Source organism: Microchirus variegatus, assembly GCF_963457635.1.
Source record: "Microchirus variegatus genome assembly, chromosome: 19".
Classification (NCBI taxonomy): domain Eukaryota; kingdom Metazoa; phylum Chordata; class Actinopteri; order Pleuronectiformes; family Soleidae; genus Microchirus; species Microchirus variegatus.
The window spans coordinates 8,801,478-8,856,075 of NC_139820.1; the positions used below are offsets into that span (position 1 = coordinate 8,801,478).

General features: G+C 40.5%; 1 protein-coding gene across 2 annotated transcripts; it reads right to left on the reverse strand.

Annotated features, from left to right (window-relative positions):
- Positions 1-23,225: 23,225 nt before the first annotated feature.
- Positions 23,226-53,154, reverse strand: mxi1 (max interactor 1, dimerization protein; the record flags this gene model as incomplete). Of its 2 annotated transcripts, none has more annotated exons than XM_083906014.1 (6): positions 23,226-23,553; positions 24,729-24,927; positions 27,573-27,687; positions 46,597-46,626; positions 50,540-50,642; positions 52,926-53,154. In XM_083906014.1, 6 exons carry the CDS (start codon positions 53,152-53,154, stop codon positions 23,390-23,392), a joined length of 840 nt encoding a protein of 279 aa, XP_083762140.1. In that variant the 3' UTR covers positions 23,226-23,389. The 2 variants fall into 2 exon arrangements, with proteins under 2 accessions (XP_083762140.1, XP_083762141.1); XM_083906015.1 differs by lacking the exon at positions 52,926-53,154 and adding an exon at positions 50,797-50,869.
- Between the last annotated feature and the right edge of the window lie 1,444 nt (positions 53,155-54,598).

The following is a 54,598-nucleotide window of genomic DNA, read 5'->3' on the forward strand; positions in this document are numbered from 1 at the left end:
AGGCGTTTGCGATGACTCAAACACAAACACACAGCTGGGGAAATAGTTGTGTTACCTAAGCCTCAGCTTGGTTCAGGCCAGGTATATCAGCATCGGTGCTTTACATCCTCCCACCAGTAGGGCGGGGAGTTCTTTGGAGCGTATAGACGTGTATCATCATGTAGGGGAGGTGTCACCGGAAACCAGGCCCCTGTTGGACGATACAGCTGTCAATCACACAGGTGTCCACTCATATGTGCCGTATTTTTTCCTCTAAATAATTTATAAAATCGACATAAATCAATCCCATAGACGAGTCAATATACTGCATGTTCACTTCCTATTTGGCTTCCTATTTCCTGGAAGACGATGTCGTCCATTTTTTTATATACAGCCAGTGTTGTGTCGTACAACGTGTTACTGTAATCAGATTAACGCAGTAATGTAACACGTTACACGTTACAGTGTTATCCAGAGAAGAAGACGTTAGAATCGCAGAAACTGAGACAGAATGAACCGAGCCAGGGAAAGAAAGGGAAATAAGTAAGTATGCGTAATTCACCTAAACCCGTTTCCCGTGTGGACGGCCCCTGGCCGGGAAGGAAAACCAGAGTTCCTTCACAACTTCCTTCAAACTGAGAACCTTCCTGCCGTGAGGCACCACTGCTCACCACCACAGCGCCGTGCAATTAGTCTGGTTTTTGCTGCTGTGGCATTTTATTTATTTTTCATTGCACAAGACGTGTGTAACACATGCCGACACCAAAACAATAACACACTGGTTGTACGGTCACATGCTTTAGTACCGAGTTGGGAGAGTCATGAGGTAGAAATGTGCTCTAAGCAAACACAGATAACACAGTAAACGGCAACATTGTCTACAGTGTGGAACCTTATTAAAATCTATGGAATTAATCAGATTTGTGTTAATATTTTCAAACAACACTTTTTGCATTGAGCAAACAAAAAAACCCACAAAATCAATATGTGCAAAATGCAAATATTTGCGAAATACGGTATACACGGTAAATACGGTATTGTAGATAGATAGATAGATAGATAGATAGATAGATAGATAGATAGATAGATAGATAGATAGATAGATAGATAGATAGATAGATAGATAGATAGATAGATAGATAGATAGATAGATAGATAGATAGATGCCAGCTACCTTTGATAGATAGATAGATAGATAGATAGATAGATAGATAGATAGATAGATAGATAGATAGATAGATAGATAGATAGATAGATAGATAGATAGATAGATAGATAGATAGATAGATAGATAGATAGATAGATAGATAGATAGATAGATAGATAGATAGATGGTAGCTACCTTTGATAGATAGATAGATAGATAGATAGATAGATAGATAGATAGATAGATAGATAGATAGATAGATAGATAGATAGATAGATAGATAGACAGAGAGATGCTAGTTACCTTAGATAGATGCTAGCTAGGATAGATAGATAGATAGATAGATAGATAGATAGATAGATAGATAGATAGATAGATAGATAGATAGATAGATAGATAGATAGATAGATAGATGCTAGCTACCTTTGATAGATAGATAGATAGATAGATAGATAGATAGATAGATAGATAGATAGATAGATAGATAGATAGATAGATAGATAGATAGATAGATAGATAGATAGATAGATAGATAGATAGATAGATAGATAGATAGATAGATAGATGCTAGCTACCATAGATAGATAGATAGATAGATAGATAGATAGATAGATAGATAGATAGATAGATAGATAGATAGATAGATAGATAGATAGATAGATAGATAGATAGATAGATAGATAGATAGATAGATAGATAGATAGATGCGAGTTACCTTAGATAGATACTAGCTATTCCCAGGAAAACTGAATAATTCCTACTGAACAACACACAGCAAAGACACACACTAATCTCTACTTCCCTAACCAGGTAAACAGGAGTAAAGCTGTGTTCAAACAAAAGCAGCGATTCACTTCTACTGTACCGTGACCAAATACACAAATGAACTTTACAACACTATACACACACCGTCTGTGTGTTACTAGTGTATGTCAGCTTTACTTTAAGTGGAGAATACTGTTATTTTGTGATCTGCAAGAGTACAACGGTATAATTATGTGTGATTGGGTGGTGTCTAATCAGTTGGTACATTATCCGAGTAAGAGCGAATCAACACGGGCTGGAAGAGAAGGCGAGGATTTCAATCAAAATAATGAGGTGAAATTATGTCTTTAGAATTCTCCTCTAATAAGTAACAAAAAAATTGTATTTGCCTTCACAGAATCATGACACATTAATATTAGCTGCAGAAAAGATGACCTTCAGTATAAAGTTAGTATTTAATATGATTCAGCTCAATTTCCACTTTGAATGTACTTTAAAAAAAAAACAACTATATACAAAGAAGACTAATGATAAACAGTCGCTCCTCTCATGCTGTTTTATATGAAGCCGTGGGGACTTATTAGAAAACACATCAAGTCTTTATTAAGACGTGTGCTGATGACAGACTGCGTGATTCACCCCCTCCTCATATCCTGTTGACCACAGTCAGTGAGCCACAAAGCGACACACGGATCAGGCGGATCAGAGGCATGATGGAGTGAAAACGTGACTCCTTAGAGGCTGTGTGTGATTATGATTATGAAGGTGTGAAGGTGTGGGAATCAGGCATGTGATGTCACAGTCTCATGTTTGACTGGTCTGATGGCAGATTCAGTTATGTTGTCGAGAATGCAGCTACACACACACACACACACACACACACACAAACTCGTTGCCCTACATTGATTTCCTGTGTTTAGCATAGTATTCATACACTCTGAGAAATAAGGGTTCCTAAAGGGTTCTTCTACAAGGGCTGAGGTTCTACCTGGAACCATTTGCCTCTGAAAAACCCTTTCCTAGAAGAAAGGGTTTTTCAAGGGTTCTTGGTAACACTAATGGTTCCAGTAAGAACCATTTTGATCCAGAGAACCCTTTAAAACCACTTAAAAATGGTTCTTGGCAGAAGCCTCCATAAAGGGTTCTCCTATGAGGACAAGCCAAAGAACATTATATGGTTCTACTTCGCACTAGTGTGGACACTCATTGACATAATGCATTCCCTAACCCCAACTCCAACCTTTACCTTAAACCTAATTCTTAAATCTGAAAAAGCCATTTTTAGGGTTGTCAGAATGTGAGGACCAGCCAAAATGTCCTCACTACCTTAGGTATATACATTTGTTTGGTCCTCACAAAGACACACATTGGTTTCCATGACTTCAGAGGACATTGCATCGACTTACATTCATTTTCTGGAGACTTACTGAACCATAACTACAATTGGCGTAATCCGAATCCTGATCTGAACCATAATTTAACCCTGACCTCAGGGAAACTTTATAACATGTCTCCAGACCCCATAATGTGACTGTGTAAAGAGATTTAGGTCCCCACAACATGAGGAACATCAGGTGTACACACACATACACCTCTAATCTCAGCCCTAAACATAAACAATTTCCACAGAAATTCGATTCTGTCTCTTTGGGACCAGGTTTTGGTTTCCATTAGGACTACACTCTTAGTAATAAAAGTGCTAAGTTGAACCATATAAGGGGTTCTTCGGCCTGTCCTAATTGGAGAACCCTTTTTGGCTCTAGGTAGAACCTGGAACCCTTTTGGAGGGTTCCACCAAGAACACTTTTAAAACCCTTTATTAAGGAAAGGGGTTTTAAAGGGTTCTCTGGATCAAAATGGTTCTTACTGGAACCATAAGTGTTACCAAGAACTCTAGAAAAACCCTTTTTTTTCGGGAAAGGGGTTTTCAGAAGCAAATGGTTCCAGGTAGAACCTCAGCCCTTGTAGAAGAACCCTTTTGGAACCCTTATTTCTAAGAGTACACACAGGGAGATGTTGTCCATGTAAACAACATAATTCATGCACACATACAATGATATGACAAACATATTTTTTTTAATTATATGCAAAATGTGGTGTAAAATGAACAGGTATGTTCCTCTGTGTTAGAGGTTTTTTTTTTTTTTTTTAAGTGCATTTTCACCAAGATTCTGAAACTAGAGCCAGAAAAAAGAAATGAACCAACAACCCAAGGCAGAGGCTAATTTGAATTCCACTCACATTTTTCCTCCTCTACTGTATCACACACACACACACACACACACACACAGTGGGGTGTGAGGCGTCGCCGGTGGTCTTGACGTAGCATTTATCATTATGCATGCTCCACTATTACAGCCAATCCTCCAAGATTAAGGGCATGGGAGAGAAAGAAGAGTTAGTCATTCTCCTCACACCAGCATCATCTCTATCATCATCATCATCACACCAGTCATCTGCAGTGCAGATATGCTAATTGAGGGGGTCGGAGCTGCGATAAAGGCAGACACCTTCTCTGCTGAGGCGCGTGGAAGACAACAGGGGAGATTATAGTGATTTTCTCACATTTCTTTTAGTGGCATCTGGCCACAGAAATTATTCTGATTTTATCTACACACTCATTTTGAGCTCTTACAGTGAAAGTTTCGTGTTCCAAATGCCTCGTCAAGACTCATCTCTGATCGTCTTAGTGCGTTTTAAAAATGGTTTGTATTTATTACAGCGCTTTTCTAGTCTTGATGACTGCTTAAAGCTGCGTTACACTACAGTTTTTCATTCATCACTCTCGTTTCATACCCATTCATTCGGGAATCGGACACGAGGCGCTTTCACGACAGATGTAGCTTTCATTAATTCCGACAAAAAATGCATTCAATTCTCCTTTTCCCACACTTTAATTCTTTTTATTATGCAAAATCAAGTTGTTTTTTTTATCATTTAAATATTTATATTTGGGACTCTGGAGGCCCCATCAGTTGGCAAAGTGTGAAAAAACATGACTCGCTCATGTTTTTGTGGAGATAAAACACGCGATGTTGGCCTCCGCGCTCATTGGGACGCCATTCCTGGAATTGTTGTCTCGCGGAGCTCCGCTTTGTCCGCTAAAAAAACACGAGAGTGCTGGCGAGGGCAATAATATCCAAAAACCGGAAGTCCGCGTGAAAGTTCTATTCTTGACTCCACAGTGCAGCACAGAGTGCTACACAAACTTCCAGCCTCAGAGGATGTATCTGTCCAGTGGATACATGTTATATATGACGGCAATTCTGTAAGCTCCCAGTAGCCTCTGTGGCTGATGTCATTTCCTGTCCCTTAAGTTTCGTTTTACTTTTTTTTTTTTTTTTTAAAGGTGAAGTAAGTAGTTTATAGTGCCATCTAGAGGAGAGGCTGGAATTTACAACAAAGACCTGCTGCTCTGCTCACCCCCTCCCTTCCCTGAGCGCTACGGTATCCTCAGCTGGTCAAATGTCGTCCTCGTCGTCTTTCTCCGTGTCAGCAGATGAGGTTCGTGAGGCGAGGGAGAGGGCGAGCTACCGCGGCCGTAGCAGACGAAGCGGAGAGAGAGGAGGCGGGACAGAAAGAACAAGTAAAGCAACGCTTGATTTGTTCTCTCGCGTTTGTCCTTACAGGCTCCGGTAGAAACATGGCGTCTCGCTGCTAACAGTGGCTATGCAACCGGCGGCCCGCGACCGTGTTATTTTACATGACTTTTTGAAACACTACGAAAATGAAACAAAAACTATTATACATAGACTAGACAATGCAGGAGCACATAATATGTATACAAAAGTGGATACATATAAATACTACATAGTGTCCCTTTAAGGTGGACCTAAAGAGATACTACTAAACAGAGCGTTCTGAACAGGGCTGTTTTGTCAGGGTGATTGAACTGCTGTGGTGCTTCATCCTTAAGGTATTTTGACCAAAGCATGTCACAGACATGTTCATGAGGACACCAGGGAACTGGGTCAACTTGGAGAAATAGGGTATAATATGACCCCTTTAACGCCGAGTGAATTGCAGAGCTCTTTTGTTTGTTGCACTTTGTGCCATTGGAAATAATCCAACGGTTTCTAAAAGCTTAGAAGTTGGTTATTACGGTAATATCTCCATGTCTCTCCAGAGAGGAGAGAGTTGGAAAAACGCCTGTACATAGTTTCCATTTTTTGGCCTGTTTTTGGACATTGAGACAAAGACTCAAACAAATGTTTTCACATATGTTTTATACTGTTTGAATTTACACTTTTTGCTTTTCTTCTTTTTAAATGATTAATACATTATTTTTTAGATGCAGTTAATTGTAAATAACTGCTAGATATTGAACATTATTCTGGAAAAATGGTACTCACAGGACAGTTTATGGTTTAAATGTTATGGTTATGGTTAAAATAAACAAAAAAAAAGTGTGGAAAACAATGCCCTTCTTTTCCCTTACATAATAGTTAATAAATGAATACTGTAATAACATGAAGTATATTTTTACAACAAATGCTAAATAATTAAGTGGTTCACACAAGTCACAACTAATTTTCAAAATCAATTCATCAGTTGATTTTCAATTAAGTCATTATTTTAGAGCATAATAACATTTAAGAAGCTGATCCTACAGCTCTTAAATACATGGAGAGAATACAGGGTTTATTTGTGCTCTGCTATGAAGACAATGCATTTAAAAAAAAAAAAAAAAAAAAAAAAAGCTCCCACCTTTCCCTCCACGTCACAAATCCTGAGGCTGGGTGTCAGCGTCACGTGGCGGTCGAGAGAGCTCAGATGAACACCTTTAAAAGAGAGAAACAGACACACACACACACACACACACACACACACACATACACAGAGAGGATGATGTAGACGTGACTGTGCTGATGCCGTCTCTTGTCACACATGCCAACAACACCGGTGACTCACCGAGCCTTCTTTCTCTTCCTCGACCACATTTTCTCATCCGTATGGCGTCTTTAACCGTGTGTCTTTGACCTCCTCACATTCACACACACACACACACTTGGTGTCATACACCTGTGTGTGTGTGTGATGATGTGTTCCTGTCTCGCTGCTGACATATTTGCCGTTGTAATCAGAACCACGGTGCTGTCACTCACTGACCTGCAAATACAGAGCTGCATTCATAAATCTGCTTTCATAAAACCAGACCAGGTGCACGGCTGGTGAATCAGTGTCAGGAGAACCAGGTGTCGTGTTGTCCTAGAAAAAAAAAAAAAAAACACAAAGATTTGCATTCTCAGTGAGTCAAAAACTTATTTGGAATCGACTTACCTATCTTTAAAAATCTGAACAAATGGGTCAAAATGTATTTATATGCAGTCGCACATTCAAAAAGAACTCCTGTCGCCTTAAATACACGCCTAAAATTACCGTTTCTAACCAACATCAGCAAGTCAATGGGAAAAGCACATGCTGTTCAGCTGCCGCTAGGTGTTAGCGCGCTAGGTGTTAGCGCGCTAGGTGTTAGCGCGCTAGGTGTTAGCGCGCTAGGTGTTAGCGCGCTAGGTGTTAGCGCGCTAGGTGTTAGCGCGCTAGGTGTTAGCAGACCCCCAAATGCAGACACTCAGTTGAAAAGTAGCTTATTAGCGGCGTTGACGCAAACCCATTTTAACTGCGTCAATTTTATCACGAGATTAACGCTCTTTTTGGCCGAGCAAACTTTGTTAAAGGTTAAAGGTGCAGTATGTAATAAATCTAAAGCAACTGGCCGTAAAATCCTGCTAATATGTCACAGAGACAGCAGTACAGCCAAAATATTTGCATTTAAAAGAAACATTTTTGAAGACCGCAAATCACGTTTATGTTTTGAAACCATGTTTTGACATGTGGCGCCACCCTTCTGCCATCTACCAATCATTGCACGAAACCTAAAAGACCTCGGTATGAATGTCAAAAAGGCCAAGAGAAAGTTTGTGGCAAAGTGAGGGTCTATATAGGACAAGCTGAGAGGAATGCAGAATTGGCCACTCTTCTCCTAGACAGGTAAGCTAAGCTTGACTAACCAAGTTAGCATCATAGCTCGATGAGGATGGACATTTCTTATATTTTGAACTGTCGAGTTCTGTTTTGAACCGTTCCCTCGGTTTTGGAGGTCCGTGCTCTCGGATTTGTGGACATACGACTCACCGCAGTATTTTGGCCACATTCTTGCATATGGCGCCTTTAAATGTTTTATTATTTTAATCGTTTGACAGCACTATCGAAAAAGTGAAAATCCTTACTTTCAAAAAGTGAAATACAGGAGTCCAAAAAAAAGGCTGGGTAAACGACAAGGTAAGGAAGGGGACAAGGAAGGATAAGGAAGTGGGGAAAATAAAAGTAGCTTAAAAAAATTGCGTGTTACCTGTAGATAAGATAAAACAGTACTGTGAGCTGGTCCAGGCTTTTAAACAGGAAGGAGTGAACGGTGGCAATCAGGGTGATCTGCAGCAGGTGAGTTGGAGGGAAACCAGGTAAAGGGGTTTCTCGGCCAGCCTGCAGGGGCAAAGACACACCCACAAACACACAGGGGCAAACAGACGGACAACATAATAACAAGGCACTTTTATTGATTATTATTATTATTATTATTATTAATATTTGTCTCATTGAGGCCAGTCTTCTCTCAGCGATCGTATTAAAGGCAAAGTTCATCATTTTTCACAAATTCAATTTTTTATATATATATATATATATTTTTTTACTATTATTATTATTTCAGTGCATTCTTGTACTAAATCAGTATCACAGGTATAATTAGATTTTGATTAAACAACGTCACGGATTGTGAGGTTGCTTTACAATTAATCACCTCATATCATCTCCTAATTGTCTGATAGCTAAAAAAAAAAAAAAAAAAAAGTTAATGGTAAAGTATTTCACTGTTGCTTTGGCTGAAACTGAAATCTGTCAAATCAGCATCATTATTAGTTTTTCTTTTTGGGGCATCTGGTGAAGGAGAGTCCACTCGGCCCTTGCTCATGTTTGGTCTCCACCGGGGCTTTTCTGTGAGTCAGCCATGGTGATATAAATGCTGCATTATATATGTTAATAGTTACCTCTGCAGGTTATATTTTCCATATGTTTGATTGATGTCCTTCACTACCTTTTCCAGTTACACCTGTATTTGCTAAGTCAGACACAGGAGAGAGGGTACGAAGATTGTACGAAGAGTGACGAGGCATTTAGAGAAGACATTTTTTAAGGATAAGATGAATCCCCCCCCCGTTGATTCATCGTCCTCTCCAACAGCCAACAGCAGTGTGTGACAAGTCACAGCAAAGGACACGGAGACAGATATGAAAGACAAAGTAAGGAAAAGGACGAAGGAAGAGAGAGAGGGAGGGAGGGAGGGAGGGAAGGGTTCAAGGGGAACTGGATCAGAAATGATCAAGAGATCGTCTGCGCTGACATCACTGGTGGCGACTGCTCCACTAAATAAAACACAAGTAACCTTGAGGGTTGAACATGAGCATGTGTGTGTGTGTGTGTGTGTCCGCGTGACAGGTAGACACATCGTGACTGAGTCAGTGTGACGGAAGTGTGTGTGTGTGTGTGCAGGACCGCGGTGAGACACGTAACACCATCAGCAAAATGCGACTTCCCATTTCACAACAATCAGTGAGACAGTGCTCAGCAAATCAGTGTGTGTGTGTGTGTGTGTGTTCTTGTACTTGCTGCATACTGAGGACCAGTGAGGGTTTTTAACCAACAAAGTGAGGTCATTTTTACGGATTGAAGACATTTTGGCTGGTCCTCACTTTGTTTTCATTGAAATCACTTCCTTAGGTTGCTACAACATGCTATACTCAACTTTTATGTAAAATTTTGGACACATTTTTTTTTTCAAATTTTGGTCGACATAGTATAGTATAGTATGATGTTTTTGTCAAATTTTGGACCAAAAATTTTGGGTAAATGTTTTTTTCAAATTTTGGCCAAATTTTTTTTTTAAATTTTGGGTAAAAAAACATTTTTATATTTTGGGTAAAAAAATGTTTTCAAATTTTGGTTGACATAGTATAGTATGACGTTTTTGTAAATTTTGGACCAAAAATTTTGGGTAATTTTCTTTTTTTATATTTTTTAAATTATGGTCGACAGTACGATGTTTTTGTCAAATTTTTGACCAAAAATTACAACAACAACAAAAAAAATCGAAAAAGTTTTCCAGCCCTTTTTGCTCTGGGGCTCCACCTGCAGACATTTTATGGTACTGCAACCAGTAGTCCTTTGTAGATGTCATTCATGAAGTGGATATTTGTAATTGTGTTGATTTATAAAGTGGAAATGCTGGTCCTCAGTATGCAGCAAGTACAAGAATGTGTGTGTGTGTGTGTGTGTGTGTGTGTGTGTGTGTGTGTGTGTGTGTGGGTGTGTGTGTGTGTGTGTGTGTGTGTGTGTGTGTGTGTGTGGGTGTGTGTGTGTGTGTGTGTGTGTGTGTGTGTGTTGGCTGGTCCTCACACCCCAGAATAAAGTGGCTTTTTGTGAGTTAAGACCTGGTTTAGGGATAGGGTTAGAATAGGGTTTAGGTCAAGGTCAGGGTTTGGGGTTTGGGAATGCACTACGAGTGTCCTCTCTATTAATGCTGCACAAAGATGAGACATCGAATTTCTGAGGAAATTGCGATGTTTAGGGCTAAGATTAGAAGTGTGTTGAATATTCCTCATGTTGTGGGGACCTAAATCTGTTTAACACAGTCACATTCTGAGTATTTGTCTCCTTATGGGGACAAAAATGAAGTCCCAGTAACGCAAATTATGACATTTTAAGGTGTTTTTTAAAGCGAGGGTTAGTTGAAGTTAGGGTTAAGTTAAGTTTAAGGGTCAGGATTAGGCCAGTAATAGTAATTAGGGTTAAGATATTTCCTGAAACAATGTCAATGAATGTGTTTGCGAGGATGATTTTTAATTTGTATGGTTTGATTTTGTGAATAAAAAATAAATAAAAATTAGTTCATTTTGTGTTTAATTAACTAAAATTGTAACAAAAAAAATTAGTTTTTAGTCTTTGTAAATGTATTTCATACATAATCCTTTTGGGTTCATATGAAGTGTATTTTATTATTATATATTATAATAATAAATATAATACCTTTTATTATTATAATAATAAAAGGTTGTATTTGAGACAGCCTTTTCATTCATTCATAATAAAGTGTTTTTAATTTGTTTTTGTTTACAATGTGGGACGTAAGGCTGTGCAAGTTAAACATTAAATTGGGTTGAGTGAATCAAACCTTTTAGTCTTTTAGCCCATTTTTTTTTTTTTTTTTACAAATTTACTGCATGTTAAAAGACTGTTTTAACAATTTAAAACGAAGAAGAACAAAATGGTTAATTTAGAAAGACACGAAGAACAGATGTTAAATTTGAAATTTGTCCTTGTTTTTGAAGGAAAAATGTGATAAACGACTATTCTAGCTGCGAACGTCTGGTTTTTAAATGGAATATGTACATAGGTGTATAGAGGCCCATTTCCAGTGTTCTAATGGTACATTGTGTTTGCTAATCAACAGTTTTGCTGGTTCTTTGACGAAAGAAAAAAAAAAAAAAGTCAGTATTTCTAATCTTGTCAATGTCTTGATTATATTTTCTATTCATTTTGCAACTCTGAATGAATAAAAAAATTTGACTTTTAATGGAAAACACAAATAAATTCAATAGGTGACCCCAAGCTTTTGAACGGTATGGTACAATAAACACTTTTTTGAGTCTCTCAATGTCACGTAACTACAGTAACGCTTGTGCAAAAACGCGATAAAATGTCCATCCATTTGGCTCCTCGCAAAGCCACAAATGCATGAACACGTGCACACACGCACACACAGCTGCCTCCTCACTTCCAGAACGACACCACACCTTTGACGACACGCTGCCCTTCCCCCCCACAGACAGGGACGCACAATTCCACCGTGTGCCCCCTCATCCCCCTTCAATCAGCAGTGAAGGACATTCGTTATCTCCTCTGATAAGGCAGCTGTGATGTCACGGAGCCCGGCCGCTGCGGGGAGGATGACTCATCCACGTCACCAGAGGACACCCAGCCGCCCACAGAGTCAGAGCCCCCCCCCCCCCCCCCAAAAGCCCCCCCCCACTGTCCAGCTTCCATTTCGCTCCTCGCATCAACATCCACTCGCAGACTCGTGCTGTTACGGCACTGTCAGAGCAGTAATTGGATGCATGGGTTTGTTTTTTTTCTCTGCATGGGAAGTATCTGGAGCTTCAACGTGGAGATGAGGGCCAGAGTGTGAGTCACGGGGGGTGGGGGGGGTATTTCTGTGGTATTTTCCTCACAAGCAGCAGAGGCAGCCAACAGTCACGCTCTCGTTTCATTCCAGGAAAACCAGCAGCGTGCCAGAAACATTTTAATTAGCTCAGCAACAGAGCGAACCTACGGTAACTTCGTCACGTGAAGACAAAGAGAAACTCGTCACAAATATGTGTGATGTTGTCAAATACGTTCACACGAATCTAAATCTATCAGAGGGAGGGGGATTAGTAAGGGTAGGGCTTTGGTTTTTTTTGACGACAGAAGTTACACACTGGAGCTTTAAGATTATCAGCACAGGGTTTGGATCTCATGTTGATTTGTTTTATGTGGAGAAAAGACGGAGGCGACAGCAACATTGGGCTAGTAACACGAGCGGAGGTGGAAAGTAACGAATAACATTTACTCGCGTGGCTGTAACTGAATAGGTTTGTTGTGTACTTGTACTAATGTTTGTGTACTAATTTTTAAAATGTGTAATTTTAATTTTGTATGTTGTTTTTTTGGAAATACTGTACTAATAAAATGAAATTCACACACCAGAAACTTTGGCAGTGAATGATAAGGACAGGTGAATGATAAGGATAGGACAATGATGAGGACAGGTGAATGATAAGGATAGGACAATGATGAGGACAGGTGAATGATAAGGATAGGACAATGATGAGGACGGGTGAATGATGAGGACAGGTGAATAACGAGGACAGGTGAATGACGAGGACAAGTGAACGATGAGGACAGGTGAATGACGAGGATAAATGAATGACGAAGACAAGTGAACTATGAGGACAGGTAAATGATGAGGACAAGTGAACGATGAGGACAGGTGAACTATGAAGACACATGAATGATGAGGACAGGTGAATGATGAGGACAAGTGAACGATGAGGACAAGTGAACGATGAGGACAGGTGAACTATGAAGACACATGAATGACGAGGACAGGTGAATGATGAGGACAAGTGAATGACTAGGACAGGTGAATGATGAGGACAAGAGAACGATGAGGACAGGTGAATGATGAGGACAAGTGAACGATGAGGATAAGTGAACTATGAGGACAGGTGAATGATGAGGACAAGTGAACGATGAGGACAAGTGAACGATGAGGACAGGTGAATGATGAGGACAAGTGAACGATGAGGACAGATGAACTATGAAGACAAATGAATGACGAGGACAGGTGAATGATGAGGACAAGTGAACGATGAGGACAGGTGAATGACTAGGACAGGTGAATGATGAGGACAAGAGAACGATGAGGACAGGTGAATGATGAGGACAAGTGAACGATGAGGATAAGTGAACTATGAGGACAGGTGAATGATGAGGACAAGTGAACGATGAGGATAAGTGAACTATGAGGACAGGTGAATGATGAGGACAAGTGAACGATGAGGACAAGTGAACGATGAGGACAGGTAAATGATGGGGACAGGTGAACTGACATTAACTGAGGTCCCTGAGTGTAAACAAGCTACTTTTACTACAAGCTACATTTTTAGTACTTTTACTTGTACTTAAGTCAAATATTATCAAAGATAGAGGTACTTTTACTTGAGTAGAATAGTTCAGTACTCTTTCCACCTCGGAAAGCGAGTATGACTGAAACCCAAAGAAGTGCCGACAAGTGAAACCTTCCTCTAAAACAAACCAATTTCACTGGAGGAATATATACACACTAACACTGCCTCAGTCAGGTCTGATAGTTTTGCTCGACAGATGAAGGACGTAGGAAATAATGCAAGTAGCGCTTTTTTCAAAACTCAAATTTCTGTTTTTAACCGCCAAATATGTGACACAAACCTTGGTCAGTCTGTTGTTTGTATTCAGGTGCTCGTCAACGATGTCGTCACATCCACATCTTCATCTCAGCTCAGTTCCAAACCAAATGTCTAATCCCTCGTCCTCTCATGTCTCGTTGCTTTCACCTGCAGTCTCAGGTGCAACCACTTTCTAATTTGATCACATCAGACTGGGATGTGTTTTTTTTTTTTTTTTTCCTCCCTGTCATGTGTGAAAATCAAGACGTCTCATACAATTAAAGATAAGAAAGATGCAAGTAAACAATAAACAACAGCGAAATGTGCGATTTTGAATACTGTGTCTGCAAAGTGAAGTATTGCGCGTCTGAGAAAGACCTGTTTTCAGTTTTTTAGAATTCCTCTCTGTTTTTAATTAGCAGTGGGCCTCGCTCACAGAGCGGAGGTGTCACTTCCTCTCAGAGGAGACGAGCATCACTTGACAGTTTGGATCAGTGTCTCTGATGACAGCGCTCCTGCCATAATACTGATGATGACCGATTCATTCAGCACTGGCTACATTTCTCAACGCTTCATTACCCAGAAAAATGGAATTACTTTTTGTTTTGTATTTGGTATGTGGTTCAGATTCTATCATTTGTCCTCTTCTGTCTGATTTTCACAGAAAGTCAGTGTCCTCCTCATTTGTCCCCCCCCCCCCCATGCTTTTATTCTCACATGGTCTGAGCCATGACATGCAGAGTACTTTCATGCAGCCTAGTGGTAAAATAGGATCATAGGTTTTTTGTGTACTTGTACTTTTTAAAGTAATTTTTTAATGTATTTATATGTATATATATATATATGTATATATGTGCATATATATGTGTATATATATATGTATATATGTGCGTATATATGTGTGTGTGTATATGTATATGTATATACAAATACATATATATATATATATATATATAAAAACATATATGTATGTGTTAATATATATATATATGTATATGTATATATATATATATCTACAGTGCTGCTATCAGAGAGCACAGCTGAATCCTGTCTGTGACACACAGGCAGTGCAATTTCCAGGCCTCTCATGCCGCCTAGTGGTTTGTTTAGGGACATCATACTGAAGCAGTTTTACTGTGAATCTTTTTCCACCCCCTCCCTCCTCTCTCTGAACTGTAAATTCACGGGTTAAGTTTAAACATAATGACCTACAGATGGATACAGGGTAGATTTGAGCACATCCACTCAAAATAAATAGCCATACGTGACTATTTAAACACACTGGCCACTTGCATTAGGTACCAACTGCTTGTCAATGCGAACATCTACTCAAACACATGACAGCAAATCAGTGTGTTTATGCACACGGACATGGTTTGCTGTGATTTTTCACACACACACACACACAAAACACAATCTCACACAGAATGGCCGGAATAAAAGAGAACATATGCAGTCTCTCTGCTCAAAAATGGTTTTGTTGACGTCAGAGGTCAAAGGTCAATGGCTGGGCTGGATCAAAAATAACAATAATGGCAACAGTAACTCAAATAAGCGAGAAGTACAAGAAAACACCAGGTGCTACTTTATATGGTGTCCTGTGTACCTAATAAAGTGGCCAGTTTATGGTAGGATTAGTGCAACAGCAAACACTGAGAGTGTTTGACCTCTAGGTGGCAGCATTTCTACTTAAATATGATTGATGAACTGGTTTGCGTGGAGCTCATGAGAATGTCAAAGGTGATTTTCTATTGTTATGTTATATATACAGTGTATATATATACATATATATGTAGTATGTATATGTGTGTGTATATAAGTACATATATATGTATATCTGTGTATATGTATGTATATAAATATATATTGAATATATATATATATATATATAAATAAATACATACACACATATATACATACACAGACATATGTACATATATGCACACACATATATGCATGTGCATATATACACACATATATACACACATACATAAACACATATAAACATACACACACATATATATGTATATATATGTGTGTGTGTATATGTGTGTGTGTATATATATATTTATGTATATAAATATATATTACATATATATATACATAAATACATTCAGACATATGTACACATATACACACATATATGCATGTACATATATACACACATTTATACACACATACATAAACACATATAAACATACACAAACATATATATGTATTTATATGTGTGTGTATATGTGTGTGTATATATATTTATGTATATAAATATTTATTACATATATATACATAAATACATACAGACATATGTACACATATACACACACATATATGCATGTACATATAACCACACATATAAACACACATATATAAACACATATAAACATACACACACATATATATGTATATATATATGTGTGTATATGTGTGTGTATATATATATTTATGTATATAAATATATATTACATATATATATACATAAATACATACAGACATATGTACACATATACACACACATATATGCATGTACATATATACACACATATAAACACATATATACATACACATATATATATATATATATATATACACGTACATAATATATTGTGATGAAAAAAGACATGAACGCTGCTTTTAAAGTCTTCAAAAGCTGAGATTAAGTGAGACCAAAAAAATGAGTCCGTGTTGATTTCCTTCCCGTGTTAGAACCTTCTCAAACAGACACACACTCTTTTTAAAACTCTTTTTCCAAACATGCCTGTTTCAAGTCTTTTTTCCCCCCCCTCGCTCCCAAATGACTCGTCGCACAGACAGATCACGTCTGGTGTCAGTGACAGTTTGAAGTGGAGATGTAATCTAACCCAGATTATCAGTAGTTTCGCGGGCATCTTCATTATCACACTGTGGTGTGTGACAAGAGGGTTTTTTTGTACAACTTGGGAGGTTCAGAGTGACTCGAACCCTCTTAACCACTCCTCAAAAGCTGAAGCCACTTCAGAGGAATATATGACATGTGGTGGAGGCTCATGTGGTCTGAGGCAGAGACGGAGACGAGGGGGGGACGGGGACGGGGACGGGGGACACCCGTCTCTGCTTTGATCACAGAAAACATCATGTGATCTTTCACAGACACATGTAGCGTGCTGGAGTCTCAGCACACATGTGCTCACTAATGTGACACAGTGATGTTACCACTGCACGACAAACAACAAGAGCAGTGGGTCGTCCAACTTTACATGGAGCGTTATTACGTTCACTGTCATTGTGACTTCAACATGCAGCCACAGGGTGAACTTTCTTTGCTGAACCACATCCCATCAATTCCATCACAGAGGAGTAAAAAAAAAAACGGTTTCAGGCGTTCAAACTTCGTCGGCTAAAGAAAACCCGGGACGCGGATGAAAGCGGAGAGAAAATAGATGATAATTCTTTTATCAAATCATTTGTAGTTTTCTTTCTCTCTTCATCATTATCAATATTTGTCTGATTAGATGTCAAGAATGAACAGTGAAGCTCAGGTCAGTGTGTCTGTGTGTGTGTGTGTGTGTGTGTGTGTGTGTGTGTGTGTGTGTGTGTGTGTATATATACTTTATACACACACACACATATTATGGCATGCCATTCAGGAGATTAATTTAAGAATATATTGAATGAAAGTCTGAACATATATAAGAGTTCAGACTTTTCATATGTATATTCAGACTTTCTTTATATATATATATATATATATATATATTTACTTTTATATATATAGTCAGACTTTCGACTCTCAAATATATATTCAGCCTTTACATATATAATCAGACTTTCATTATATATATGTTTAGACTTTTATATATATAGTCAGACTTTCGACTTGCATATATATATATTCGGACTTCCATATATATATTCAGACTTATTTTTATATTCAGACTTTTCATATATATTCAGACTTTTCATATATATTCAGACTTCCATATATATATTCCGACTTTCTTTATGTGTATATATATATATATATATGTTCAGACTTTCATATATTTTCAGACTTTTCTTATATATATTCAGATTTTTCTTACATATATTCAGACTTTTATAGATATTAAGACTCTTCATATACATTCAGACTTCCATATATGTATTCAGACTTATTTTTATATTCAGACTTTTCATATATATTCAGACTTCCAAATATATATTCAGACTTTTCATATATATTCAGACTTCCAAATATATATTCAGACTTTTCTTATATATATATTCAGATTTTTCTTATATATATATGTTCAGACTTTTATAGATATTAAGACTTTTCTTATATATTCAGACTTTTCATATATTTTCCCAATTCCATATATATATATATTCACTTTCTTTATATTCAGACTTTTCATATACAGTATAATCAGACATTCATATATATATATATATATATATACACTCACTCAGACTTTCTTTATATATATTCAGTCTTCCATATATATATATGTTCAGACTTTCATATATATTCAGACTTTTCTTATATATATTCAGATTTTTCTTATATATATTCAGACTGTTATAGATATTAAGACTCTATATATGACTATAGACTTCCATATATGTATTCAGACTTATTTTTATATTCAGACTTTTCATATTATATTCAGACTTCCAAATATATATTCAGACTTTTCTTATATATATTCAGATTTTTCTTATATATATATGTTCAGACTTTTATAGATATTAAGACTTTTCTTATATATTCAGACTTTTCATATATTTTCCCACTTCCATATATATATATTCACTTTCTTTATATTCAGACTTTTCATATACAGCAAAATCAGACTTTCATATATATATATATATATATATATATATATATATATATATATATATATATATATATATATATATATATATACATATACATATACATATATATATATATATATATATATATATATATACATATATATATATATATATATATATATACATATATATATATATATATACACACACTCACTCAGACTTTCTTTATATATATTCAGTCTTCCATATATATATATTCAGACTTTCATTTATTCAGACTTTTCATATATATCCAGACTTTCTTTATATTCAGACTCTCATTGAATATATTCTTAAATCAATTTCCTGAATGGTATGCCATTATTTATAAATATATATATATATATATATATATACACACACATACATACATATACATATACTGCATATTTTGCATTATCTACTCTATCTATTTGATTACGTGTTTTAATCAAAGTGCTTTGCACCCATTTCTGTCGAGTCCTTAATACGTGACCAATCATAGATGATGAAAGGTTCAAGCAGATTCACGACTCGGGTTATTTCATTTCAGATAAAAATAAAAACTACCGTGTCATAAAAGCAGATTCATGTGAACCATCACAGCGTTATCCGTCATCATCATCATCACGTCACAGTTTGCTGCCGCTTTTCTTTTTTCGGTCTGAAAACTCACACGTTAAGCAGCCTAACCTTGAATGTATTTTTGGGACGCATCGGCGTGAGTCACTGCTTCACAGCGCATTCGTTCAGCACAGGGAAAAAAGGTTTTTCCATTTCTTTTCTCTTTTTTGAAAATCTTGGTGTTTTTTTTTTTTATTGTAAGTATTGCATCTTCAACTTACACATCTACAGAATCATCATCATCATCATCATCATCAGATTGCATGTTTTACAAAGGATGGCCACAGGCTGAGAACAACAGGACTCCTCTATGTGGGACTGATCGTAGACGCGTTTTGCTCAAAGACAACATCCTGAGAGACCAACACCGTGGACGGGGGAAGTGGATTTACAGAAAAGCACGATGACCCTCCATTTTGCCCCGGCTGGTACACTTCAGGTCCAAGACCAGAACTCAATACTCAGGACTGCGTGGTCTAAACCTAATAAACACAGAGGTAAAAATATAGCTTTGTGGTCGCCAGCGTATCAAGATATGCTTTTGTTTGGGAGGAGCCAGAGTCTCAGTGAACTGAGCTGATCCAGGACTGGTCTGCAGTGAACTTAGCAGGCGTTTTTTCTTCTTTTTTTTTAAAAATACAAAGTGATAGCTGCAGTTTACATGACAGGAGCCTCCAACAACCAGCCTTTTATATATATATATATATATATATATCGGACACTGGATGAATTTGTCGTTTTTTTTCTGAATTCAAAAGTCTGATATGTAGTAAATAGCGGGCAGGAAACTGAGATCAGTGCAGCCAAGTCGTGGACCAAGGGTCATACACACACACACACATACACACACAGAGACCTGGCTTCTGTCAAATCAGTTCTCATAATTAGTATTGATCCCATTTTTAGAACATAACAATTCAGCTCAGGAGAAATGACAGAGTGCCAGAGAGCTTTCACGCGTCATCAAGAAAAGAATCTGGAGGCCCCGGCAGGTGAAAAGACGAGCACGCGATTCCCCACGAGGAGCTCGATTTATTCGGTGACCTTTTGACCTGTCGGCAAAGGAGGAAAAACGGAAACAAAGAGAAGATGAATAAGTTTTTAACGCGGCAGAGTAAACTGAGAGAGAGAGAGGACACTGGAGGTGTTTCTGAGGTGGTTCTGGCATAATATTTTCACGTCAAGCACCAAAAACGTGGTGACTCTCTGATCCGGCGCCCACACCTTAAAAGGATTTGTTCTTCTTTTGTTTGTCTTTTCTTTAAATCCTGTCGGAGGCCTTTGTTGTAAATGTAAGACACATTTTTATTTGTTTTCTACTAAAAAAAACACAAGTCTAATAGAGACTACAATCCTCCTAACGGAGGAAAGCGGAGTTTTAGACCCCTTTTATTGTGTAGTAGCCGCCTCTGTATTTGCCCGTTAAGTGTTGGCTATCAATCAGAGAAAACCTCCGTCAGATCCCCCCACCCCCCAAAAAAACAGGCAGCACACGGGGATTCAGCTATTTTGTCAATCAGCCTGTGTTTGTGATTCATCATCGACCACGGAGCGTAAGAGGAGGGGAAGCCGACTCTGGACGAGGCCGACGACTCTCAACAGGCGAGGCTGAGCACTAGGAGCAGCTTAGGAGCCCATTACATTTCAAGTGTCCATCAAAGGAAAGAAAAATACATAAAGAAATAATAATAATAATAATAATAATAATATTAAAGAAAACACAAAATGGCTACATTTTCATCATACACCCTTTGTAACCCCGCCCTCCAGACAAAAACATCATAACAATAAGCCATAAAATATACAATTCTTAAAATAAGGAATGAGGAATAATCAGCAATAGGAGGAAAATAAGACAAGAAAACAAAATAAGTTAACTTCCCCTCCATTGTTTGTGTTCTTCGGGGGATTGTGAAATAAATATTCAAAAGGGTTTGTTTTTTTTGCTTCCAAACAAAATAAGAATAAAAGAGAACTGTGGCGGGAAGTGCAATCCTTAATACCAGTGGAGCTGGGATGGCGAACAGTGACATCATATAACCCGTTTTTCTTCTACCCACACACAAACAAACACACACACACACACGCACGCACGCTCACAGATCACCCGACCACCAGTGGAATGCCAAAGGCAGCAATTTATACCCTATTTGTGAACATTAAAAAAAAAAAAAAAGTCTAATAAATTAACACGATCTACACAATGCCACACAATCTCAGTGCTCTCCAGCAGAAGTCCCACTGCATTGCTTTTTTTTGTTTTTGTTTTCTTCACAAAGTTTCCATCAGACTTTCTGTTTTTCCCACGGGAGGCAACGGGGAATAAAAAAAAAAAATAATAAAAAAAAAAATGAAACAGTGTCCATGCGACATCCACTGCACAGAGGACGAAATCTTCCCAAAATATCATAAGCACAATAAACACAGGTTAAACAGCAACAGAGGCTATAGTTCTATCCATGAGCTCTAAAAAAAAAAATTAAAAATAATATTATTTTCTTTTTCATTTTATTTAATAATTACGGAGCCCCCGAAGTGACATGAGGTAAAAAAAAAAAAAAAAGAAGACCAAAAAAATAATAATAAATTGACGAAAAAAACAAACAAACTTGAAATCTCGAGTTTCAAAGTCGAGATTTCATTTCCAAATAATGATGAATTTATTTTTTTTTCGTCAATAGTTTGAAACTCGAATTCTCAACTTTCCAAAAAATCAAGAATGAATTGAGTGTATTTTTTTGTTTTGAAAGTCGAAATCTCGAGTTTGAAACTCTAGGTTTCAAGTTTTATTCCGGTTTTTTTTTCTCCCTCATGTCACTTCGGGGGCTCCGTAAATCGTCTATTTTTTATATACAAAAAAAATATTTTCTAAAATTTTATTTAATAATCTATTTGTATATACATTAAAAAAAAAAAAAAAGTTTTTGGACGGTCACGTGCGAGTGTGTCGGGAGAAGAGAAAAATAAAACAACGACCGGAGTTATTGCTCGTTACTGCTGGAAAGAGGATGGGGGGGATCTATTCCACGGTTTTGCTGTCATAGTTTGGACCTTGTTGCTGTTTTTTGTGTCTTTTCTTATTTATTTATTTTTTTTAAAGGACTTGGTTTGTGCCGTTTCTATGGACAGCTCTAAAGTAGGCAAGTGCAGGATTGCTTGTCGTAGCTGCTTGTCGAGGGTAAAGAAACCAAAACAAAAGACACACACACACACACACATACAATTTCCACTCTTTCGAAATGCAGCGAGCACCACATTCGACAGGAATGCCCCCCCCCCCTCCACACACACACACACACGTCCCAATTCTTTTGTGGTTGTTTTCCTCCACGCTTGATCGGAAACAATCACGACAGACACACTTTTGTTTGTTTGCTTTAGAAGCTTAGTAGTGGTGTTTCTCATCTGCTTCCACACTGGTTTGTTTCACAATAGCACCAATTCAAGTGTCCGAGCGCCTCCCGCGGTGTTGGAAAGAGACAATTAAGACGAGGATTAAACTCAAGGCTGGAAGGACGTTTTTCTTTTTTTCTTCTTCGCTGTGTTGATATGACAAAGTTCACCCGCACAGTGTTTCAATTCAAGTCCACATCATCGGACACCGTTCCCCATTATCCAGGCCCATCGACACCACATCGGGACGGGATTACCAGGATCATCACACATGAACCCACAGGGGGGGGGAAAGTTTTTTTTTCAAAATGTATATGAATTTAAGTGCATTTTTGAATCAAATTGGGGATTGTGAATATTAAAAAAAAAAAAAGAGTAAAATCAGTCATTCGTTTTAAATTACAGGATTAAAAATGTACAATGATGTCAAATTTTCATATCAACCGTCTTCCTTTAAAAGAGGAGAACATCAAATTGTCACTGTGTTTGGGTCCGCGGTGTCTGGAGTGGTGGTGGGGGTAATTTAAAGGTCGTCTGAGGTGTGTGTGTGTGTGTGTGTGTGTGTGTGTGTGTGTGTGTGTGTGTGTGTGTGTGTGTGTGTGTGTAGGTGTGGCCGGGTGGATAAACAGACGTGGGTGGGTTTTGTCAGGAACGACGTGAGGCTCTAGGAGGAGAAGGCAAGTTTGACACTGCAGGAGGAGTAGCCCTCGTCGCTGGCCATGCTCTGCAGGCTGCTGTGGTCGTCCAGGTCGCTGGTGCTGGCCGTGCTCACACTGTCCAGCTCTCCATGGGAGAACTCCGTGCTTTCGACATCCACCTCGATCTCCTCTGCAGCCGAGAACAGAGAGGGAGGAGAAACACACACACACACACACACAAAAAAGAGACAACTTGTGAATGAAGGCTGGAGGCAACAGAGGAAAAGGAAAGAGAATAGTCTTCATATGTATTTTTCTCACACAGTTTTTTTGATCCTCTCACTAATTTAGTTTTGCCCGCTGGTATTTTCCCATAAGGAAAACATGACAAACTAAAGCGTAAATGCAACAGTAAGGATATTCTACCATGAAAGCACATATAAATATATACACATATATACCTATATATACACATACGTATATATTTACAGATACACACACATATATACGCATACATACATAAATGTATGTACGTACAAAAATATATGTATATATATATATACATAAATATATATATACATAAATATATATATCTATATATATATATATAGATATATATATATATAGATATATATGTATACATATATAGGTAGATATATGTACACGTATATATGCACATACACATAAATATATACGGATAAATACGTACACGTATATATATGTATGCATACACATACATATATACGGATAAATACATACACATACGCATACATATAGGTATACGCACGTACATACATACATATACATATATATGTAAGTATATACATATAGACACATATATGTAAGTATACATATATATACATACATATGTATATATCCACATATATACATATAGATATATATACACACAAATATACATATATATATACATATACACACAGAAAAGCGCTCTAGAAATGTAATGAATAATAATAATAATACATATACACATATGTATATATATATATATATATACACACATGTATACATATATGCTTTCATAGTAGATATGTGTATATATACAAAAAAAATATATATATATGTATATATTTATCTGCTGTAGAAACATCATTTTAAGGCAGCTCTACACTGATGGGTACTATATCAAATATCAGCCAATTAAGTCTCCTAAATCTTACATACTGGACCTTTACATTCTTTTTCAAAGCATATGCATTCAAGTCTCTATGCCAAGGAATCTATTACTTCCACCTCACTTCACCTACAGTCCCTATGGGGCTCTGAACGGTGTTGTAAAATTAGCCCAGAGAGCAGCTGGAGTGTTTTGATGGCCTCAGAGTCACTAAATTAACAATCCCTCCTCACCTTGGTCAGAGTCAGAGCGGTCAGAACAGAGGGCAGAGCCCACACTATCCATGCGTATCCTCTCCCCCTCTCCTGGGCTGCTCTGGGCTGCGGCGCCGCTGCCTCCCCCCAGCAGCTCCAGCTGCCGCTGGAGGTGCCTCTGCTCACGCTCCAGAGACTCCAGCTGGTACTGGCTCTTCCTGTCCACCTCTTCAAGTTTCTGACAGATGAGAGAGATTCGGCAGGGGAGACGGAGAAGAGGTCAACTATAAGAGTAGAGCACTGAGATAAATGTAAGCATGAAGGAGGGGAGGAATGCAAGACAAAAACAAAGTGAGAAGGTGAGACAAAAGAAGGGCGTGTGCAGGCAGAGACGGAGGGACAGACGGGCGAAGACGTACAGAGCAGATAAGAGAGAGAGACGGAGAGCTGGAGGAAGACCTGAGACGAGAATGCAGAGATACGCAGGAGATAAAGACACTGGAGATTTGTCTGTATGGAAATTCCTCTGCTATCAAAAACCTGTCAAAGACACACACGTCTGTTTTGTCATTCAGCCCCAGAACTTTGTCTTATCCATTGTACAGGTTGGGCTAAAATAAGCCTCAAGCTTCGGCCTAATATTTGTTTTTTTGGTCACTGATGTTGAGAAATGTGAACAAATTAAAATAAAAGCACTGTCGCCAAATCAGGGGAGTCAAACTCATTTACAGTTGAGGTCAGATGACTTAAAGTAGACATATTATACTCTATTTCTACTAGTTGATCTAGTTCCCTGGTGTCCTAATGAACATGTCTGTGATGTGCTTTGGTCAAAATACCTTAAGGACGAAGCACCACAGCAGTTCAATCACCCTGAACAAAACAGCCCTGTTCACAACGCTCGGTTTTGAGTGCCTGTCTCTTTAAATGCAAATGAGACACAGGAAACTATGTCACTGAGGCTCCGGCAGCTAACAGCAGTTAGCATTTGGGAAAAGCCATCATTTGCTGACTCTAGCCGTCACATTGCCGTCATATATACAATGTATTCACCGGACACGTAAATCCTCTGAGGCTGGAAGTTTGTGTAGAACTCTGTGCTGCACTGTGCAGCCAAGAATAGAACACTTTGCAGACTTCCACGCTCTCTTTTTTTAGGGACAAAGCGGAGCTCCGTGAGACAACAATTCCAGGAATATCTCATTGTGACGTAGCAATGAGTGCGGAAGTCAACATTGCATTGTTTTATGTCCACAAAAGTCATCTTTCTTCACACCTTGTCTACTCATAGGGCCTCCAGAGTCGCAAATATAAGTATTAAAATGATTAAAAAGTTGATTTTGCATAACATATCTCCTTTAATTAACACGTCAACAGCTGAGAGCTGGTGCCTGATGTAAAAACGCACTGTACTCACTGCCTGTTTTACTTCTTGTACGATTACACTAAGAGTGAGACTGATGGCAGGAACTGATACTGCGCCGCGCTCCAACCTCCCAGCCTTATGTCACGACCATCGTCACTGACGAGCGTGACTCCCGGCGACGGACCAAAACAATAGGCCATCAATAAGCAACGGATTGACTCGAGCTGACAGGAGAAGTGCAGAGATGTGGCGCTAATAGAGCGAGTGTTTGTGTGTGTATACATATGTATATACTGTATATAACAATATGGTCTTTATGCTCTCCCTGTCTGTTACACGAACGCACGCCACACAGGGCTTCTCGCATGCGGCCTGCTCAGTCTGAGGCAGTCACATGTCTGTTGTTCCACGGGATGGAAGGCATGGAGCTGATGTCTTAACGCATTACATACACAGCTGAAGCCTGGATTATCAGGCAGGGAAAGTCTCACTCGTGACCTTGTGATTACCAGTTTGTATCCATGATTTTCATATTTATTTACAAGTCCACAACACATATGTTAATGGAAGTTTCCTGCAGGTAAATCCTTAACTTAACGCAGGTTTTCACTTCAAACTAATTTCCTACATCGTGTTCACACACTAAAATGGTTCTCATTTAACGCTCCAGTCGATCAAAGCTGCGCTGCACTCAATAACTGCATGTAAAACAACAGAGACACAGATACTCTAACTTTCATATTAATAGTGGTACGGAGCTGACTAAAGGTCAGAATAAATTAAATCTAAGGATGGATTTATTTTTCAGACATTAAAGTGGTTTATTTTTCATTTGTAAACAGAACTGTGCAAAATATAACGACCATGCTCTTTAAGTGTTTCTCCATCACTTTATTGGGACACTGGAATACTTGAAACATATGCAGATTTAAAATAAATAGTGTTGGACACGTTAACGCATTAACAGCGGTAAACGGTGTCAATGTTAGCGCACGTTAACGCATGCCGTGCTTCCATGATGACTGACGCGGGAAAAAAACGCGCGTGACGCCATGTTTACGCGACTCCGGATTGTTAAAATGAGTCTCTAAATTAACGCTAACCGCAGTACTCAGGCACGCTAGTTATTGGTAGCGTTGCTCTTTTCGTTTAATAAACAGACCGCTCCAGTTCGACTGTAGGCGCGTGAAAGGAGCTAACGCAGCTAACGAAGCTAACTGGTAAATGGTGCCTGGATATCATGCGCTAACGATATCGCGTTAACATGCCCAGCACTAAAAATAAAACATTTATTCTACCCCCCTTACACTTTAACAATAGTACAACCCTGGCTAATTAACGACTTAATGAGCCATTTCAGCAAGGCGCTGCACTTTTTTTGCTCAGTTCAGTTGTAAAAACACTCTTGTGTCACCATTCAGTGTTATTATTTTCCTTCTTTCCATCTGTAGTTGATGTTTACGACAGTAAAAAAAAAAAGGTGACCGGGACCTGCTGCAGCTCGGCTGATGCTTTACCTTTATGTGTGCTTTGGCTTTGTTGAGCAGGCCCAGAGTGGTGTGGCGATTGCAGTCAGGTCCCAGAGGTATGAGGGTCTTCAACCGCTCCAGACACAGCCGCAGGTGAGCTCGTCTACAAAGAACGACGACAGCAAAAAAAGAAGAACACTGTTGTGAGATAAGACAACAGAAAGGGCGAACGCTTTTGTTTTTGCTCGGGCAGCAAGCCAGATTTCTTGACTCGTCTTGCTTGTGTGGCGATTTCAATTGAAACCAGTACAATCCAGTTTGAAACCCGGTGCATTCTGTCAAAAGGTCAGAAGATTCTCACTGTAGGATAATCTAATGTTTAGTACACATCTGATGATATAATGCGTGACATTTCTGCAGTGAAGTATCTAAAAACGACATGAGTAGTGCATTATATTAGCCTTTTATATATAAATACTGAATATAAAATATCTATATAAAAAAATATTGGGTACTTCTAGATAGCCGGTGTGTGGTATTTGAGAATCCGAGCTGCAGATATGACATGTCATGTTCAACACAGTAGGTTACATATGGTATCCGAGATATAGTTGTTGCTCACAGCTATAGTTTTCCGTCTCCTTGCCTACTTTACAAACAACAAGTTTCAGCTGAGAGAGAGAGGGGGGGAGGGTAGACGTGCGCAACGGCATTTCCTGGACCACGCTTGTCTTGTACACTCCATCTTCCTGACAGTCCCTTATTCTGTACTATCTATCCTGCTAATGGCCCCGAGTCAAGAGGTAAAGAGAGATAATTATGGCTATAACACAATCAGCACTCCATTAGCAGGACCTGTCCTATCAGTTTCGCCCTGAAGCAAAGAGTGGAGAGATGTGAAGCCGGTGGACTCAGTGGAGCGATCCCCCCGGCTCAGGAACTACACTGTATCTCTATGGGGAGTCCCGAGGAGACAAGCACACGGCAGCAGAGAAGGAATTCACTGGGCTGGAGTGCTCTCTCTGCTACGCTCTGTCACTTTAAGACGGGTGGAGACATGCGAGTGCTCGATACAGTGTATCTGCCTGTCTGTCTATGTGTGTGCATGGTGGGGGAGTTAAGCTATGCATGGATGCTGATAAGAACACGAGAGGAGTACAAGCCATTAAACCATTACAGCGCGTGTGTGTGTGTGTGTGCTTTAACTGCACGAGACGAGTGATGTACATATGGAGAGTGAATGAAAAGAATCTCCAGTTCAGTCTGTAAGTCGTTTAAGTTTGGGAGTCACAAGACACACACACACAAACCAACTTGTGATGACATTCAAAGACAAAATGCATTCCCTCCCCTCTTAAACTAACCGTAACTATCTCGAACACATCCACCCTCACCCTTAACATAACCCTAACCCAATTCTAAGCCATGTCTTAAACCCCAAGCTGCGAGGACCTGCTAAAATGTCCTCACGGTAGGGCTGCCCCCGTAAAGCTAGGTTTTCGGTCGCCATATCGTACCGGGCACGAGACAAAAAATACGTCATATCCTGTGTCGGACTGGGCGCGACGGCTCCAAAAGGTGTCGAGACGATGTTGATTACTACTGTTGCTCGTCAACGTACTTTACTTACGCCATCTCTACTGTCTTGAATGTTGTGTGTTTATAGTGCGCGTTCTGTATTACTTATTGATTGAAAGGCACCACGCAACAAAGCAGTAAAATAAACTTTGTACCAACTGTGCTAAAGTCATATATAGATACAGCATGTGTCGCCATGTTGGCTAAAGACGTCGGCACACGTCGACTTCCTGCTTATTCACAGAATATTTTGGTTGTACGCCCCCTGCCGTTGAGGCGAATACTGCAACGAACAACGCGTTGAGCATAAACGCCTCCGTGCACACAGTGTCACGTGCAAGCATAAACAAGGCTTAAGGCCCTGGTACACTTCCGTGCACATGCCGCAAGCATTGCGCGTCACATTTCGCGAACCCTGGTATATTTGCACGTCAGGGTCCTGTAGTATCCGGCTTCACCACAGGGTGACGGTACAAGTCTGGACGCCGGAAACAAGGCGCATTCCTATCAAAGAAGAAGAGAACGATGCTACAGCTTCCATTATTATTATCCAAAAAAAAAAATCAGATTACGCGATTAATCGAGGAATAACCGGTAGAATACAGATAGAATTCTTAGTTGTGGGCAGCCTTTCCTCACAATGTCAAAATATCCTCAGAGTAATGGGTTTTAACCATAATGTGTCGCCACAGCCAAGACAAGTCTGGCTCAGGTCGTCCGTCTGTCTGTCTGTGTAATCAGCTCTATTCACCGTGGAGAGTCGCACTCACCATTGCTCTGTGAAAGCGTCAAACAATGTCATCTGTAATCTTCCTCTGTCATCTTCAACAACACCATCTGACCACACGCGCAGTTATCGGCGGGCAATTATTCACATTCATGCTCTTTCACAGCAGCCTGAAGGCACAGACGGCTCCACCTGGGAGGCAGTGTGGACACCACGACTGACCTCCATTTTGTTTCAGTGCTGTAATTAAAATTAATTTGAGACCTGGTTGTGTTGAACCAATGCATTAAGTGCAATTTACAGCAATTTGCTATGATTTTTAACAATATTTCAAATGAAGTGGGTCACGTACAAAGAATGTTCTGCTGTGGCACTAAATCATTTATTGTGCTGCTGTAGCAGAGGAGCCGACACAACTATAATTTCACATTATACACATGCTTGCTTGTGAATGTTCCAGTTTTAAGGCTTAAGCAGACTATGTTATCATGCTGCTTGACTGTGCGAGGGCAGAGAAGGACACACTGGTCATGTATGGGGCCCATGCATTTCTCTGTCTGGCCTACCAGGCGTCAAAACTGAAAAAGTCCAGACACTGAAGACATCAGTCTTCTCCCAGACTCTTATCCAGATTAAAACAACCATCTCAGCAGACAACCCCAGATAACTTCCACTTAACAACCACTCCTGTCCTTCCACCCATCCTCACTGACTGACCCACTGACATGATGATCTTATTGAGGACACGGTGGTGCGGCGGCCGCAGAGAGCGCTCTGCATTCCGCGCAGCGCCTAAATAACATCCCATTATGGTTGTTAACACTAAGACTTCTATTAGTAAGTGCGGTGAGAGAAATGACTTGTTGGGCTGCTGATTCGCCACTTTTTGCCGAGTCAGTGTGAAAGCAAAAAACACCCTTCAACACCCATGTGATGATGATGATGAGGGGGAGGAAGAAGAAGAAAAGGAGTCGACTGCCATGTTGTCATATGCTGCAGCACTTTGGCTCCGGTTTCCGTGACCCTACATACTTCTTCTCTAACAGCAACACAAGCTTTTGCTTGGTAGCATTCATCACGCCCTCGCTGTGTCTCTTATCGATAGACAGACATACGAGACGCCTGCATGGCCTGTATCCTAATCTCTGGGTGCATGGTGTGCTCTACTGTGGAACACTCTGATAACTAGAGAGCAAAGAAGCTCCCGAAAGCAACAGAGGGAGTAGTGCAGGAACACTGTGCACTATATTGTGTAATTCATGGTAATCACACTGAACTGTCTGGTGAAATTAAAAGCAGTCATTCTCAGTGGGCAACTATTTCAAATTCTGGGAGGAATTATTTCACTGGAGCCGCAGGCAGCGGAGACATGTTTATCTGGTCGGACTGCACCAACACCGCGAGCTACAATAACTCACGAACGAATGTCAGAAAGGTCACAAGCCAAGGGATACCCGCGATTCCACAAAGACCGGTAACTTAACCCCGAAAGGCTTGTTTATCATGGAGACCCAACGCTAAAGAGCTTAAGCCATCTGGAGATTACAATATGAGTGGCAGCTTATGACCATAAATACCTGCACGCTGCAGCCAGAGCGTCTCTTTGCCTCCACCCTCTTCTAGCCACATAACACAGCAACCGCCAACAGAGCCTACTTTCCCCCAGGTTCTTGGAAAAGACTGCTGCTAGTTACACAAACAAACGTGGATTTACCTAATGTCCTCAGCTGCTGAGGCTAAGGACTGGTGAAGTAGACTTGGTGAAAGGACATCATGGGTGGAGTCAGAAGGCTAAAGTTATTGTGGCAAGTCTGGATGATAAAAACTTAATATTAATATTATATCTCACACATCCAACAAAGCTGAATTGATCGTTGGTGCTTTACAAATGAAATTGGTTAGCTTGTTATTTGACCAATCATTGCCGTGTACACATGTAGGTCATTTAAAAGACCCGTTTCTTCTGCAGGAAAGTGCTTTCCTAATTCCTGGAAATCTGCTTTGCTTTTAATGCGAATAGTAAACGGTAATGTAACTGCTTTAATGCATTTTACACCTTAAACGCAATTTGACAAGTGCTGTTGCACGGGCACAATGTAGACATGCATTGCATTTTACTCCACGGGTACATCACGGGGTAGCCAGTTCAAATCCCAAGAGGTAAAAAATTAAAAAAACACCTCAAGCAAAGGTCTGGAAAATCATTATGTGGTTAAATCCAATAGAAAATATTTAAAAATCATCTGACTTTAACATCAAATTAATTAAATTAAATAATATTTTTTGTCATTTTTGACAATGAATAATAATTAAAAAAAAAACCAATATAGAATAAAAAAAAAGTTCATGTCAGATGAAAAATAAAAGCCTATAAGACAAAACCATAAAATGAAGTTCATCTTTTTATTTTTAGTCTACTAAAAAACTCTAAACTGAACTTTGCCAGGACCCTTCAGTGTGAAGCTGCACATCTGTTAGTGCTGCAAATGTTTCACAATAAAAGCCTTGCTTTAAAAAATAAAATAAAAAATTGATTCATGGAACTTTAAAAGCAGAGTGCTTTTACTTTGAAACAAACACAAACATTTGTGGCAGATACAGACTGCGGTGAAAGATTATTTTCTCTGTGATTTTTGATGTGCAATGAATGCTACTCGTGGCAAAAATAGGCGAGAGCTCTTTAAAAAAAAATGCTGCACGGTTCCCTCACTTGAGATGTACCTGAGAGGCTATGTAATAAAAAAAAGCAAGCTGTTGAGTGACGCAGGAGCTAGGTTCATGTGTCATTTCACTGATATGAATGGTTGAGGGTTGTCATGTGATCATTTACAGCGCATGTATCTGGTGTGCCTTTCCTGGAAATGCTGCACCAGTTATGACACAAATGTGACATCAAAAAGTGGCCATTATCAGTGTTTTATAGTAACAGATCCAGTCATCGGTCAGCCTATCGGTGACTAGGAACTTGGATCAATAAAACAGAGCCCTGAGCATTGAAGTAAAACAATCATCAATATTCCATTTTTATTTCCATCATCAATACTTCTTCAGCTTATTTTTTGATTTTCTGTTACAATAAACAGAAAGCAAATCAAGATTCTTGCATATCAACACTGTGTTGCTGTGTTTAATGAGTGGCACAGTGAGCTTTGCCAGTGAAGATTGCCTAAATAGGAAAACTCTCTATCCGTCACATATTACATAACATGTGGGCAGTTGCTACCAGGATCTGTCACGCAAGAGCGGGGGACATTAAATCCCTCACTGACAACAAAACAGCCGCCTTTGTCCTCGTATTCAGAGATTCCTGGAAATAAAAGGCGAATACAAATACATCTTTCATTATCGCGTTGTTTGTTCTGCAGCCGTTTTTTTGGTCGCATCTGAGCAAACGGCTGCTTTTGAAATCCTCACTCTCTCTGGCTGTTGATACAGATTGATGTATAATGCAAGCGACCATATAAAGGAAACCACATCTAAAGCTGCTGGTGGTTACCTGAAACTTAAATGATAAACATACACAGCTCAGACGGGCGGCTTATTGTCATGCATCTGCTGTGCAGGGCATCTGAATAAAAGGTGGCTTAGATTCAAAATGACCTTGAAACATCATTGGCATACTTTGTATTTATTGGGAGAAGCAAATGTGGCACTAAATGTACAACAATTGCACTTCTTATTATGATTACTATGTTTGTTTCATCCATTCTAGATAATCAACAAGAGGGAAGATATGGGACTGTAAAATATAAACACTTCTATCCAAGACAGGGTTTCCATTCCTCCTGAGACAAAAGGGCACTTCCACTCGACCAGCATGTGTGTGTGTGTGTCTTTTCATGCTTGTGTGTTCTTTTGGCTCCTGTTCCCGATGGGCCCCAGATGGGCACGCAGGCAGGCAGCTCTGCCTTTTTGGCTTTGACATGTGAACGAGCAGCGAGTCGGCCCAGGGTCACTGAACTGCACCTTTCCTCCTCATCCTCCCACTGTCACCCCAGCTCCCACAGGAGCCACGGGCACTCGCGCAAATCCAACACAAATCTTGGTTTTGTGATTCCGAATGCAAAGCCTTGCCTGATTGGCCTGCTGAAATTGTATTTGTGTTCAAATCGTCTGCTCTCTCCATCTCCTGTGTCGGTCTCACATGTCGCTGAATTGCATCAAACTACACTATCGTTCAAAAGTTTGGGGTCACCTATACAATTTTGTTGTGTTTGCCATTAAAATCACACTTTTATTAATCGAAAGAGTTGCAAAATGAATAGAAAATATAGTCAAGACATTGACAAGATTAGAAATAATGATTTTTATAGCCTTAGCAAACACAACGTACCATTAGAACACTATGTACATAGATGTTTGCAGCTAGAACGTATGTATATGTATAGAGATTCAAGATTCAAGATTCAAAGTGTTTATTGTCATATGCACAGTAAGGAAACACGTTTCCCTGTACAATGAAATTCTTACTTTGCTGTCCACTCAAAAATACCAGCATAAAGTAGAAAGAAATGTTTTAAAAAGTATAATATACATAAGAAAAAATAGTAAATAAATATTACCAAAAAAACTAAAATAATATATATGCATGAAATAAGTATAAACATGTGCATGAGTAAGAAGAACTGTATATAAAGTGCACACTGGTTGTGTAAGATGTTGTGCAACAGATTTAAAGTGACGTGTCAGGTTTAAAGTGTCAGGTTTAAAGTGTGTTTCTGATTCATTTAATGTTATATTCCTTCTAAAATAAGGACGTTTCTAAGTGACCCCAAACTTTTAAGCAGAAAAAACACTACACACAATATGTGGAAGTCTGCATGTTCTGATATGAGTGATGAGGAGGATTTCCATCGGCCTATTTTAGGCACAGACAGAAGATTTTTTTACAGGGAGGTGGAAAAATCGCAGTACGTATGAAAGGTAAACGCAAATAAGCCCAAATGGGAACGGATTCAGCGGAAAAGTACGATCACGCGACTGAAACGTCACGTTCTTGGAAAAAAAGCAGCAGAGATTGTGGGAAAGAACAGCAGGCGCAGGGAGGTTTGTGTGGAGTGGACTGATGAGGGGAACGACGACATGCCTGGATATAATATAGCCTCAATAAAGATTGGAAGCGGCAACAAAATGCCCTCATGTGTCAACAACTACTGGCACCATTTACTGTAATTACATTATAATCCTTGTATCGTGTATAATGCATATTTCTGCCAATATTCACACAACAGCAGTGGACGTAAACACGTACATTTCTGTCACTGCAATGTGGACAAAACATCCTCCAGCTGGAATTTCAACAATATTAAGATGACAAGTGCATTTGACAATATAGCAGTGGCTGTGGAGCAAATTAAAGGCACAAGTGTAAACAGCAAGCTGGCAGTAAAGCCCACATTTAAAACACTTAAGTATTTTTCATTTAAACAATCCCTCAGACTGTCTTGCTTTCCAAGTTGTATAAACACAGGACCTGTATTTCAACCGTTGCCAGCCTTTTCCCCCCCTGTGTTTTGTGCTGACTGTCGTGGATTGGGCAAACGCAAGACTCCACAGTGAGTTCCTCAGTAAGTAAGCAAGCAGTAACTGCCTTGATAATGGGACTCTGGGTGGAAAAAAACCAAACTTTATTAGGTAAGGTAACTGCCTGCCAAAGAAATAAGCCGCATGTTTTTAATTCATTAACAGCCTTTTCTGCAATAATGCATCCAGTCGCACATTTACGTGCAAATTATACAGTCCACGACGTTATCAAATCTTCCAATGACTAGACTTCAATGTAGTTTTGCAGGTGCATCCTGTTTACTTACTTTACATTACTTGATTACTGTGAATGCAAAGAAGTCTTTGATGGAAAGAAACTGAGCATTATTTATGTCTGAACCTCGGAGATAAATTTGAGCAAATGTGAGTTGTGACATCTCCCGTGGGCCGTACGTATCAAAAGAAGAGGGCTGGTGAGCATGGGGGGGGGGGGAAAGGGAGAATACATATTCATGTTATGGTCTTTGTGCAGAAACAAAATAATTGGCAATAAAAGAACACCTGGTTTGAAGAGCGACAAGGACAGAACGGCATTTTTTTTTCCCATTTCAGGAAACAAAAACAGCTGCAAACAGCAGTGACAAAGCAACAGAAACAAACGCCATTAATCCATGAGAAAAAAAAAATTGCTGCCCTACATTCTGAACTTGTGTTTACGTAAATAATGGATAACATCTCATGGCATCCAACATGACATAATAACTGAACGTGCTCTAAAAAAAAAAAAAAGGAGGGTCAGATTTCCAGCCCAGATACCAGTTAATACACTTCGCTTTGGCAAATCCCCCACTGTCACAAACACATTTAACACACACACACAATTTGACCCACTTTTAATATACGTGGAGGCAGAAGAAATCTGACCCTTCACCCAGTTATTACACTAATTACATATCAGCAGTGATATGAATTAAGACATCATCACAACAATGAGACTCTTACGGAGGAAAAATAGGCCTCGACTTTACGGGGGAGTTCTATTCTTCTGCTTTAGTCCTTCTCTAGTGTTGCAAAATCATGATTAGCAGTGATGTCAAAGACTTTTTGAGTAATTAGAGTATTTTGTAATGCAAAGCCTTATTTAGAGAAGACTAAGCCATGTCCATTGAGCGCTACGTCAAATCAATGGCAAATTAACTCCCCGTGCGGAGGAGGGCAATTAAATCGAACACAGGGAATATGGGTGCAGATTTGTTAGATTTTTTTTTCCTTTCTAGGCTTGGAGCATTCATTTCCAAAAAAGAAAAAAAAAATGTTGCTAATTTATTATTTGAAGGTTTAAAAATAGCCACCGTTCACACACGCTGTAAAACATCATGTGAACATGTGGTGTGCCGATCCACACTCTGCATACGGTGACATGTAATATACATGGAGAGGGGCAGGGCTCAAGCTCACACGGCAGCCTATACATTCGTTTCCCCCATGATGCTTTGCTGCATCTGTATAGAGGCCACTACTATTGAACAACAGAACAAAGACAACAAAAAAAAGTCTTTTGAACTCCAAAATGCGATGGAAATATAAAATAGACGGCAATAATAAAAACAATCGTACCGTAGGAATTACAATACAGCCACAGAAAATACATTGGCCCTCTGTGTTTGCTCACTACCTTTGTTTACTGGTTCACTGGGTTAAAACAAAGAGCAGTTGTTGTTCTTTTCTGCTAAAGATGTCCCTTCTAGGATTCTCTTGGCAGCGAGTTGGGGATTGGAGGTCATTCTCTCTCTTTCTCACATGACTGCTGTGGGTTGCAGTCAGGATCACATGTTTACCCATACAGACAGTGGCACCTGACTGAATAGGCTTTTTTTTTTATAGGGAAAACCACCACTCACTAGCCTGACTGCTGGAACAGTCATGAAAGAGTCTACAGCCTGGCCACAAAAACTGGAGCCTGCTTTATGTACTTTAGCCAACCTCAGCTTAATTACCTGGGCTATAAATGGAAAGTTCAGGAAATGACAAATGCAGATGGAGTCACGCTTATGTGTGGAAAAAAGTCTGGATTGGATGTTAAAATCGTTCTACTTTAATTAGTTGTGGAACGGTCTGTAATACCTGAACAATTCACTCGGCCACGCCACTAACTTTTGAAACTTTCAGGCTGTTACTGTGGCAACAACAAACAAACACATCGACTGTTGCTAAGCCAGGTAGTCTGTGACGCTTTTTTAGAGCAATATTTGCCGTGCAATGCTTGGAGACACTCTTTTTCTCTGAACAGACTGATGATTATCTACTCTTCTATAAGATGCAGACAGATGGGATGGAGTCAGCGCCACATAGAGAGGGTGAAAGATACAGAGAGTGGGGGAGGAAGGGGGAGTGTTCTGCCTGTGTAATCTGCCCAGAAACTAGCCACAAGCACAAACCAGAACCAATCTGTCAAGAGTTCCATTGGGTTTAGTGACAGAAACGACTAAATCGAATCGTATTATTCCAGCTTTCCACTTAAATGTGACATGCCTATTCAAATATTTGTGGGAGGGAAAAAAGACAGCCCTACATGCTTAGTGTCGAGCACATTCATCCAAAGTGTCACGAGTGCATGTTTTTCACACATGGGTGGCAGCAGTAAAAAAAAAAAAAAAAAATCAAACTAACCTTAAAAGATTAAGAGTCGTGCATGCTCACAGCTCCTACACACAGAGGACTTGAGCCAATGATCGTGAGCTCTGGCAGTGACAGCAGGTAAATGCTCATTAGGCTATTTTTACTGCAACCTAAAGAAAGAGTATGTAATCTCTTAGTTGTGTGCGTTACCCTCTCAGTGAAAAATATATGAAATAATAAAACACCGACTGATAGAAACTAGTGCTGGTAAAGCATGTTAACCCATGACGCGTTTCCATGACGACTGACGTCATGTTTACGTGACTCCCGATTGTTAAAATGAGTCTCTATAGTAACGCTAAACTTAAAAACAGAGGGACACATACACAGTACACAGGTACGCTGGCTATTTGTAGCGCTGCTCTTTTCGTTAAATACACAGACCGCTCCAGTTCGACTGTAGGTACACTAATGGTGCTAAAGGAGCTAACGCAGCTAACTGGTAAACTGTGCCTGGAACTTTTTCCGTTCAGTCGTCATTGAAATGTCTTACGCTAATGTGTTTTAATAAAAGGTCCCATGTTATGCAAAATCGACTTTTTAATCATTTAAATCCTTATATTTGGGAATCTGGAGGACCTATCAGTCAGCAAAGTTCGAAAAAAGATGAAAATCGGAAGTCCGCTAAAGGTTCTTGGCTCCACAGTGCAGCACAGAGTTCTACACAAACTTCCAGCCTTAGGATTTATCTGTCCAGTGGATACATTTTATATATGATGGCAATGTGCCTGTTAGAGCCTGCAAATGATCACTTTTCCAAATGCTAACTGCTGTTAGCTCCCATTAGCCTGTGTGGCTGATGACATTTCCTGTCCCTTAAGTTTCATTTTACTTTACTTTTACTTTTTACTTGACCTTTAAAAACATATTTTAACACCAACAGTCTCACATGATGTAGTCACTATTTATACATCCACTGAGGGTTTCACTAAACTGTACAAACTGAGAGTCCGTCCTCTTAAAACTTAAAAAGCAAAACACTGCAAGCTTTGCTACATGTCGATGATGTTTAGGTGATTTCACATCTAAACCATCCCTCCTATCTCATTAAACCGACACTTTTCTTGGGCACTTCTAGGCATTTTTCAGCCATACTCCCAACAGTTTGCAGCCTACTCCTGCCATGTTTCTTCTCTGCCAGTCTTGGCATAATATGAACCACTTCCTGTGAATAGCAGGCGACACAAGACGTGCACAATTTGCATCATGCAAACTCATTTGGCAATGACTGTAACAGACATTAATTTACATGCTAAAGTTACGCACTGCAGCTTCAAATATGGAATGGAAATGCCTGTCTCTTTTCCACATGCAGGAAATACTTTCTGGTCTGTGGAATTAAGAAATTGTAGACAATCCTTGGGGTTCCATGGGAAGCATGTTAAATGACAACCTGTATTCTGGTTCAATGACTGCCAAAATGTAAATAAATCACATGGTGCATGACGGTGGGGGACTTAGGAATGGGACTTTTGGTATTTCTGAGCACCAAAAAGGGGATTCAGTCTATGGAAGGGAGACTGCATCTTTGTGATTGGCAGAAAGACGGAGACAGAAAAAACACTTGTGGATTCAGGGACCACACTGGAAACTAGGGCTGCAACTAACGATTATTTTAATGACCGAAACCCCCAAATGAAAATAAAACGATGACTTCCTCAAATGTTATGTTCAAATAGTCTATTATCAAAATAGTTTGTGAGCATTTAATAATTGCACGATCAGCAATTAGTCAAAAAAATTATAATAATTGCAGTCCAAGTGGGAACTGGGGGAAAGGAAAATCAATGTGGACAGAAACCCATCACTCTCCTGCTAAAGCAGTCACAAGCATTAAATGTAAGATAAATAAAGTGAAATATAGGAGGCAGGCAGATACAGTTGTAAAGCAAAACCCATTGAAGCTGCTCCAAGCCACAGAAAGCATACATTCACGACGCATAGCAACAGCGAAGGCGAGGGATGGTGGACAGATTTGGAAACATGGGAAACAGATGATGCAAACGATGAGTGAGTGAGTGGAGTGGGAGGGAAGGGATGAAAGAATAATGCCGCAATTTGCCCTCTTCAAGCAGCCACAGTGATCACATGATCACATGCACACAAGAGCATGTGCGGAGTTCACTGTATGGGGGGGTGGTGGTGGTTGGCTCTGGGGATGAAACCCATCACTAACACAAGGATTAGTTCACACGTGCACACTGTCTTTTAATCTGGTCCACTGACACTGGTTGACTGACAAGGGGGGGGGGGGGTGGAAACCAAGAGACAAATAGATGGAGTTAACGAAAGGGATGACTATAAAAAAAGGGCTGGGGGGGGTTAGAGATTATGAACTGATGGATGAGACCAAGTTTGGACATGCAGTACAACAATCGTATCTCGTCAAACGAACCATGACGAATATGCACTACCGTTCGAATGTTTGGGGTCACCTATACAATTTTTGCTGTGTTTTCAATTAGAACTCACACACGCTTGAGCTGTGCTAACATCATTGCACGAGGGTTTTCAGGGGTTTTCTAATCATCCAATAGCCTTCTAACGCGATTAGCAAACACAATGTACCATTAGAACACTGGAGAGATGGTTGCTGGAAATGGGCCTCTATACACCTATGTACATATTCCATTAAAAACCAGACGTTTGCAGCTAGAATAGTCGTTTACCACATTAACAATGTATACAGTGTATTCATTTAATGTTCTATTCATTGAAAAAAGTGCTTTTCCTTCAAAAATAAGGCTATCGCATCAGCTCTGCTGTCCAGTCCAGTCCTCTCTCCTAATCTGCATCGACAGACAGATCGCTTGCTTTAAACAAAAGCATCAATGATAGTGGATTCTGCTTCTTGGCCTTTAACAGAGGACTTCTGATGGCTGCTTTAATATTCCTCAGAAGGATGGACCCACTCTGCTGCCAAACTGGAGGGGGCAACATTGTGCGACCTCATCCACTTCAGATGTGTTGCGCTAAACGGCGCCTAATCCAATTGACATCAAAATAATTTGGAACAAGGACGAACAAACTAACTAACCTTTCGTCCACATTTATCTTGTTAAGAGACTTAGCCCAGTTGGCATGTGGGTTGTTTGACTCGGATAAGTTGGTAACACACAGATGACATGACAATCAGCGTATGCTTCAAACAACGTTTGCTTTGGGGATGAGTAAGAGTGCGAGTTGCTGATGCAGGAGTCAGGCGCGGGGGCTTCTCCTTCTGTTTCTGCATCTCTTTCCTGCTATTGGAGGAAAAACCAACCACTGTGATTGGTCAAACAGCAGTGGTGTTTCCCCGTTTTCCCCAGCTGTACAGCTAAAAATAGAAGACCTAGTCAGATTTAGTCTAATTAAGTCTATCGTGTGTCTTCAACAAGCAACCTATTTATACCCCTCTATCTTCATCTCTCCCGTTTCCCTCTCCTTTAACTACAGATTAAGTTCGCTCACCTGCCAGCATGACAAGCTACTCCAGTAAGGAGGAAGGAAAACAGAAGCATTTCTGCCTGGAACAGGTTGTAACTGTGGACAAGTGGACAACAAGATTGACACACTGTTGTGAAAAGGACTGGCTGAACAACATGTTGTGCGGGAGGAACCAAAGCATTCGTAGCACAGCCTGAACATACTGTACCGTACAGTCCCTGATTAATGTGAACAATCGACGAGCACATTGATTTCAGCGAAAGTGTTCTCATTTCAGTCAGTCGGAAACCAAAACAACATTCGAGTCAGAGAGCTCAGGCCTAAAACCTGCTGACTAAGCCCACATGCCTGTCCAGCCTTATCCCGTTTGGTTACAGTGTCCCTCCACAGAATGCTGTACAGATGCACTTTTGCAGGATAAGGGCAAAACAGGAAGACGCCAAGATAATAATGAGTCAAGGGTCATAAGAGCGAGATGAGATGTGAGACTTCACACGGGGGCCTTCTTAACCCCCGTCTTGAGAACACGTGTGGGAATAGATCCTAAAGGTTTGTGAAGTTAAACAAAAGCGACGTCCGACTCTACAGTCTCCCAAGTATTTGACAGCAAGCCAATAGGACTGCCAGGATTTATCTAGAACATCAGTTCTCACCGTAAGCACCTTTAACGAAAATGTTCCAAGCTATGTATAATGTTTACAGTATTTTAACGATGTAAAATGCCATCATCATCATCACCAAGAACCTGTGTGATAGGAGCTACGTCAAGATCTAATCGCTATCCAATCACAGCCACGCCCCTTACGTCACCTCCCACTCTGTGCACTGCCATATCAACAACAACAACGTTTGAGACACGTGAAGTAAAGAATTCCTATTTACTTTTTGAAGCAGGGGGAAAAGTCTTTGACAAGTGGAAAATTGACGACAGCACGGGAGACTGCGCCGTTCTGTCTCCGCTGTCACGTTAGCTCGTTAGACGCGACCACCTCCTGAAGTGGTCTGGCAGATCGGATAACAAGCAAGGACGGCTTGTTATCTGATCTATCTGGGTGTATTTACACCTGTATTTACAAATGGTCAGGATCGCAATCCGATCACAGAAAACGCATTTAATGCCAGATGTACAGGGGAAGAAGCTTGGCTGTTAGGGACTGCCATCAGATGGCCTGGAGGGGGCAACTGTTGTGGCGGCAGTAGTGGTGGTGGTGGTGGGGGCATGCCCCAGCACGTGTGCCTGCTCTCGCTGTGCTCACCAGACCAAAGATCAAGTCCCTTAAGCTGCTTTTCTGAGCCAAGAAAAGCTTTCAAGTCATCACGTTGATCAGAACAAATGGTTCCAGTTATACACCCTGCAGCAGAGCCTGAGAATAGGCTGCACTTACTCGGCAGACAACGGAAAGCCTGGTGAAGCAGTTTGGCTTTCTTGAGGGAGCCTCGTCTCGGGCCACAGAAAATGTAGCCCAGGTTTATTCATGTTTGACTGTGCATACAACCCCGAGGCTGGGGACAACGGTAGAGAGGTTATAGCCCAGTGGTTCAAAAGAATAGAAAATCGTACCATTTTGAAAACACTTAATTAAGTACATGTTGTGAGAAGTCCTGGCTGAAACCAGCCCTGTAGCTGCAATAGTTACATTTAGTTATATATGGATATTTATCACATAACAATTCTCTCAAATCTGACCATACAGTAAATCCTGATGTACTCCTGGCAGCGAGAAAAAAAAGTACAAACACCTACACCACCACACAGTTGGTCGCAAATGAGGTGTGACCATCTTAATTTACCATTTCATACACCACTATGCCAAAATAAATCCCCAAAGAACAAAGCGCATGGATGCTCCTTACCAGCCACACAAGGACAACAGAATCCTGGCTCTAATGGGCAAGAGAGAACCTTTTTAACATTCCACAGGCAGACACTGAAAGGAACACTGTTCTCTGCCCATAAAGAGTCAAAAAGAAAAGCTAATATTCCTCCCACTATCCATGAGTATTATAAACAATAAAAAAATGAATAGTTACAGTGGAGTAGGAAGGTAAATAATTGACCATGTTTGTGGATTTGCTGTAGTAAGTAAAAGCTTGCTGTATTGATTACCCATAAACAAAGCCATCATCCAAAATGGGAAGAAAAAAGAACAGCCATGAAACTAAGCCATGAAGTAATTTAGTCAAAAAAACAACATCGTCTACATTGGAAAAACAAAGCAAACCAACAACTAAGTTTGTTATCAAGATGTTTAAAAGAAAGAAAGACTAATGGGGAGAAGGCCGTGAGATCAAAGCACTGAAATGCTCGTGTGGGCAAACAAGCTTTTAACTGTTACACCCCACTAAGGTAGTGTAATTTAGTGGTAACATGTGGAATGGCAAAAGGGTCATTAGGAAGTACATGATCAAAGAGGGAGAGCCTCTTCATTATCTGGCCATAATGCACAATGTGAGCATCTACAATGGGAGACTTTTCCTCTCCCCCTTTTTTGCCCCTTTTATCCGCATCCTGTGGCGTCTGCTGTCACGCAGAGCCTCCTCGTCACAGAGGTTATCAAGACCTGTAGTAGCCGTGCAAGGCAAATCGTCTCGCCGTCGGCAGATATACAGGGCTGATAAGTGGGTCTAAAAAAACATTCAGACTAGACCATAAAGGGGCTGGCTCCCCTTTACAAGACTTGGAAGTCTAGTGAGATGGAACGACTGCTGTTGCTGCTGCTGCTGTTGTAGAATCCTAGTATAAGCCTGACACACTTGGGTGAACAACTATGCCTAATACATAGAGCTTACAGTGGGGCATGTGGTTAAAGGGGAAGGGAATTGGATTAACTGCTGGTAAAGGGTGGGGGGGGGGGGGGGGGGGTTATAAATGATTCTGACTTTGAATGTCCATCTAAAAAGATGAATTACCATTTTGCTTCTTCCTTTGCTAGTGGAAATTCAGATCAAATTAGTTTTTGTACAATTTATCGACACCGTGCTCACTTTGTCAATCTGAAATCGAAGACGACAGCGAGGTGAAAAAGGCAGGCTGTCAGTACGTGGATCAGATACAGTGCAGTGTGGTACAGGAGAGCCGATGCTGATCCGCTGCAGTTCACTCAAAGTCCGCACAGCTGCACGGATCAGCTGGGTGGAGCAAGGAGATGCAAGTTTCAGGGGATGTTGTACACATGACACGAATGAAAACTAATGCTGTCGAAATCCACAAAATGAATGGGTAAATCACCTTGGTGGTCTCCTTTTTTCTGGTAATATGGGTTTTATGATGCATTGAGGTCCATTACACAGCGTAATTGAATTATCTATCTAATGGTTCATAACGCTGCAGCGAGCATATTTCACTGCCAAGCCACGATCATCATGATCGGGCAACACTAATTCCTTCTGTTCTGCATCTACAGACTTTACTCTCGTCAGCACTGATTGGCAATATAATAAAAACAGTCACCATTTTTTTTTTCAAACAAAATCTTATATTAATTTAAAAACAATGCAGACGGGGCCCACGGTTGATGTAGTGGTTAGCGATCTTGGGTTCGAGTCACGGTTGGAACAAGGGCCTTACTGCAAGGAGTTTGCACGTTCTCCAAAAACATGCAATATAGGGATTAGGTAAATTGGTCACTCTAAATTGACTGTAGGCATGAGAGTGAATGGTTGTTTGTCTCTATATGTGGCCCTGCGATGGACTGGTGAGCTGTCCAGGGTGTACCCCGCCTATCGCCCTATGTCAGCCGAGATAGGCACAGCACCCCCCACGACCCTCCGATGGAGGATAGAGCTGTAGATAATGGATGGGTGGACAAATGTGCGGACATTTGCAAGGTAAAATAGGCAATGCCTTGTCCTTATAATGGAGATGGGGTGCTTTCTTACGGACCATTTTGTTTTCATTTTCAGTCGTGACATCCTGCTACACGTTGAATCAAACAGGGTTGGATATAAGAAATCCACAGCACTGCCCATAGTTCACTATGATTGGTCGATCACTGTTTCTCTAGGGTGGAGATTAGGCGTACAAGCAAATTATGTGAAAAAACGTCATAGTACAGCAATAGATAGAATGTGTCCTATAGAGGATACTATAATCTCTCTACTTTGGCAGATCATTAACGCGCTCTAGTCCTTCTCGATCAGATATCCCCCATCCCCACCATAGACACACAAATGTTCGACTGCAAAAATGAGGAAGAAATGTGTCAAAAACAGCCTTCACACTGTGTTGCAGGAACAAACAACTGTTCTGGCACCTTTTATTGAAATGCATTTGTGTGGGTGGGACTCTGGGGAAAGATAAAGCAAGCCCCGGATGGGTGCCGCAATCTGCCGAGGACAGTCAGTCGACCAGCTGGTCTTGTGGGGCATCACATAGAGTATATGCACCAAAATGACACATCAACTCTTGTCTATATTTAACTCTCTGGATGCCTCTCCTTCCAATGTTCTCATCCTTTTAGCAGAGGCTGCCAGGGAGAATGGTGAGGAAAAACAGGCCGAGGTGATATGTAATTACACTGAATAGATCCATCCTCCCACATCCTTTCATTGTACCCACACCCTCTGAGATAATGAAATGGAGGGCAAGCTTTTTTGTTTACCATAAATCCTGTATGTCTAGCCACTCTTATTTATGGTGTCGAAGACAACCCTTTACAGCTAGACTCTAGGTCACTGAACATGAACACCAGCTAGCAACCTATGTCTGTGGTGGCCTCAATCTGATAGGGGCTTCAAATGGACCAGTGTTCACTCTCTTGAGAGGCTGATATGGAAAACCATCATAACATGAGGTCTCACTGAATACCCCACATCTCTTTCACTAGATACTTTTTCGAATGCAGAGTACGTACTGTGCATGCTTTCAAGACACTGAAGGGATATTTTATGCAGATATAGGGCTAACCTGGTATTTAAACATAGCAGTTGCAGAACACAAAAAAGTGCAAAGAGTGTCTAGAAGTTGAGGGAACAGAGTTAAAAAAAAAAGAGAAGGGGGAATTGTTAATCCATCCCTTATTTTATTTTCAGGACCTGTTGAACAGGAAGCACTAATTCGCAGAAGGGCAAAAATCTTGTTGAGCAAAACAAAACGGACATAATTGACTGATTCACATATCAGGGCTGTGCTCTATGATTTAAAAGGTCAAGGATTTGGAAAAGTTAATGCCAACTTACCTATTTTTCTCTAGTTCATTGTGTGTGGACCTACAAAGACAGAAAACAGAGGTTATCAGAGGGGGAAAAGGGGACAAACAGAGATTCTAATGCTCAACATACATGCACTCTGGGTAAATAAGGTGTAATTTTATATGAGGAAGACTAATGGGGGCAGAGATAACACAGTGAATGAGCTTGTCCAGATTGATTTGTTAACTTATTAATTAATCCCAAGTGAGACCTAGAGCGGTGGACCCTGCACGCTAACAAAATGTGACAGCCAGGCATGCACTGTGGCATTATACAGCCTCTTCTTCAATAATGCACAGCACAACTCTGCGAGTGTGGGTTCGTGTGCACGTGCCTGGATGCGTGCGTGTGACATTGCAGCCACTTATGCACACTAAAGTTTTCGCACACGTATACACACACACACACACACACACACACACATCTCCTCTGCATGCAGCACCCAGGGTTCAGCGCTCTGTTAATAATGTAAAGAGAATCAGCTGGTCCCTTAGTGAGTCTTTGTGTGGCAACATACTGAAGGGAGACAAGCCCTGCCTCTAAGAGTTAAATGGCTGTGTTCCCATCCACACAAACTGCACTCCACCTCACCTCGGCGGTACAGGCTGTGTGTACGTGTGCGAGTGTGTGTACTTTTTTTAACCTTTTCTAGCATAAACACTGTCCTTGTCGGGACCTGCAGTCCAAATGCGGGCCAAAACTCAGTCCTTATTATGCAAAACTTGGCTTAAGCATATAGGATAGGGATAAGCATTGAGTGCTGAAAATAAGACTTTGTTTTGGCTCTCCAAATGAATGGAGGTCAAAGCAGTGTTTGAGCGTCGATGTGGCTGCATCCGTACCGCATTTTCATTTGATAACAGTGTTCTCAGATAAAGACAAGCGTGTGCTGTGTGTTAGAATTAGGTTCAGGTTAAGATAAAGTTAAGGTTAGGAATTTAGTTGAGATGATTAAGGTATGAGGGCTAGGGACCTCCGCCTCAAATCATAAAAAAGTTGCATGTGTGTGTTGTTGTCCTGTACACACAATTTCCCTATATTGTGGGTTAGCAATGCTATACAAGCATACTTCACACATCAGCTCAGCAGCCATCTTGTTGATATTGGTGTAGGAAATATGAAGTAAACAGGAGAGAAGACAGTGGCAGGAAATGGGTAAAAATGGCTACAGTTTGTCTGGAACAGTGGTTCAGACTGTAAAACTGGCACCTCAGAGGAAATTACATTTTCTAGTTTAATTATTCACACCAGTAAAAACACCACATGTCCCAATTAGAATACCTTACTCTTCGTCTTGCTTGGGTATTCAAGACTTCACGTCGAGTCAAATGTGGCAGTATATTTGATTCAACTTGACATGTTCTAGGGCCGCGTTGAGTAGCTGCTATCACAGCAAAACACAGGGATCACACTGGCCATTTCCACACGATCTGCAAGAGCTTAAGTGCTCACATGCCTGTTCCTGACAGCTTTCAACTTACATATTCTAAACACCACGTAACAGTCATGCAAGGCTGTGCCCTGCATCATATCAGCCACATACATATGAAATAAAGATCACAAAAAAAGTGGACATATAGGTTAACTTCTTGATTGGGAAAATGCAGGCTTCACATGAACATAAACAGCATTTAGTTTCCAATAGCAGTCTATCCCTGAATGGCTGTAACTGACTGTGAGCCAGTCGTTTGTTCACAGAAGATGACTACTTTGGAGTGCCTTATTTGCGTCATCAGCCGTCACCCTGCATGAAGATTGTGTTGCTTGGTAACCAATAAACCAATATGTAATATTTTCCAAACTTGGGAGCATTTCACCACAATGTGACACAGTTTGGTGTAGAGTAGAGTTGTCTTTTCACATGATTATTACTCATGCTACTGTAAGACTCCACACATACACTACATCGTAGTATGACCTCTTGTTTTAAGACATCTATCCAAGTCAGCTTCCTTTCCCATATGCTTTTTATCAACACAAACCTGTCTCCTTTCCTCCTCAATCAGATATTCAAGCGTCTGTACTGCAATAACAAGGCAATACAGATTATAAACTGGCTCAAGGCCGCACACACAACGGCAGCATTTTTCCCTATGTATCCACGCGTGTGTCCGTGCATACACATACACACACAGTGGGTCAATGAGATAAAGCAACCCTGCTATAAACAGTAGACAAGAGAGGACAGAGTCAGATAAGCTCATCACTTTAAGCCTCAACACGCCACAGAGAAGCAAGCTAAAGCAGGAGGAGGCTCGTGCCAGGAAGAAACCGAGCATTTAACCAAAAAATGTAAACAATAAAAACAAACGTGTTATGAACACTTATTTATTATGACCTCTACAAGCTCAGATGAACACTAACTGTAATATGACATCGTCATTTATCAATAGTAGAAAGTCCCATCATCCATTTTTGTCGTTATGAACACCTAATCCAAAGATGATTCTCCAGCTTCAGGGCGATGCATTTACTTCTTTGGACAGCGTAATCTGACAATGTGAGTTGGCGATAATGGATTGCAGCTTGGGCTAATTAGCATGATTTCTCACCAATGCTGGCAAACAATGAAAAGGACTGTTGAATTAATTTTTTTCTTCTTTTTTTTTTTTAAAAGTACACTCTGTGGTGAGATACACATCAAACACGGAACTCCAAATAAGGCTGTTTGTTTGGTTTGAAGCGTGTGCAGCGCCAATGGGAATGAAATAGGCAGCACCATAATATGAGGCTGTTAAATGGTGTTAGATGCTAAATGGTGTTTTCTCACTGAGTAAATTGTGAATGCTTCTCTGGGGGGGGAAGCAGAGTTTTTTTCCTCCTGCATTTTCTTGTGAATTTAATTCTTCATTAAAAGGAGAAAATTCATGGAAAAACACCATTGGTTGATACTTTCTAATACAGTTTCCCCGTGTAGGAACCAACTAAAGAAAGCATTACAAATATGGCATTAGACCTACAGTGTATCTGACTGTTGCTATGCAGAACTAGGCAGCATTCTGCACTTATGATGAGTAATGCGCAGTTCCTGTTTGTGGCCTGATTTTGCATTAATATTAAAAGGCTCAGAAAGAGAGGGAGAGTGGAGACTACTTTTGATGTATAGCTGCCAATGAACAGATGAATGTAAGCAGCCTAGCACTAAGAGAAAACACAATGCCAGTGGGTCTTAACTTGAGGGAATCGCCACGCTTCTCTGACTACTAAATGCGAGTTCCTGTCATCAGTGAATGCAGTGCCCTCAAGGGCTTTAATCTGTGTGCTACATGATAGAGGACACTACAGAATAGTTATCGCAACACATGTTCCACAATCAGCTTTGAACCGTTACATGCACAGCATGTATCAAAGCTCGTCTCGAGCAAATCACTGCTCTAGTCCAAACTGCATTGTGCGTCCTGAAAAAGCCTCCACGTAGTCACCTTTGGATGTCTGCAAACAACACTGTCCATAAATAGCAGCTTTTCTTCTTCAGGGTATGACGAAACTACCATCCCTCTCCCACAGTGTAGAATACGCAAACGCATCCAAAAAAAATAAACGTGAACAACAACAAATTCTTAAAAGCCCGTCACTATTAATTGTGGTAATGCATTTTTCGTTTACTTGATCAGGGACGAGTGGAAAACAACATAAACGGTGACTTTTTTTCATTTCCGGGCAGTCACTTTCACCACGGTCCCTAACCTTAGCCACTGCAGTCCGTTTGACAATCAGCTGATGAAAAGCAAGTAGCGCCACAAACACCCCCATCCCCCGTTGTATGTGCACACAATGGTTGTGAATGCCCCAGACTTTCAATTCAGATGTATATATCTATACGTTATTGTAAAGTGTTTTTTTTACAGCTCTCCTAACATGTACCTAAATATAACGCCGACAACAAACACACATTTAACACAGCCGTGCACGACAGAGAGCAGTGTCTTACCTGTTGTGGTTACTGCTGAACTTCTTATTGCGGAATTTCCTTTGCCTCTGGTAGTTTGTGTCCTGATTTGAAGGAAATGTGGAAGCGTATCCATGTTCGCACTCTGTTGAAGAAAACGTGTTGTTATCAGACAGCAGTCGTGGACGAGTTCACATTTGAAACTACTTCGAAGATTTCCTATTTTTTTGAGCAGTCAGTGAAGGAGACATGAAGGGTGTTTACTGTCTATTTCATTCAACGTTCGCATAGATAATTACCTCGGTCTCTCCTCTCAATATATTCGGCAGCTTCGAGTAACCGTTGGATATTAATCAGCTGAATGGCCGTCATTCTTTCCTGAGGCTAACCACCGCGGTGAACGTTAGCTTACTTGCTCCCCTCGGGGCTTAACGTCAGCTCTGCAAAGGGCAGCGACGACGGGAAGCTTTTGCAAAAAGGGAAGACAGTGCATCAGTTATTGCTGAACTGAAGTGTATTTTAAAATATATATATAAATATATATATATGTGTTTTCTCGTTCAGTCTCTTCGCTGGCTCAACAGCAGCCTTTGTCGAAAGCAGTGGGGGGAGATCCAGTATTTCACAGCTAGCAAGCGACTGTCAATCCATGCCAGGTTCTTTTTTTTGTAAGAAAAGCGTTAAAACGATTGTATCAAAGTATTAAAAGTTGCCATAAAACGCGATATTGATATTTCTTCTTACAAAAAATGGTTAAAAACGATACAAAACTTCCCCCGAGGGAGCGCAGAGTCAGCGAAGTGACTGCCGCCGCTCGTTTCCTCTGCTCTCCTGTTTGTTTACCTAGCTGCACAGCTGAGAGGCGTGCACCGAGCGGAGGAGAGGCCGGCCCGGCCGCGGTGCATTGTGGGAAATCGAGTCTTTCTGTGCGCGTGTGAACTGATGTCTGATATATAAAAGGTAATAACTACTCAGTTTACATTACCAACAACAGCAAATAAAAGATTTTCTGAAAGAATATTACGACAATAAAATATAATCATGCATGCAAAGTCAGTGTGCAATCAGAATGCATTATTGTTTTTAGTTAATCAGAAACAGGATGAAGGGACACACATCCACAAAAAAGGGCTCTAAAAAAGGGACCAAAATAATCAAACTTTATTATTTACTTATGTACTGCAATGTATGCAAACTATTGTCGAAAAAAATGTTTATTAAGTGACTGATATATTCTACTTCTCTGTGGTTTATAACTTCCCCTCACGGGCATTCACGCCGCTCTCCTCTGACATCCTACTAATCCCATGATTCACCGGGACCTTGAGGGTGTTCTCGTCAGCCGAAGCCAGGCCCAGCAACACGTGACGTCACACAGGAGCGGGCGTCTGATTGGCGGACGCCTTTGACAGGCGTGGGGGGTTGAGCTCGCCGCTGGCCAACGGCAGCGCAGCTTTGCGCCATGTGGAAACCAGTGCGGCACACCCACAAATAGTAGGAAGCAAACAATCGAGAACGAGAAGGAGGAAAAAGCAGAAGAGCAGCAGAGGAACCTGCAAAACTCCCACGTTACATCATGATAGATGATATATCTCAGGGGACGCGTGTGCACGATGCACGAAAAGGTGCACGCGGAAGCGATTGTTGGAAAAAAAACAGCATAGTTTATGCTGATTATGCAGATTATATAGTATAATCTACTAAGGATTATAAATATGTTGCACTTCTTAAAATAATAATATGATATTTAAGACGATGCAAATCTGAATATACTTGCATTTAAAAGACACCATGCCATCTGCACGCAACCCTGTATCCAGTCGCTTAATTCCTTTAAAATCCCCCCTTTTTTTTAGAGTCGGATGTACATTTGATATATAATGGATCGACTGATCGGTCAGCTGTGATCAGGTGGTGTTTTGGCCTTTAAAGTTTGCTATATATTTTTTTTCTCCCCCATTGAGTCTGCAGAGGCACAATGACATCATCCTTTAACTGAGTTTGAGGGCGCTGCAATGTGGTCAGATATATCACACACACACACACACACACACACACACACCTCATCATTATGTCATATTGCTTTATCTATGCTGCTGAGGGAAATGACTGATCCCGAGTTAAGAGTTGTGCAAACGCAAAGCGCTGCAAACCGTGAAAGCGATGCAGGAATAAAAATGAAAAACAAGCACGTTTGAAGACTACTTTGGAAAAAAAAAAAAAAAAAACAGCGAGTAAATGACTGATATTAGTCTGGTGCTCACAGCAGACAGTGGTGCTTAGTTGAGTGAACTCAGCCTTTTGTTGTCTCAGACTGTTGACAATGAAGTCTTGTTTTTTTTGGCCCCCCCTTTGAAATTTAGATGCAAATAAAAATAAACGGGGAGGGTGGGGAGGATATCAAACGCAGCACAAATAATAAACTCACTTCCGTCCTTCCTCTCGGCGCTCTCAAGGAACCGAGCAGCCTCCAGCAGAACTTGAACATTTGTCAGAAAAGTGTTGATCTGCTCCATGTGGGAGTCTTCGGAGTTGAAGACGTCATTGAAGGGACAACTAGACATCTCCAAATCCTGCCGGTCCAAGAGAGACGCCTCGGAATCGAAGAAGAACTCCTCGCTCTTCAAACTTCTCCTCTGCGTCTCACTTTTGGCCATTTTTCTCTTCTCTCTCCCTCTCGGTTTGCGTGTTTTGTGTCCTGAGCGCAGTAAACAGTGTGTGCTTGCAGCTGCACCAGTGAACGCTGCTCTTGTCAGATGGCTCCTCTTTTCCTTTTTTCTCTTTTGTGAATGCGGGGTGTTTAATGTGGCCAATGTCAGTGGATGCTGGTGCATGGGAAAAAAAAGAGAGCCCGGCCCCCCTCTGTCTGAGGAGTCCGCATGGTCCCTGTGCCCGCCTGGCACAGGTTCCTTCATTAAAAGGATCAGATATCATCAGAGGTGGAAAGAGTACTGACATATTCTACTCAAGTACTTTGTTACTTTTTAACAAGGTTGGGGTTCTTTCTTGTGCTGTGCAAAAAACATGAATTGATTAAAGGCAAACCTTTACAAACTAAAGCGCTGACAAAATAAAACATGTAAACACATCATTTATCAGTCAACATGGGTCAAAGGTCACAAATGTCACTGACTCAGGGATCTTAATTAGTGGCAAATTCACCTGTCCTCACCCGTCCTCATCGTTCACCTGTACTCAGCGTTCACCCGTCCTCATGGTCCATCCGTACTCGTCGATCACCTGTACTCATCGTCCATTTGTCCTCATCGTTCACCTGTACTCATCGTCCATTTGCCCTCATCGTTCACCCGTACTCAGCGTTCACCCGTCCTCATGGTCCATCCGTACTCGTCGATCACCTGTACTCATCGTCCATTTGTCCTCATCGTTCACCTGTACTCATCGTCCATTTGTCCTCATCGTTCACCTGTACTCATCGTCCATTTGTCCTCATCGTTCACCTGTACTCATCGTCCATTTGTCCTCATCGTTCACCCATACTCAGCGTTCATTTGTCCTCATCGTTCACCCGTACTCATCGTTCACCTGTACTCATCGTCCATTTGTCCTCATCGTTCACCCGTCCTCATCGTCCATTTGTCCACATCGTCCATTTGTCGTCCATTTGTCCTCATCGTTCAGCCGTCCTCATCGTTCACCCGCACTCATCGTTTACATGTCCTCATAGTTCACCTGTCCTCATCGTTCACCCGTCCTCATCGTCCATTTGTCCTCATCGTTCACCCGCACTCAGCGTTCACCCTCCCTCGTCGTTCACCCGTCCTCGTCGTCCACCTGTACTCGTCGTTCACCCGTACTCAGCGTTCATTTGTCCTCATCGTTCACCCGTACTCATCGTTCACCTGTACTCATCGTCCATTTGTCCTCATCGTTCACCTGTACTCATCGTCCATTTGTCCTCATCGTTCACCCGTACTCAGCGTTCATTTGTCCTCATCGTTCACCTGTACTCATCGTCCATTTGTCCTCATCGTTCACCCGTACTCAGCGTTCATTTGTCCTCATCGTTCACCCGTACTCATCGTCCATTTGTCCTCATCGTTCACCTGTACTCATCGTCCATTTGTCCTCATCGTTCAC